This window comes from Cajanus cajan, chromosome 2, assembly GCF_000230855.2.
Source record: "Cajanus cajan strain Asha chromosome 2, NIPB_CcT2T_4, whole genome shotgun sequence".
Taxonomy (NCBI): domain Eukaryota; kingdom Viridiplantae; phylum Streptophyta; class Magnoliopsida; order Fabales; family Fabaceae; genus Cajanus; species Cajanus cajan.
This window is the reverse complement of record NC_138518.1, coordinates 18113771-18185859: the sequence shown is the minus strand read 5'-3', so window position 1 is coordinate 18185859 and position 72089 is coordinate 18113771. Positions and strand designations below refer to the sequence as shown.

General features: G+C 34.0%; 4 protein-coding genes, 2 long non-coding RNA genes and 1 pseudogene across 7 annotated transcripts; 1 reads left to right on the top strand and 6 right to left on the bottom strand.

Moving 5' to 3' along the window:
* Window positions 1-2109: 2109 nt before the first annotated feature.
* Window positions 2110-4023, bottom strand: LOC145954791 (uncharacterized). Its single transcript, XM_083069479.1, has one exon. The coding sequence runs from the start codon at window positions 4021-4023 to the stop codon at window positions 2110-2112; it is 1914 nt and encodes a 637-aa protein (XP_082925605.1).
* An 18748-nt stretch (window positions 4024-22771) lies between these two features.
* LOC145954790 (lysine histidine transporter 1 pseudogene) lies at window positions 22772-24487 on the bottom strand (annotated as a pseudogene). Its single transcript, XR_014431859.1, has 2 exons — window positions 23390-24487; window positions 22772-23074 (listed from the first exon to the last, which is right to left on the bottom strand). The product of XR_014431859.1 is annotated as a lysine histidine transporter 1 pseudogene (transcript).
* Window positions 24488-24966: 479 nt separating this feature from the next.
* On the top strand, window positions 24967-25713 carry LOC109810094 (TLC domain-containing protein At5g14285). The gene has a single exon (XM_020373480.2). It carries the CDS (start codon window positions 24967-24969, stop codon window positions 25711-25713), a length of 747 nt encoding a protein of 248 aa, XP_020229069.2.
* Window positions 25714-31729: 6016 nt separating this feature from the next.
* On the bottom strand, window positions 31730-39192 carry LOC109810063 (lysine histidine transporter 1). The gene is made up of 8 exons (XM_020373433.2): window positions 39023-39192; window positions 35423-35574; window positions 34255-34638; window positions 33301-33694; window positions 32654-32759; window positions 32435-32526; window positions 32269-32337; window positions 31730-32178 (listed from the first exon to the last, which is right to left on the bottom strand). The coding sequence occupies exons 1-8, from the start codon at window positions 39071-39073 to the stop codon at window positions 32080-32082; spliced, it is 1347 nt and encodes a 448-aa protein (XP_020229022.2). The 5' UTR covers window positions 39074-39192; the 3' UTR covers window positions 31730-32079.
* A 10368-nt stretch (window positions 39193-49560) lies between these two features.
* Window positions 49561-50229, bottom strand: LOC145955260 (uncharacterized). Its single transcript, XR_014431895.1, has 3 exons — window positions 50189-50229; window positions 50038-50107; window positions 49561-49923 (listed from the first exon to the last, which is right to left on the bottom strand). It is a non-coding gene; the product is annotated as an uncharacterized LOC145955260 (long non-coding RNA).
* A 4631-nt stretch (window positions 50230-54860) lies between these two features.
* On the bottom strand, window positions 54861-57333 carry LOC145954789 (uncharacterized). Its single transcript, XM_083069478.1, has 2 exons — window positions 55103-57333; window positions 54861-55029 (listed from the first exon to the last, which is right to left on the bottom strand). The coding sequence occupies exons 1-2, from the start codon at window positions 57331-57333 to the stop codon at window positions 54861-54863; spliced, it is 2400 nt and encodes a 799-aa protein (XP_082925604.1).
* A 2544-nt stretch (window positions 57334-59877) lies between these two features.
* On the bottom strand, window positions 59878-60371 carry LOC145955259 (uncharacterized). Its single transcript, XR_014431894.1, has 3 exons — window positions 60338-60371; window positions 60195-60254; window positions 59878-59968 (listed from the first exon to the last, which is right to left on the bottom strand). It is a non-coding gene; the product is annotated as an uncharacterized LOC145955259 (long non-coding RNA).
* Window positions 60372-72089: the final 11718 nt, after the last annotated feature.

Genomic DNA, 72089 nt, shown 5'->3' with positions numbered 1-72089 from the left:
TAGCAGCAGAATCCACCTTATCAACCTGGGCTTGGAATCGGATTTAGTAAGCAAATATTTGATAGCTGCATGGTCAATGAACACAGTAATTTTTGAACCAATCAAATAAGAACGAAATTTTTCAAGTGCATACACTATTGCAAGTAATTCTTTTTCTGTAGTTGCATAATTCATTTGAGCTTCATTTAAAACTTTACTCGCATAGTGTATGACATGAAAAATCTTGTTTTTCCTTTGTCCCAAAACAGCACCTACTGCATAGTCACTAGCATCACACATCAGTTCAAAATCAAAATTCCAATCAGGGCTAGTGATTATGGGTGCTGAACACAATTTTTGTTTCAAGAGTGAAAAAGCAGACAAGCAATTATCATCAAATTTAAACTTAACATCCTTCACCAGGAGATTGCTAAGCAGTTTAGCGATCTTTGAGAAATCTTGAATGAACCGCCTATAGAATCCAGCATGTCCAAGAAAGCTTCTAATCCCTTTCACATTTGCTGGTGGAGGAAGCTTAGAAATGACCTCCACTTTAGCTAGATCTACCTCAATACCTTTCCCAGAAATCTTGTGGCCAAGCACTATTCCTTCAGTCACCATAAAATGGCATTTTTCCCAGTTAAGAACCAGATTTGTTTCAATACACCGCCTCAGTACAATGTTGAGATTCTCTAAACATGTATCAAATGATGCTCCAAACACAGAAAAATCATCCATGAAAATCTCTATACACTTCTCAACAAGATCAGAAAAGATGGCCAACATGCACCTTTGAAATGTGGCTGGTGCATTACATAATCCAAATGGCATTTTCCTATATGCAAAAACACCAAAAGGACATGTAAATGCTGTCTTTTCTTGGTCCTTCGGGTCTACTTCTATCTGATTATAACCAGAATAACCATCCAAAAAGCAGTAGTATGCCTGACCCGCCAACCTTTCTAACATCTGGTCCATGAAGGGTAATGGGAAATGATCCTTCCTTGTGGCCTGATTCAGTTTCCGGTAATCAATACACATCCGCCAACCCGTGACTGTCCGTGTAGGAATCAATTCATTCTTATCATTCACCACGACCGTCATACCTCCCTTCTTAGGAACCACCTGAACAGGACTAACCCATGCACTATCGGAGATAGGGTAAATCATGCCAGCTTCAAGCAACTTAATCACCTCTTTTCTGACCACCTCCTTCATTGTTGGATTGAGGCGCCTTTGAGGTTGTGCGACAGGCCTATAATCCTGTTCCATCAGGATCCGGTGCATACAATATGAAGGGCTAATACCTTTGAGATCTGATAGAGTCCACCCAATAGCTCCTTCATTCGCCTTCAGAACCTCCACTAATTTCTTTTCCTCCTCCACAGATAAGGAACTGCTGATTATAACTGGTTTGCCACCATTTGCTTCAAGAAAGACATACTTGAGATGGCTTGGCAATTGCTTCAACTCTAATTTCTGAGGTTGAAACTTTTCCTCCTTGTTTAAATCTTGAACACTTGTTGAACTAGGAGAAATTTCCTTTGCTTTGTCCAGCTCTTCCAAACACTTCTGTATTTATTTTTCATCCTCCTCATTGATTTCACTGACTGCATTAACCAGTGCTTTCTCTAATGGTGTAGCTACTGAGAATGACTTTTGAGCTTCCATACACAGCTCATCAATCACATCCACTCTGAAGCAGCCTGACTTATCACTTGGATGTTTCATGGCTTCAAATACATTAAAATTCACTTCATCATCCTGAACTCTAACCTTGAGTTTGCCATCATCAACATCAATAATAACCTTGGCTGTCTTCATGAATGGTCGTCCCAAAATAAGAGGAACTTCAGAATCTTCCTCCATATCCATGACAACAAAATCAACTGGGAACCAAAACTTATCAACTTTCACCAAGAGGTCTTCAACAATACCATGAGGATACTTTATGGATCTATCAGCCAGCTGCAGGGTCATCCTGGTGGGTCTCACCTCTACTTGGCCTATCCTCTGTAACATAGACAAAGGCATCAGATTGATACTGGCTCCTAAGTCCAACAATGCCTTCCCCACAGAAACATTGCCAATAGTGACTGGCAAAGTAAAACTCCCTGGGTCTCTAGACTTTTATGGAAGTGACTTCTGAATTATAGCACTGCAACCTGCCTCTAGCTCCACTGTTCCATCTTCACTCAACTTCCTCTTTTTTGTCAGAAGCCCTTTCATAAACCTTGCATAAGATGGCATCTGTTCCAAGGCCTCTGCAAGAGGTATGTTGATCTGTAACCTCTTGATTATATCAAGGAACCTTGCAAATTGTCGTTCCTTGTCTTTCTTTGACGGAGCATGTGGGTAAGGTAAATTCTTCACAGGAGGAGGCCTAACAACTTCTTTCCCTTTCTTCTTACTCTCCTCCTTAACATCTCCATCTCTAATCTCATTTTTTTCACTCTCTGTTTTATTTTTTTCATTTTTTTCAGCCTCATTATTCAACTCCACCTCTTTCTCACTTTCTAACTCAACTCCACTCTTTTCTTCATCAACTCTACCGTCATTTTCTCTCAAATTGTCACCAATCCCCTTTCCTATCACAGTGCCTCTCCTAGTTGTAATTGATTGACAATGCTCCTTAGGATTAACCTGTGTATTAGCAGAAAAATTTTTGCTTTGTTGATCTGCCAGTTGCTTGGCTAACTGCCCTATTTGAACCTCCAGATTTCTGATCGAAGCTTCAGTATTCTTCTGGTTGGTTGTGGAAACCTGCATAAATTGTGTAAGAGCATCCTCCATTTTTGAAAACCTATCTGGCTGATAAGAAGACTGATTTTGATATGGCTTTTGTGGAGGCTGCCTTTGTGATGGCCCTGCTTCCTGTTTCCACCCAGAGTACTGATTTTGATTATTTCTCCAGCCTTGATTCTGATTATAATTGCCAGAGAAATTCCCTTGCCTTCCTGGATTGTTCATATAATTAACTTCCTCTGCCTGTTCTGATTCAGAGATAGAGCAATGTCCATTTGGATGATCACCTGCACAAAAATCACATCTCATTACCTGTTGAGAGCGTGAAGATGATCCTACTTGAAGTTTGGACATTTGTTTCATTATCTCTTCCATCTGCTGAGAAAGAAGCTTATTCTGAGCTAAAATTGCATTTTGAGTATCCAGTTCCAGAATTCCCCTTTTTGAAGGCTGGCTCCTGTCATGGTGAGCTTGGTAATCACTGGCTTCCAAAGCATCAATAATAGTGATTGCTTCCTCAGAATCCTTCATCATCATAGAACCACCTGCAGAAGCATCCAATAACATCTTTGTTTGAGGCCTTAACCCATTACAGAACATGTTGAGTTGTGCAACATCATCAAACCCATGATTTGGGCATTTCCTCAGCAAGGATTTATATCTCTCCCAAGCTTCACATAAAGGTTCATCAGCGCCTTGAGAGAATGTTGCAATTGCTGATTTGGCACTTATATATCTAGAAGGAGGAAAGAATCTAGCTAAGAACTTCCTTTCTACATCCTCCCATCTAGTTAAGCTCTGATTTGGATGGGCCTGCAGCCATGTCTTAGCTTTGCCTGTCAAAGAGAAGGGAAATAATCTCAAATAAACTGCTTCTTCATCTTCTCCAGGCACACCCATAGTGCCAATAAGCTCATAGAAAGTGGACAGATGTGTGTAGGGATCTTCATGGTCCATCCCTGCAAATTGATTGGCAGTAATGAGAGATAATAATGCTGGTTTCATCTCCACCCCCTTAGTTGGTCTGGCTATACTGGAGAAGTGCCTAGGACCCAATTGATGATTGTATTCTCCAAGGAGTCTCCTTGGCTGATGATGAGGTCTATCACCACCTGGTCCTTCTTCAGCCATTGATTCAGAAATAAAGTGTTGAGCTGAAACTGAAGTTGAAGTACCCTCCTGTTCCTGTCTCTCCTGTTCAAGCTTCCTTTGTTGCCTTCTTCTGCTATTATTTTTCCTAGCTATTTTCTCAATCTCTGGATCAAATAGCAATTGCTCAGCAGGAATTTTACCTCGCATACAAAGACTGACTTAAACAGAAAAGTTAGAACAACAGGTAAAGAATATATTTAACAAAATTAAAACTAAACAATATATACAATAAGCTCCAACTAGTAAAATAGAAATCACAACTATCTTGACACAAGTCCCCGACAACGGCACCAAGAAACTTGTTAGGATTTCAAATAGGCAAGCGCACCCAAGTCTCTGTAGTATGAATAAAAGGTTGTCGAACCTCAGGGACTTGTGAGATAACTTAGATTTCTATTATATTAATTGATGCTTATAAATTTAAAACTGGAATAGTTACACATATTCAAATTTGATAAAGATGATTTTCCAATTTCAAGAACCCACAGAGTAATTTGATTTAAAGAAAAACAGATATAAGAAACAGTCGGGATTTGATTTCATCAATCTCCCTCCTATGTATTCCTATTGATTCTTTCTAAAAATTCCATTACTCATTGTCATTAAGTTCACTAAATTCATTCAAACCCAATTCCTTGGCATAAGAAATTCTAAGATATTTAACTCAATGAATGATTCCTCACTTCATTCAGTTAAACATCCCGCATTAAGAATCAGAACTTGATACAACTATTAATTTCAAGACCATTCCTGGCTCTCAAAACTAATAGGTGATTCGTTCCAAGTCTGGATTCAGAAACGTTTTCCAACCAAATTTGAAACCCGAGATCAGAGATAAGTGATCAGATTATCAAAGCATTAAGAACAGGACAGAATCACTAACATAGAGTAATGGATGATATATATATATATGAATCAAAGAGAATACATAGGAGTTTGATGATTACATCTATCCCAACCCTAGAGATTAGCTCTCCATATTACAAGAAACCACCAAATTACAAGTTGAGAGATAGAAGAAGAAGATCCTTTGAAGATTCGCGTTCCCACGAGCTCCAGAGTACTCTGTTTTCTTTCTCCTCTCGTATATCCCCCCACTTCTCTCTCTTTCTTTCCTTATATATGAAAACAGAGTAAGCAAGAGAGAGATGAATCCGCTCAGCGCCTTGAAACGGCTGAGCGGATTGGGAGTTCTTCACCATGAAGAAACCTCAATGGCTGAGCCCCTTAGATCCGCTGAGCGCTTTAGAGGCAGAGAGCACCCCTTGTTCCTGGATGAAATCCGCTGAGCGGATGGGAATGGCTGAGCGGATTGGAGGCAGAGAGCATTCCTTCTCCTCCAGGGGCCAATCCGCTGGGCGCTTCAGAATGGCTGAGCGCCTTCAGTTTGGGAAGTTCTCTGACTTGAATCCGCTGAGCGCTTCAGAATGGCTGAGCCATTCTTCCCCAGGTTTCAAAACCTACAAAATAAGCACCAATTTGGATCAAAGGCTTCCTATTCTTTATACTAACATTAATCAAAAGCACCTCTTTGATTCTAAGCATATATAGATCAAAATAATATCAATATGTACACAAAATGTGCTAGATAAGTGTCTCAAGTGAGTATTAAATCAAACTAATTAGACACTTATCAATATTTTGGTGCACGGTGTGGGGTGGGAATTGGGTAGCTCTATGTTCATATATGATGTTATCTATCTCTCACCGTCCTGTTTTTATGTGGTTTTCTTTTAGGTGAAGATGAAGGCACTCATAGTGTTGAGTTCTAAAGGGAAAGGGTTCTGCTCTGATAGGATGTGACATTGGGGCATGAATTTAGGATGCTTTAGTTATGAGAAAAACATGGAGTCTTGATTGACATGCATCATATGCATAAATGTTTTTAAGGGTACGATATGGAATACACCGCCAGAGAAGGCCCCCTAGTGTAAAAGCTTTGGGGATCAATCCTTAGGGATAACTCGGTTTGGAAGTCCCAGTCTCGCCCATTGTGTGCATGGGATGTATCTTGCGCGGCTTAGCTATCCCGACGAGACTCTGGTAGTATATCCTTCTAGTGAGAGTGCCCAGAGGGTGTGACCCGGCATGTACTCCTAGACTACTCTTCGTGTATTGCTAGCGGCAATACGCCATGTGAGGTTTTACTGGCGCCACATGCATGATAATATGTAGTCCGTGTCCTTACATGTGCATTTTCAATGTTATATAATAAATTGATATTTTTATGTCTTGGATGAGTGAGATGAAATATTGTTATTAACATATCTATGATATATCTGTCTTGTTTGTGTTTGGCTATCCGGTGTGTATTTCTACACTGAGCCAGAGTGAGATGTTTCTCACTCCCTTTTCTTTTGTTGTTTTCCTTTGACTGTTGTACATGTGATTATCAGCATGAGGCTGGGAATGTAGGTGATGAAGCTTAGGCTTCAGAGTTTGGCTTTGCTCTGATAGGACATGTGACATCGGGGCGTAGATAGGATTAGTTTAAGATGTTCTTATTAAATTATTTTGGAAAATTCATTTTTATTTCTTTGTAATTTTATTGGCATGTTATTTGGATTAAGTTTATGAATGTGAACTTTTTACCCTTACGTGATTGGAAATTTGATTTTTATTGATGAAAAATTCTATTTTCTTTATAATTACTGTATATGTATGTTGGGGTAGAGGGTGTCACATTTAGTGGTATCAGAGCAGGTCGATCCAATCGACCGTGTGTGTTATGTGCTTATCACGACTTTGTTGTGTACTATGATGATGTTTTTCTTTGATGATGATGATATTCTTCTTGTGTTGATATTGTTGAGTTTGATATTGTTATTTTGTAATTAGAGGAATGATAGTCATGATAGTGTTAGCTAATACCATTATGACTGCTCTTCTTCATTCTTATGATTGCTTATTTGTTTGATACTTCTTGCTTACGAAAGAAGTAGTGGTTGAGTGATATCGCTTGTGTTGCAAGCATATGTGCGAGTAGTGGTAGACGAGATATTGTGCTAATATTGTAGGAACTATTGAGGCCTTAGATTTGGGTAAGACGTTGATTTTTTTTTTTAGTGTATTAAGAGTTTACGATTTGTGGAATTTTTAAAAGCTATAGTTGTAGCGATTGAATCCAAGGATGATGTATGTTGAGAATTGGAGTTTTGATATTCTTAAGGAGAGATTGAAGTGTTGATGATTTCTAGAGTTTGATGGTTGCACGTTGACCTTTTATGGTTTAGGTAGCATGTGAATTTTATTTTCTAAGCCTTTTGTACTGAATATGTGAGTTTTTTGGTTTAGATTTGTAGTGGGAAACTTTGATATGATGTTGAGGTGTGAGTTTGGAAGGGTTGAGGTATTTTTGTGGCCTTAGATATATTGATACACTAATGTTGGTTGGTGTAGAGGATATTTTCGCTGCAGTTTTGTTGTGCCAGTATGAGTACCTTATTGACAGATTTAGATTATATGGTCTTCACAAAAGTTGTAGCCTTGGACGTTATCTTTCCAATGGAACTTGAATCAGGTAAAACGGAGGTCTAGAACTCCAGTTATAGCTACTTTGGTGATCAAAGGTCTAGCTGCAAGTGCTGAATATATCTGCTGCGGTTTTTGAAATTTTTAGCTAAGAAGATGATCTTTTTAGAATCTTATGTCTTCGTAGAAGTTGTAGCTTATTATCTTAGCTTTCTTTTGAGATAAGTTTGAGATCATTTGGATGAGTATAAATCTCTAGGTATCATTTTCTTAGATAGTTGTTGAAAGGAGAAGTAAGTTGTAATAATGTTTTCGGGTTAGTAGGCAATGCAAGGATAAGAATTGATTTTGTTAAGATGTTTTGGGGTGTTTTCATGTGGATTGAGAGGTTGTTTAAGGTTGTATGATGCTATGTAGTAAAGGTTGTTCATGTACATGCTTATGGATGGTATATATGAAGGTTTAATTTAGGTATTCTAATTTGTTTTAATATGCATGTATGTTGATATGTGGATAGATGACCTTAGGGATCAATTGGTGAATGTCGTGTGGTTAGTGAGATTGATATTAGGGTGTGATATGATCATATTGTAGTTGAGGGTGGAGATATATCCAAGACGGTTGTATGTTAAGTTATCTAAGTATTACTATTTTATTTTATCTTATTTTATTTTATTATTTTTTTTATTGTATGAGATAACTTTTTTAGTTCCCGTAAATTCCAGTTGAGGTAAACATGGATTTGTCTCAGGTAGAAGTTGTGTTTAAGTGGGGACATATCTAAACCAGTTAGTGAGGATAAAAGTTTTATGAGGTTAGCTTATTATTATTGGAGATTTATTGAAGAAATTTCTAAGATAGCATTTCCCTTAACTACATTCACTAGGAGGAGTATTGTCTTTATGTGGGATAGCAAGTATGAGAGTAGTTCCAACTCTTAAGGCAAGATTGACTAGTGTTAATATTATTAGATTTTAGTAAGTCTTTTGTGGTATATAGTAGTACTTATAAGATGAATTTGGATGCATTGTTGATGCAAGAAGGAAAGGTAGTAGCTTATATTTCTAGGCAATTGAAAATTCATGAGAGGAACTACCTTATCTATGAGTTAGTGGTTATGATATTACATTAAGATTTGGAGACACTACCTATATGATTCTAAGCTTGAGGTATTTAGCAATTGTTAGAGTCTTAAATATCTTTTGACCAAAGGAGATAGTTGGAATTTCTTAAGGACTATGATTTTAATCTCAATTTTTATCTAGGTAAAGATAATGTGGTGACAGATGCCTTGAGTAGGATGATCTTTCATCTATCGTTTTGATGATTTAAAGGTTAAATTTGATTGAAGAGTTTAGAGATTTAAGCTTGATTTGTGAGCTTATCCTTAGAAGCATTGAATTGAGTATGTCGAAGGTGACTAGTGAATTAATGGATGAGATTAGAGGAGGCTAAGAGTTAGATTCTTTCTTAGTAAACCAAGTGGAGAGGATTGGTAAAGGTATAGATAGCCCTTTTCGAGTAGAAGTTGATGGTGTTTTGTGGTTTCAGGATAGAATCTATGTGCCTAATAATCCAAAATTAAGGAAGATGATCTTAGAAGAAGGCAATAAGAGTACTCTTAGTATTCACTTAGGAGCTATTAGATGGATTAGGACCTTAGGAGGATGTATGAGAGTGGCTTAGCGGAAGCGTGGTGGTCTAAGGTGAAGAGAGGAGTAGAGGAAGTTGTGGACTTCTGTGTAGTATTCCAAACCCTAAACCCTAAACCCTAAACATTACAAAGTCTTAGGCAGGAGACATATCCATTTTTATTTTCTTCAAGTAATTTCGGGGACGAAATTTTTAAAAGGAGGGGAGAATTGTAACACCCCGAATTTTTCTACTAATACTACGAATAATTATTATTTATTTTTGTATTTATGAAGATTATTTCCTTATAATTATTTTGATTAATTAAATGGGTTTGATTGAATTTTTAAAGGTTTTTAATGATAATCATTTATGAAAATTATTTTTTATAATATTATTAATTATGATATTTTGTTATAATTATTATTTGAAGAAAATCATATTTTAAATTATATTGATGTTTTATTTTAATTTGATATATATATATATATATGTTATTTATTTATTTATTTATTAGCAATTCTGGATTTTCATAGAACCGGAACGGGCCGTTCCAATTTGGGAACGGGCCGTTCCAACTTGATCAAGTATGGGTAAAATTTCAACCTAGAACGGGCCGTTCCACTTTGGGAACGGGCCGTTCCAGATGTGGTTTTAAAGAACATGGTATTGCCTCAGAACGGGTCGTTCCACTTTGGAACGGGCCGTTCTGAAAACTCTAGAACGGCCTGTTCTGGTTTTGGAACGGGCGGTTCTGGGAGAGGCTTTTGTACATATTCCATGTGCCCAGAACGGGCCGTTTCGGATTCGGAATGGGCCGTTCTGGCCGCGGCCTGATGCCTATAAGTTGAGCGTTTTGCACCCTCTAAAACTCATTTTTCATTTTCTAATCTTTTTCCTCCTTTCTCTCTGAAGACGAAGGGGAACCTAGAGGGGGGCGACCAACAAGATTCGGCTCCTACTTATCGAGGTAAGGGGGGAGTGAGAAATCTTGCTCTAGGTGTGGGAATATATGTTGGGTAGTGGGATTGGCCCCCAATCCTGTGTTTGCTATAGTTTTTTGTATGCTCATGTATGAGGGGTTTCTCCCCAATTCTATCTGTTTTGATTATTATTTTTCTTATATACAATTAATTGTATGCTTTAGAGTGCTATGTGGGTTCCTATGGGAAACCCTATGAGAAATAGGCATATTTATAATATTTTCTGTTTTACCTTCTGATTGCTCTATTATATTCCTTGTTGAATGTAATGTGTAAATATGTGATCAATTTTGAGAATAAATATGTTTTGATATGATTTAGAGTGCTCTATGGGTTCATATGGGAAACCCTATGAGAAATAGGCAAAATATGAATATCTTCTGTTTTGATTTCTGATTGCTCTATTGTGTTCCTTGTTAAATGTAATGTGTAAGTATGTGATTAATTTTGAGAATAAATATGTTTTGATATGATTTAGAGTGCTCTATGGGTTCCTGTGGGAAACCCTATGAGAAATAGGTAAAATATGAATATTTTCTGTTTTGATTTTTGATTGTTCTGTTACATTCCTTGTTTGATGAGATGTAAAAATATGTATTTAATTTTATAAATAAACGAGTTTTAATATAAATTAAAGTGCTCTGTAGAGGCTTTGTGAATATGATGAGAAAATGTGATATGATGATGTAATGTGAAATGTGATTGAGACATGAGATATGAAACGTGATAATGAAATATGATGAAGAAATGTGATGATGTGATATGACCATAGGAAATGATAATGTGATATGAGAATGCATAGAGACTTGATTGACATGCATCATTTGCATAAGTGTTTTAAGGGTACGATATGGAATACACCGCCAGAAAAGGCTCCCTAGTGTAAAAGCTTTGGGGATCAGTCCTTGGGGATAGCTCGGTTTGGAAGTCCCAGTCTCGCCCATTGTGTGCATGGGATGTATCTTGCGCGGCTTAGCTATCCCGACGAGACTCTGGTAGTATATCCTTCTAGTGAGAGTGCGTAGAGGGTGTGACCCGGCATGTACTCCTAGACTACTCTTCGTGTATTTATAGCGGCAATACGCCATGTGATGTTTTACTGGCGCCACATGCATGATAATATGTAGTCCGTGTCCATACATGTGCATTTTCAATGATATATAATAAATTGATATTTTTATGTCTTGGATGAGTGAGATGAAATATTTTTATTAACATATCTATGCTATATCTGTCTTGTTTGTGTTTAGCTATCCGGTGTGTATTTCTACACTGTGAGCTAGAGTGAGATGTTTCTCACTCCATTGTCTTTTGTTGTTTTCCTTTGACTGTTGTACAGGTGATTATCAGCATGAGGCTGGGAATGTAGGTGATGAAGCTTAGGCTTCAGAGTTTGGCTTTGCTCTGATAGGATATGTGACATCGGGGCGTAGATAAGATTAGTTTAAGATGTTCTTATTAAATTATTTTGAAAAATTCATTTTTATTTCTTTGTAATTTTATTGGCATGTTATTTGGATTAAGTTTATGAATGTGAACTCTTTACCCTTACGTGGTTGGAAATTTGATTTTTATTGATGAAAAATTCTATTTTTTTTATAATTACTGTATATGTATGTTGGGGTAGAGGGTGTCACACCACGTTTCTTTTCTCATTTTTTTATTTGTTTGAATTTCTATCAGTAATGGCATCGTCAAGTTGCATTACCAATTTAAGATTTCAAAATCTATCAAATGATACTCAACAACAAGAAGGTGCTTTTATTAGTTTGTTATTTTCTAATATCTTCGTTTTTCTTCTATGTAAATTCTTAATTATTATTCTTATCTTTATTCTTTTCAAAAATGCAAAAGGATTTATTCATACAAAAAGAAATGAAAGAGGGAAAACAAGTGGTTTAAGTATTGCCAAGAAAAGAAGAAAAAGTGCAACAGGGAAATTGTTTGTAACCATTCCGGAAGATAAGATGGTAGCTGTTGGACTGGGAGCTACAGATTTTATCACAAATATCTGTTATTGTTCAAAAACATGCCCCTTACAATATAGAGAAGTGGAAATTTATTCCTGATGTTGCAAAAGAAAGAATAATTACAAAAGTTTTGGTAAATTCTATTTTTGTAGAATTTTTAATTTTCTTTTTTCATGTTAATAATACACTTTTACATTTAAGTTTGGATTTGATTATTATGTGTAGGATACTTTTAACATAGATGGTGCAGATATAGAGCATTATAGGGCTATTATTCTTGACACAACTAGAAGACTGTATCGAAGCCATATGTAACAGCCCAATTTTCATAGAATGTACGAGGACCCAGAAGCTCAATAAGGGTAATTTAGTAATTCGCAAGGGTGTTTTAGTAGCCCAGAACAGGTCGTTCCCAAATCGGAACGGGCCGTTCCAAATGACTAAAACGAGAGTGATTTTGTATCCCAGAACGGGTCGTTCCCAAACTGGAACGGGCCGTTCCAAAATACAAAAATCAGCTACAAATTTTAGATGGGAACGGGGCGTTCCCAAATTGAGAACGGGGCGTTCCCAAATTGAGAACGGGCCGTTCCAAAGTTGAGAACGGACCGTTCCAAAATATGACCGTTGTGAGTATAAAATGCACCCTAGAACGGGCCGTTCTGGTTTGAGAACGAGTCGTTCTGGATGTGGTTTTTAGTCGTGAGTTAAGGGTCCAGAACTGGCCGTTTCGGATTTGGAACGGGCTGTTCCGGCGAAGCCTGATGCCTATAAATAGAGCGCTCTGCCACTCCCAAAAAGCACACCTCTCATTTTCTGATTTCTTTTCTTCTGCTCGCTCTTCTTTCCCTCTACTTTCTGCTTCAGACCGAGGGGAACCTAGCGAGGGAGACCAACCAGATCTTGTGTAGGTTCAGCTTCTACATATCAAGGTACGGGGGAAAAGGGAATTATTTATATGTAGAGTTACATGAAGGAATTGGGTAGAGGAAGAACCCTTAAGATTATGAGTAATTTTATAATTATTTCTGTTTGAAGAATTATTGATTTTATGTGATTCTGTATGAATTTAGGATTAGAAATATATATTTAATTTGTAAGAATGATGATTTGAGAGGGAGAACGAAACTGTAGAAAAGTGCCTGTGAGCTAGGTTTTGGAAAAATTGGGAGTTTTACTGTTTGTGTTAAAATTATATTAAATTGATAATTTCATTGATTATTATATTAATTTATGAATGTTATTATTGTATTGATTGATAAGAATTGATGATCTAGATGTGAATTGCTTGAGGGGTGTGTAAACCCTTATTTTGTTGGATTTATCTGTTGTGTATGTGATATGGAATTGTGTATGTGATATGGAATTGAGCTATAAGATGAGATGTGATGAATGTGAATATGAATATGATTGTGGTTCCTCACACTAATGACTAGGGATGGCACGACCCCTGGGTAAGTGATGCTACAGGGAGGGCGTGACCCTAGCATGGTGTGAGATGAGTAAGGCAATTAACACGTATCACTTATGTCAAATATGGCAGCCCTGGCATAGGGTTAATTGCAAGAGATTGTGTGGATTGTGATGTGATTGTGGTTCCTCACATCAATGACTAGGGATGGCACGACCCCTGGGTAAGTGATGCTACAGGGAGGGCGTGACCCTGGCATGGTGTGAGATGAGTAAGGCAATTAACACGTATCACTTATGTCAAATATGGCAGCCCTGACATAGGGTTAATTGCAAGAGATTGTGTGGATTGTGATGTGATTGTGGTTCCTCACATCAATGACTAGGGATGGCACGGCCCCTGGGTAAGTGATGCTACAGGGAAGGCGTGACCCTGGCATGGTGTGGGATGAGTGAGGCAATTAACTCGTATCACTTATGTCAGTTGTGGTGTGGCCTTGGCATAGTGTTAATTGTAAGATTTGTGTGAATTGTGATGAATTGATGTAATTGTGAATTGAAATGTGAAGACGATGAATGATTGATAAATTATGATATATATATATATATATATATATATATATATAGATGTTTGTAAATATTTCATTATGTAATGAGTTATGAAGAGATTTTGTTGTGGTGTGTTTGTATGTGCTTTATATATAGATGTTTTCTTTTCTCACCGTATAACTTGTGGATGTTTTAGGTGAGGAAAATCCGGCTATGAGTGACATCTAGAATGTCAACCATTGAGTTGTGGGTGTGCTCTGATAGTGTGACATTGGGGCAGAGAATTTTAGGCTAAATTTGTATATGTATTTAGAGTTATACCTTCTCTTTTGAAAGCAATTTGTAAACTCTCAAGTTTTACTTTCTAAATTTCATTTTTAACTATTTTGGTTATTTTTGAAGGTTTTATGTGAACTCTTTTACCAACGTTGAATATTTTATTCTTTAGTTTATTTACAAGAATTATTTATATATGTGTTGGGGGTAGTAAGGGTGTCACACCATAGATGTATACTTCATCAATATTTCAAACAATATGAAACTATTGAGTTGGCTTTAGAGCATAAACCTCAAGATCTAAGTAGCGAAGATTGAGAATACTTAGTGGATTATTTTTCAAGTTCTAAGTTCAAGGTATCTTACATATTTTAAATATAGTTAAATTAAATGATTATTGATTATGATTGTCAAATTTATAACTATTTTTTATTTGTATCATTTTCTGGAAATGAGCATGAGAAATAAGTCAAATAAATCCAAACAAGTAATCAATCATAGATCTGGAAGAAAATCATTTCAAGCTGTTAGCTTTGAAAAGGTAACTTTTTTGTTTATTAATTAAAAATTGTTCATTACATAGCTTAATTTGTTATAAAGATTTATGACTATTCTAATATCTTCTCAAAGAGACCCTGAAACACAAGAAGAACCCAATTTTCAAGATTTGTGAAAAATAACTCATACAAATAACAATGGAGAATGGGTAGATGAAGCATCAAAGGAACTTCATGTATGATTTATTAATTTTATTTATACTTAATTAATTAATTTATTTTTATCATTCTTAATTATAAACCATATTTGAGATTTGACTTTTTTTTAATAGATGAGGGTTCAAGAGGTTGCTTTAGAAAAGTTAGAAGGAATGAATGAAGAGACTGATAAAGATCAAGTTGTCAATGCAGCTTTTCAATCAGTTGTAGGAGAAAGATCAGGTTATTGTCGTTGTCTTGGAGCTGGCATTCAACCATTAAAGGGAAAGTCGATTACAGGTTTACGTGAACAATTAACAAATGCGTGAAAAGCGTCAAAGTATTGAGATGAAACTAAAAGAGGCTGAGATCCAACTTCAAGAAGAGCGTAATAGGAGGGAGGAAATGGCAACACGCTTTGAAGATACTCAAAGACAAATCGAAGAAAGTCAAAGAACACTCGAAGAAAGAATGGAAAAGCAGTTCAACGACAGGATTGCAAATATGTTTTTTAGAATGTGCACTTTTTCTGTAAGTATGAATAATAATTAAAGCCTATAAAATTATTTTTTTCTAAAAGTTTATTTACTGTTCAAATTATTAATTATTAATTATTAATTTATAAGCCTTTCAAACATTTATATAGGCTAGGCAATCTTCCATTAGAATCAACAATATGTCCAAATCGAATGATAAAGTTGAAGCAGCAGAAGGTTCTTTAATTTAATATGCTTATTGATAAAAATGTTTCAATTTTGCATTAGTTTTTATTTATCATTTATTATGAAATTGTGTTTTTAGCTTTATTTAGAGCTTAAATATTTTTATTGTTGGCCTACGTACAATTGAAATATTATTTGTTATACATTTAAAGATAATATAAATTAGCATATACTAATGTTAATAACTTTCAGACAAGCATTCTCTCAATAATTTAATCTTTGAAAATTTGTATATACATTTTTATGTTTTACTTAATTATAACTGTGAGACATTATTCTATTTGCAGGGATGATAATTGAAGCTTTTATGTTTTAAGTAATCGCAAGTGATGTTACTTGTATTAGGTACGTATGTATATCTAATACATTATATTAGGATAGGAATTTAGTCTTCATATTATCAATTAACTAAAATGTTTGTGAATAATAGTTAATTAATAGCTTTATCTATATGTATATCATGTCTTTGGGATGGTCATACAAGGATTTGATTTTGATTTTATTAGTTAGTAATGTCGTATTTTATAAATGTCTCATGCCTCGATGAATTTATGTTTGACATGAAATTACAAGAAAGGGTGTGAGGATTTAAGTAGAAGAATAATATATTAATGTTAAACTCAATTACCTGTTCAGGGACATGTTAATTAGATAAAACATTTTGAATATCTAAAAATAGTCTTGGAGGATAATGTTTGATGGGATGATCATAGTGACGAAAATATGATACAATTTTGTTCAATGAATGAAAACCACAACTTAATATGCCATATGGATGTGTTTGGCGTGAGAATATGGTTGGTGTTACTTGATGAGTTTTGGATATTTGCATAAATGTTTTTGTCATGACTATAATATAGTAGAATCACGTAAATTATGATGATACTTCTATGCTTTTCAATTTTTTTTTTGATTATTTGCTTAAGAAAAATATGTTAAATTAAAATTATATTTGTGTTCAAATTGCAGGTGAATAGGTGGTGATTCAACTATTACAAGGGGAGTAGTGCAAAAAGAAGAATCCATTGATGTAGAAAATAGTATTATTGATTATATGTTAACTAGTTTCTTTTAGTTGAAACTTAAAGTTTAACGTTAAATTATGTAATGAATGATTTATTCACATTTATAATATGTTGTGTATATATTTTGTTGATACATTATGTGATGGAAGCACTTGGAGAAGATGAATGTTCTTCCAAGCTTTCCATGCAAGGACCGAAATACTCTTGAGATTTCCTTTGAATAGAAGCTTGAATCTCCTTGAAGCAATCTTCAATGGAGGAGAAGCATTGAGGAAGTTTGGTTACTCCTAACTTGTTGTAGAAGCTTGAGGAACCAAGGCAAAGTTTAAAGAAACTTTGATACAAACCTTAGAGAGAGAGTTCTCTACGGTTTTTAAGACTCTTGAGTGAGAGAGAAATCTGATTTCTATTTCTCAAAATGTTCAAAAGTGAATACAAGTGAAGAGATTACAAATATATAGGGAGAGGTAGCTTGTAATGTAAGCTAACCTTAACCATGGTTCACTAGGAACCATGGTAAGGTGTAGCTAACCATCCATGGTTTCTAAAACTTGTAGGAGAAGCTAACCTTGACCATGGTTCACTTAAGAACCATGGTAAGGTCAACCTAACCTACCAAGGTTTAGAAACTTGGAAGGCAAGCTTCAAAGCTTGAAGGAGAAGCTAGCAATTTTCGGCCAAGAACAAAGGTGGAGGCTAGGCGGCCAAAGCTCCAAAATGCTCCTTGATTTATTTCAAAAATATTTGATTTGGTTTAGTTAGGTTCATCATGATGATGAGACCTAGCTAAATCAAATCTATGAAAAATTAAGAGCAAAATGAGTCTAATATGCAAAATTTTGCCTAGGCCGAGTTCTAGCCCAATTACTAGTCACACCCTCAAGTATTGCTAAATGCCATCCCTTTTTCCCTACTGAAAAAATATAAAATGAATGTATCAACAAAGGAGGTTAAATGAAGTTAAACTCTCCAAGTAACCCACCCTAAAAACAATATACAATCACTAATAAAAGCAAGTAAAGTTCCTCACAAATACAAAGGCAAAAATAAGCCTATACAAAGAAACTACTATATGTACAAACATATACAAAGGTTTTTAAGATCATCCCATTCCTCTTGGTTCTTTTAAGATATCACCTCTCGAATTCCTTGACCTTGGACATAATCTATCATTATGTGTGTATATATATATATATATATATATATATATATAGACACACTCTTTAATATTATTTAAATTTGATCTAATTTTAAATTGTTGTAATAATTAAATTGGGTCTATCAATATTAATTTTTTAAAATAACGTATAATTGTTACTAAAGTATAATTTAATATATATATATATATATATATAATTTTATAATGGTGCACGTTGTTAAGAAATGGTAATTTATGGTCACGACTTCTGTTATTAAGAAAAAATTTAGTCGATATTATTAAGGGAAAAAAACACTTTATTGTAACAATTTTAATTGTTAACAAAAGATACTTTAGTATAACAAATTTAGTTGTTATGAAAATATATTCAATTGTAGCGATATTAATTTTTAAAAAAAGTTATATTATCCTAACAATTTTTATTGATGAGAAATGTTATTTTTTGTAGCGATAAAAGTCGTTAGAATATGTAAAATATGGCAACGACTATATAGGTTAGTACAAATTACTAATGACAACAACAATTGTGCCAAATTATAATGATAATTGTTGTTGCTAATGTATAAATAGTGACAACAACATCAAATATCATTGCAAAACTTTTCGCAACAGTAGTTCTTGCAGCAACATGCAACGATAATTTTTTCACTGGGACAATATTTTTTTACCAACGACAATTAACATTTGTCAACAATAAATGTCGTTGGGAATGACCTTCCTTCTTGTAGTTACTTCCAAAGTCACCAGGTGGTCATCAAAACTGACTACCCGATTAAGCAAATATTAAGAAAGCTAGAACTCGTTGGGCGCATGATAGCATGGTCAGTGGAGTTATCTGAGTTCGGCATCTAATATGAAAGCCGAGGCCCCTTGAAAGCTCAATGCCTAGCAGACTTTGTGGCCGAACTCACCCCAACCTCGGCAGAAGAAAAACAGGTATGGACTCTACATGTCGATGGATCTTCCAACTCTAAAGGTGGTGGTGCAAGTATTATCTTGGAAGGACCAAACAAAGTCACAATAGAGCAATCTCTCAAGTTTGGCTTCAGAGTCACCAATAATCAAGCAGAGTACGAAGCGTTACTAGCAGGTCTGAGGTTGGCTCGTGACCTCGGAGCACAAAGGGTGAGTTGTAACAACGACTCAAAGCTCATGGTGGAGCAACTTAGTGGGGCATACCAGACCAAGGACACCCTATTATAGAGGTACTTTCATGCAACATCCCAACGAATCTCATCCTTTGATGAATTCACCATACACCATGTGCCCCGAGAGCAAAATGTCATAGCCGATCTTTTGTCCAAGCTCGCCAGTACGAAACGCCCCGGGCAACATCGGACCATCATCCAGGAAACTCTGAATTCACCCAATCTAGACGACAAAGTCGTCAACGCCAATGACAGTGAAGACCAAGGATGGATGACAGATATATGGAGCTACTTAAAGGAGGGAACTCTACTCGAGGACAAAGATGAAGCTCGGAAGATGAGGGTAAGGTCATCCAAGTTCGTCATCATTGGAGATGAGCTGTTCAAGCGCGACATCTCCACCCCCTGTTGAAATGCCTAGCAAAATCCCAAGCCGCCTACGTCATCGAGGAGATCCACCGAGGAATATGTGGTATGCATTCCGGAGCACGCTCGATGGCGACCAGGGTGCTCCAGGCTGGGTACTACTAGCCCACACTGAAGTCGGATTGCCAAGATTATGTACAAAGGTGCAAGGAATGTCAGCAGTTCTGCAACACACATCGGCAACCACCTGAAGTCCTCCACAAAATGATGTCACCAAGGCCCTTTGCCCAGTGGGGAATGAACATCCTTGGACCATTTCCCCCCGCGAAAGGTCAACTCAAATTCCTCCTGGTGGCAATGGACTACTTCACCAAGTGGATTGAGGCATGCCCACTCGCGAAGATCACCGCCGAAAATGTGCAAAAGTTCACCTGGAAGAGCATTATTTGCAGGTTTGGCATCCCACATTCCCTCGTCACCGATAACGGCAGGCAATTCATTGCGCAAAGCTTCGAGAACTTCCACCAAGAACTCAGAATCAAGCACCTTCCAACCTCGGTGGAACACCCCCAAACCAATGGCCAAGCCAAAGCCGCGAACAAAGTAATAGTCTGAGAACTCAAGAAGTGACTAGGGAGCGTTAAAGGACAATGGGTCGACGAGCTCCCCAGCATTCTCTGGGCGTACCATTGTACCCCTCAATCAACAACGCAGCAAACGCCTTACAGGCTGACCAACTATGCCGATGCCATGATCCCAGTCGAGGTCGGCGAGACGTCTCATCGACGTCATACCTTCGACAGTGAACAAAACGCTCAAGAAATGGCAGTCAACCTCGACCTAATTGACGAGCTCAAAGAGGAGGCTCGGATTCATGAAGAAGCTTGCAAACTTCGAGCCTCCAGAAGATACAACACACGAGTCTGACCTCGCTCTTTTTGGGCGGGCGACCTGGTATGGCGACTACAAGGTGAAGCGCGAAGAGACCCATCAGAAGGGAAACTCGCACCTAATTGGGACGGCCCTTTTCGAGTTATAAAAGACCTAGAGAACAGAGCATATCGACTAGAAGAGCTCAGCGGTAAAACCATCCTGCAAACTTGGAATGCCACGCATCTCAAGTTTTACTTCAACTAAAATGTACAAATGGGTTGCACACTCTTTTCCTCACTCAGTCTTTTGTCCCGAAAAATAGAATAACGTGTTTTGGCTGATAAGGTTTTTAACGAGGCGTTCCCACAGCATCAATGAAAATGACTCATTTTACTTATATTCCTCTAGTTTCATTTTATCTTGATTTATATGAACCCCAGGGTCGAATACGAACCTTATCACGAATTATATCAATTAAGCCAAGGTCGAATTCGAACCTTGGCACGAACCATATTACGCCAAGGTCGAATTCAAACCTTGGCACGAATCATGCTAAGCCAAGGTCGAATTCGAACCTTGGCACGAATCATATTAAGCCAAGGTCGAATTCGAACCTTGGCACGAATCATATTAAGCCAAGGTCGAATCCGAACCTTGACACGAGTTATATCACTTAAGCCAAGGTCGAATTCGAACCTTGGCACAACTCATCTTAAAATAAGGTCGCATGTCAGGAACCTTGCGCGTATTATATTAAGGGTCGAGTTCGAACCTCAAAAAGGAGAAAAGGTCAAGTTTGAACCTTCACAGGCCAAGATTAAGCCTCAAAATGAAAATTACAAGTCAAGTTCTAAACCTCAAAGGCCAAACGTGAGCCTTAAATCGCAACATAGAGGTCAGGTAAGAACCATGACCAAAAAAGCTACCCCTAGTCGAATTCATTCGAGCGCAAGATCAAAAGCAAAGTAAAAACTCAAACAACAATGAGAAAAGCAATTATATACATAGCATGTTCATCAACAAAAAATACGAGTTCAGAAAGCAAACAAAATAAACTAAAGTTATGATAGATAGCTTAAACGGCAGTATTCTCGCTCGAGCTATTAGAAAGGTCGTCCTCGTTCACCAGCTACCCACCTCGCACCTCCTTCTCTACGTGCATAGCAGAGAGGTCGACCCCTGGCACAAACAACCTAGCCTGAAGAGCTGCCTTGGCGAACCCTCTCTTGTGCTCCACCAAGACAGCCCGCTCAGTCTCAACGAGCTTCTTCTCTAAGCCTGCCTTCGCCGCGGCCATCGCATCAAGGTTAGCCCTCAAGGCACTGACCTCCTCCTCCTCTTTGCCGACCAGAAGCACCTCGTCACAGAGATGCCTCTTGGCTGTTTCCCCAGCTTAGCCCTCAACGCCTTGGCCTCCTCATTCAGAGAGCGCGCCCGACCTCGAGCAGATTTGGCGACCTTCTACAGCTCACCAACTTGGCCAGCATAAACCTAATTGGCCCTCAGAGCAATCTCCAAAGACTTCTGAGTCCTTGAAAGATCCCTCCTCGAAGCTTGAAGCTTAGCCTCAGCCTTCTTCGCAGCCTCCAGCACGGCCCTCAAGGCCTAGTTTTCCTCCTCCAAAGGCTGAACTCGGCTCCGAGCACTCTCAAGCTCTCCTTGCAGCTTTGGCCACTTGTGCCTCTAGTGGTCCATGATGGCGATAGACCTCTGCAAAGTCTAGGCCCTCCACTGGACCAACCTTCTCGATCATCGCCTTGTCAGCCGCAAGGACTGAATCCCCCTTGTAGAAGGCCTCGGCAGTCACCTTGGAACTCCACATCGAGTCTACGTCCGGTGACACGCTCAAGTGATCCAACCTCGCCAGGGGGCAATTAACGTCAAAGCGCTAAATAATGCACTTCCCCCTTGGAACACCTGGAGGAGGATGAGCCGGCACAGCGGCCAGAGGAGTTAGCGTCGGCGCTCCAGAGCTCGGCCCCTTCCCACGTGTCTCGGTGGAAGTGGGTGTATGACCCGCCTGCGCAGCGGCAAGGGAACTCGGTGTTGGCACCTCAGCTTTGCGCGAGCCTCGGTGAAAGTTAGCATAGGCCCGCCTACACAAAACACAGAAAATTTTCTAAGTTACAATACAGGAAAATCATGCAATGTAGAGGAAAAATCATAAGGGAAAGACACAAACCTGTGTCTCATGAGCGACCTCTTCCACGACCACTCTAGACGACCCCTCAGGCGGAGGACTCTCGGTGAGATTGACCAGGTTGGCATCAACGGCCTTTGAGGTCACCTTTTCAGCATCGTTAGGGGCCGAGGTCTCCCCGACCCTCTTCTCTCCCCTCTTTCTTTTTTTGGCGAGTCTCTAGGGGAGCGACCTCCTCCTCGCCAGGCTCAGGAACCTTAAGCTCCTCCGTATTGTAACGAGCTTTCAACTCGCGCTATTTGCTTTTCCCCATTATACCTGCAAACACGAAGGGCCTAACACATAAGAAGGCGAATAGAAACAGAGAATCTAATAACTAAGGATGACGAGGTACTCACTCTCCAAACCCCTCTCCTTATTCGCCAAGTTAGCAAGCGACCGGACGAGCTTGCAATCCAAGGGACGAAGAAGTGCGACTAGGTCGGCAATGGCAGTAGTATCTGAATCTGACAGCTGAAGGCTGCTCGACCCATTAAACTTGATCGGATTCTACTGCTAGAAGAGGGGGAACCTCGGCAACCCACCGAAGTGGAAGACTTCATCGACCAGTGGGTCGGTCTCAACAGGCCAAACTCAAAAGAACTCTTTTTTAAAGCTCTTGTATGACTGGGAATAAAACTGGAATAAACCCCCAGCCTTACTCCCATTCTACCTGGTTCAAAATTCAATTTCTTCACCATCACAGTTTCAATCATGTCAAACACTGGCATTGCATAAATCTGCACCAAATAGTCACATAAAGCAGCAGTTTAGACACTTATAGTTACTTTAATATAATGATTAGAAAAGGATAATAAATTTTGTATAGTTCAAGAATACCATGTGTACAGGATTGGTCCAAGAATAAAGCTACTAAAACTTAAACTTTAAGTCTACAAATACAAAAACATTTGTTATTAGTTTTTATAAAGTAAAAAATTACATATATATGTTCACAAAAAGGTTTCAAATTTAAAAAAAAAATAAAAAATAAAAAATAAAAAAAAAATAACTTAACATATACCTTTTTCATTTTAAAAAAAAATCCCAATTACATGATAGCTTCCAATTACATGAACAACAACAAACAAGTTAGCCATTGCAATCAGCCATGCTGGCTTCTCTAGAGAGATGAGGATGTCAGAGTCAACCTCATTGCCAAACATCCAGTAACCAATGAGAGCAACAGGGAAGTAGCATATAGCCACAACTATGTAGGCAACAACCACTCCTCTCCACATAGGAACCTTGGAGGGCTTCTCTGGTGTGGAAGGGATTGTTGCTTGGATTTCCAGCACCACATTGTGCCCAGCATAGGCAAAGGCCACAGTGCCAAGGGCATTGAAGAAGTTAAACACTGTTCCTGAACTGCTCTTAGCTTTGTAACCATATTGTACATCATCTTGAACACCCTTGTCTAGAGAAGCTGCCCAAGCAATTGTAGAGTAACAGGAAAAAGGCAACATTGAAGACTATATTAACATGATAATTTCTGTATCAGTGAATCATTCACATTCAACAAGCAGAAGTAAAGCTTATTGATAGTTATTGCAGATAATACATACAATTTCTTTGGATAAATTTTTCTAAAAGTACATAATGTTCCCCGAGTGACCATGTACACAATGTTCACCCCAACTTCAACCACAAGCTGTTGAGGCACCATAATGTAAAGACCTAGCTTTTCACCAAAGGCATACTGACCCAGTTCATGGTATCTATCAAACCTTTTCCCTGGAACCATTTCATGCATCTCAATCATTTCTCATAGAGTGTACAAGGTGATGATCCATGAGAGGATCAATATAGTTACACCAGGACCCCTGTAGAAGTGGACATTGGGATTCTTCAATCATCAAATACTTAAACAAATGTTGTTTCCATTTACTAGCTAATAGGAGCTTTGCTACTAAATAAAAACTTGGTTTAATCAATTTTTTATCTCTATAATATTATAAACTTTACTTTTAGTTAAAAATGTTCAATTTAGTCTTTATGCATGTCATATTTGTTCTCTTTTAATCTTTGTCTTCTATTGTATAGGGTATAAAATTTATGAAACTATAAAAAGAAGGTACACTAAAATAAATTATTTTTAATTATTAAAACTAAAAACTAAAGTTCATGCAACTATATCAGATAAAAGGGTAACTAAAGCTAAAAATTTCTACTAAAATCGGTAAACATAACTGATTTTGGTCTTATTCGTTAATAAATATGTGCCACTTGTTGAAATATAGTTATTTAATACATGCGGATTGCTGAAAAGAAAAAAATTGATTCGAATGAAAGAAACCATAAATGAATAGAAGCAAAAGAAGGAACATTGAATTTCATGGTTCTTAATTACCGACTTAAATGTTCCGAACTACAAGAGGTTAAGAGCATAGCATTCGGCTTGGTTTAAAAAGAAATTGGTTCAGGTTCAGCAACAAAGTTGCCATCGTATCATAAACTAGAATTGCACATAACAAACAAGGTACAAGTTAGGACAAAGTATCATAGTAGGTAACATTGATGATCACGAGAACAATCGTTATAATCCACTAAAACCAGAGCATAAACTAGCATAAAAAATCATTGGACCCACAAAACCATTGATCTCTCTCCCAAATCCCAAAACCAAAGAAAAATGGAAACTCAAGCGTTCGAATTTCCAATGTTATTCCTCTTAATTCACTTCTCCATTTACCTCGTCGGCTACTTCATCGTCTTCCGCAAATGGAGCCCCGAGACCCGACCCGAAGCCTCCAGCTGCTTCATGTCCCTCTTCCACGGCACTCCCGCGGCGGTCGTCGCCACCGCCGCCATCCTCTCCGCCCGCAGCAGCAACCTCGCCGCCGCCAACACCAGATTCCAGAACCTCGTACTCGACTACAGCACCGCGTACTTTGTCGCGGACCTCGTCCACCTCGCCGTCTTCTTCGGCGGCGCCGATGACGCAATGTTCCTCACGCACCACCTCGCCACGCTCTTCGTGCTCGTCACGTGCCGCGACGTGGCCGCACGTGGCGCCGTGGCGGTGCTTGCCCTCCTGGCCCTCGGGGAGGCCACGAGCGCGTTCCAGGACGCGTGGATGCTGGCACGTGCGAGGCGGAGCGAGGCGCCGCGAGCGGCGAGGGTGTGTGACGCCCTTACGGTGCCGTTTTGCTGCTTGTATTCGGTGATTCGAGGCGTGTTTGGGCCCTGTGTTGTTTTCAGAATGGTGGTCGTTTATTCGCGGGGAGGTGGTGAGGGCGTCATTGCCACGTGGGTTTGGGTTTCTTGGGTCGTTGTGGTGTCCTTCGCCATCGTTGGGAGCCTTGTGTGGGTTTCGTTTCTTTGCGTTGAGGTGTATAGAGAAAGGACGAAGAAATTTGAGGAGAAAATTCAAAGTTAATCATACTTAATAATTAATTTTTTGTTTAATTCTTTTTAGTTGATCTTTATGGATTCGTTTCTGTAAATTTTCTCTTTTTATTTTTTAAAAAATTAAATTTTAATAAAATGAACAATTTTCTATCTCTTATAATGTGTTCATATATTTAATTAGTTTGGGTTAATGTTTAACTAATAAAAGTTTTTTAACTTGTTTCAAAAAATGTATTAATCATACTTTGTCCACAATTTGGGAGAAAAAAAATCATTTTTCTTAAGAATATCAATTTGAAATTAGTTTGTTTTTGAAACCGGTTCTAAACTAGTTATGAACTTGCTTGTAAAATTAGTTTGGTTCTGAATTAATTTATTAATGTGGTTTAAATAATTTATAAATCAGTTTAATTTGATAAAATAGTATGGTGCAATTCTTGGTGTGATTTTTTTTATAAAAAAAATCTAAATATGCACACCTCTACCAATGGTAGTAGTAATAGAGAGAATGTCAATCATTACTTCAACACCCAAGACCTTGCCATTGATGCAAGTCTTGTGAATAGTTGGGTTTCTCCGGTACACTTATATCATCTTTGGATATATCACCTAGCCTAGTTGATAATAACCCAAAATGCCATAGTTTTTTTAGGTTCAATTTTGCTTGATCCTTACACCAATGTTGTCCAAGTATTCTATGTCGAATTTGTACACAACGTATATTGGTAGTGGTTTCATCCACGATAGTGACAAAATGTTGTTGCTTTGACAATTCAAACTTAGTTGGAGATACAAATGATGAAAGCTTCGTGTTTAGGGTTATGGTTCTTTGAAGATGATGTAGAAAAGAGAGTTTGTAGGCATTGTCAATTTAAGGTGAGAGAGGAATGTGTTGAGTGTTTGTGAGGTTAACACTACATTTGGTTGAGAGGAGAGAAATAGATGAGATATAGGATGGAGAGAAAGAGAAGAAAGAGAAATAAGTAAATAGAAATAGGCTGAAAATGAATTTGTTTGATTTGAGAGAAATAAATAAGAAAAATAGAAGAAAAATAATATTATAAAATTATTTGATTTAAATGGATGGAAAAGAAAGAAATTATAATTTTACCCTTTCAAGTTAAGTACGTTCAATTTTTTTATTCAATTAAATTCATTTTTCATTCAAATAAATTAAACTTATTTATTTAATGTTATTCGAATACAATCAAATAAATACATCATTGGAATGTTGTTTATTCAAATAAACAACATAATTATTCGAATAAAACAACTTCTGGGTGTTATTATTTGGTTGTATTCAAATAAAATAACTTTCAATGAAATACAAAATTCACCTATTCAAATACAACTTTGAAATGCATGTATACACATTCGAGTAAAACACCCAAAATCATATTTGTACAAAAGCAACTTCATTCGAATAAAATACACAAACAAATACAAGCCCATTTGAATAAAACACAAACAAGTGGAAGCCAATTCGAATAAAGGTAAATAACTAGGATACTCATTCGAATAAAAAAAAACCATATTTGAATACAATACTCGTAGTGGCCCATGCTATTTCAATACACATGACCAAACAACTCTACCTTTTTTTCATATTCAAATGAGAGAAGTTTTGATGGGGATAAAATTTTAAGAAAAAAGTTTACCTCTCTCTTCATTATTTCCACTCAATTTTGAGAAAAAATTTATAAACATGGATCTCAGATCTATAAATTTTTCATATGACACAAATCCTATTAACCAAAAGAGTAAAAAAAATTTAATTGTGTTATTTCCTCTCTCTAGTTGGTATTTCGTTGCTACCAAACACAATGTAAGTGTTTTGAGTGTATGGTCTTTTGTGTTTTGGGATTAGATCCTTCAAGAATTTTATCTATCTTAGCTCTCAAGCATCCCATGTTGTGGAGAGAGAAGAGCTAACACACAATAAATGTGCCATGGTAGTCATGTTAAGGTGGTTACTAGTTCTTTTTGTAGGTATTGTTTGATGTGATTTAACAAAGAGAATACAAACATTTATTTCAAATCATAATTAGTTAATGCACAAGTAATCACGTTACTTATAAGCTATATTCATATTACACACACATATAAACATGTTAATTCAAAATGCTTGAACTATGTGTTTAAAAAAATTTTACTTAAAACTTTTTAAATACAAGTTAACAAATGATTTAGCTTAAAAGAAATCTAGATAGATCCTTCAATAAATGAATAAAGAATAAAATAAACGTAGAAAATTTTTTATACTTGCTCACTTTTAATCCCATACATCCAATTCTTTGTCACTAAAGGATGTTCACTACTCAACTTGAGAGTACAAACCAAGTTGTTAAATCAAAGGACAATCTAGGACCTTTCAAAAGTTATATTTTAATGTTAACAAATGTGAAAGTTTTTCCAAAGGCATAAAAAGATCCAATGCAAAATGATAGTATATATCATAGGCAAAGATGATATTGAAATTGGAAAATGCATGATAGTTCTTTAGACTGAACACTTCATTTATCTAAAATGAATGTTTTAAATATCACATTTAATATGATTGATGTTGCTATCATCTACTTTCATGTTATTCCTTAATTAATAGATCAAAGAAATAAAATCTTTTTCGATACTCGCAATGCATAAAGTCAACATTTGGTGAAAAGCTTCTTTAATTATGTCAATGAATGTGAAGTCAACTATAAGTCAGTCTTAACAGATACTCATAACAATTACTTTTCTTTGTAACATAAAGGTAATAAGTAACCTCCTTAATTATATAAGAAGTCACCATTTGGTGAAATACATTTAATATAACTAAGGAAACCTAACTCTTAAAGGAGGCAAGACGAAATAAGACGAAACAAGTCTATAAGTATAACTCAAGGATTTGCAATGGTCATCTTTGAAACTCACTTACACAAAGAATCTTCAATATCTCAAAATGAAGTGTGAGACAACTTACAAACATATTCTTCACTCACTCTCTGTACTTAATAGTTTATCATATTTTGTTTATAAGACGAATTCTTTGCTAATTTAGTCAGCTTAAACTTTGTGTTTTAGCTTGAAACTTGAAAAAACTTTGTTATTTAAAGAATACTTGCATTGAAACCTAAAGAGACCTTATTGTTCAAAAAAGAGACAACTTACAAACATACTCTTCATTCATTTTTTGTACTTAATAGTTTATCGTGCCTTGTTTGTAAGACGAATTCTTTGTTAATTCACTCGACTTAAACTGTGTGTTTTACCTTGAAATCTAAAAAGACTTTCTTTTTAAAAGAATACTTGCTATTGAAGCTTGGAGAGACTTCATTGTTCAAAATATACTTAGGTAGTTTGCTTGATAAGGCAAGTTAAAGAATACTTAGGTTGAACCATAAGTAACTTATGAAATAATACTTATATCTTTGTGAAAGATAGTGAACTTGATCAAAAAACTAGAAGCAGTCTTGATTATTGAGATAAATCAGTATAAAAATGTCTTATGTTCTTTGTTTTACTCTATCTGCACTCATTTGCTCTCGTGTAATTACTTCAATATTTCAAAAAAGTATTGAGTTTTTGATAGATATTATTTCACCCCCTTTTAGTGTCTTTCTATTCTACACACAAGTATTCTCTGCCTCTTTAGGCTTTAAATCTTCCATATTCATCATGAGTTGAACTTCACCAAGTATTCTTTCTCGTTAACTCTCTTCAAATTCTTACAACACAAAGGTTGAAAGATTACAAGTGTTTAACTTGTGACAATAAAGATATGAAAGTCACAAACACTTTGATCACTCATAATTTAGTTAAAAACTAAGTTATATAGTTAACTCACTAGGATTTTCCATTAAGATTATTCACTCAAAAGTTTTGACTAGTCTCTTGATAGTTTTCACGAAAGGACTTGAGCAAAATTTGCTTTAAATCTTCAACCAAGATCAACATCTTCAACGTTGTAAGGGACCTTTTATATATAGTCTTGAGAAGATTAACGTTTGTGACAAATCAAGGGGGACAAAATTATTTTCTATTCAAAATTAAATAAAAATTAAATAAGGATTATCATAGCAAGGATTATCATGCACCTCTTGAGTAAGGTACAACAAGTCTTTGTCATTTTGTTCCAATAAGAGAAACAAAATTTCTATAGTTGACACAACAGGTGGAAGAATGCACAATTTTCCCTTTTGAATAAACACTCACAAAGATGCATCATGTAGATTTGTCATCCACGTGTATGCATCAAAGTTTGAACTTGCTTTTATACAAAAGAACAAAATAATAAACACATTTTTTAATGGAAGCTTTTGTTGAGTTAGTTACGTAATGAATTTGATATAATGACAACTCACTTATCTATAATTGGTATAAGTTATCTGATAAACCATTTAAATATATGTGCACGCAAAATAAATATTTTGAAACAGAATATAACATGGTTAAACATGATGTTTTTCATTTTTAAGTCTAATTTTTAAATCTCACATCTTATAATTAATTGTAGTTTTAAATTTGTGTCATGATTCGTTATTCAACACAAATATAAAATTTAGAATTAATTATATTTTTTTTTGAAAAAAATTATAATGTTAATTTTAGTTTATCATCCAAATTAACTCTTATTATCTATCAGCAAAATCATGTTAGTTTTTTTTTTAATAAAAAAATTATCATTAAAATGCTTTAAGACGATGTACTAAAATTCTTAATTACATGCTTGATGTGCAAAAAAAAGGATGAAAAAGTCGAAGACGCTTTTCTACTTTAGATACATAGAGAATGAGAGTTAGATATATAATTTTGAGAATGCTTGTAATATTTTTTTAACATATTTCCTCTAATATATTTTTTATTAATTAAAAATTATTAAAGAGTTAAATATGATTTAGTTCTTATAAGAGTTTTGGTTTTGATTTTTATATAAAAAAGAAGTATTTCTTTTATCTCTCCAAAATTTAGAATAATTATTTTTTATACTTATAAAATGAGTAAATTTTAATTTTAATCTCTGTATATTTTTTTTTAACTTTCATCCTTTAAAATCTAAAGTGTCTATTTTTTATTCTTAACATAGGTTTACAAAAATAACATTAGGATCTAAATATTTTTTAAAAGTGAAACATTTTGATATAGTATTACACACAATTGTAAAAGTTATATGAGATTGTCATTTAATTTTTTATAAACACATAAAGTAATTAATAAATATCACATAGTAGAAAGGGCAAAATATAGTAATATGAAATTATAGAAGAACAGAAAACAACCGGAAAAAAAAAAAAAACTTATGAGAAAGAAAATTAAAACTTATTTCTTCAGTAGAAACATATTTAAGTTATTATAACATTACCAATAAGAACCATTAAATAAGAAATATGATTTGCATTTTTTTTAAACTTTTAATAGATTAAATAAGAAATATGACTCACATTTATTAAAAAAATGGGTTCCTCTATACTTTTTAGTTTTTACTGGCTCGCGTTTTCTTTAATATCTCTTCCTATTTCACACCAAGCAAAGAATAAGGCCCAAATACCAAGTATATTGAATTGAACTAGAACAAGGTTGGATCTCTATTCAACACAGAACAAGTTGGGCCAAAATTCGAGCAACGGCCATGCTGTAGTCAAGTTTCATATTTTAAAACTTATGTAAAATTTCTTATATGATTGGTATTGTTGTTTAATAAGATTAAAATTTTATTTAGATAATATAAATTTACATTTAATATAAATCTAATTAATATAAATTTAGACATATCATGGAAGAAAAATTCTAATTGTGATTGAAGAACAATACCGATTATATTTAAGAGTGTGTACTTAAATTTTTCCTTTTAATTTTTTAGAATTTCTGACCAAAAGGTCTTCTCACCCAAATTCATCTCGCGTCTCCTAGATGGTTAGGGTGAACAAGCAGTTTAATTAGGGTCTCTTATTTGAAACTCGCCTTCACCGCCACTATATAAGGGTGTATTTGGTAGAGTGAAGGAAATTTATCAAAAGTATAATATTAATCAAAATAGTTTATAATCAAAAGTTCTCATAAAAAAGTTTTTAAAAGGGAAAAAATATGTTTGTTTCCCCAAATTTAATCAAAGCCAAACATGCTATTTGTTCTTTACAAAATAGGTGCCATTACAAGAATAAGTAAGAGCAAAGAGAAAATTTAAATGATACATTCCTATAATGAAAATTACAAAGTAAAAAGCATCTAGAAATTTCTCATTCAGTTGATTCCGTGGTAATAATTTCGTCTTCCATCAACAAGTATAATGGGCATACTATACGAGCAATCTTTTGCAATCACACACAGGTCAATATAGTTAACTTCATCTCAACCAACTTCACTTCTCTAATTTGTATGCTACACCTTTCAATGATGAGTCAAGAGTGGAAAGAGTCTAAGAGTAAAATTTATAGGTCTTAGCTTTAATTATGATTGTCCTCAATCCTCCGATGGGTGATAAAATCATTAAACATAGGCCAAGCACAATGCAGATCTGTAATAAATGTAGCATGATTAATATTGGGCTTAATAAGAAAATTTTTCCAAAGAGAAATATTGAAACAAGAGTTAAATTCAAAGATACCCAGTTAATGATCCAAGACAAGCTGAATCTCCTTGGTTTGTGGATTGCAAGCCACATGATACATGGGAGCTAAAAATATAAATAATAAAATAAACAGTTAGGCACAATTATGATAATCCTAAGAAAACTTGATGAACTAAATACATAATAATTAGTCATGGCTTACAAAGTATGTTGTTGGAGCAAAAGCAAAGCCTCCAAAAAATCCTAGGAGACCATCGAAAAATGGGAAGGTAATAGCAATGAACATTGTGAATGCTGAAAAGTTTGAAATAAGAGGTTACATCAATGCACATATCCGAAGGAATTAAACTCATTGGAAGTGATACAATAACATGTCAAAAACATTTACATTACTTGATTCGGATCAGAAAGAGATACTTACCCACATATACATTACGTACAACAAAACGAAGCATTCTGCTTGGTTCAAAATTCAATTTCTTCACCATCACAGTTTCAATCATGTCAAACACTGGCATTGCATAAATCTGCACCAAATAGTCACAAAAAGCAGCAGTTTAGATACCTATAGTTACTTTAATATAATGATTAGAAAAGGAGAATAGTTTTTGTATAGTTCAAGAATACAATGTGCACAGGATTGGTCCAAGAATAAAACTACTAAAACTTAAACTTTAAGTCTACCAATACAAAAACATTTGTTATTAGCTTTTATAAAGTAAAAATTACATATGTTGACAAAAAGGTTTCATATATTAAAAAAACTTAACATATACCTTTCTCATTTTAAAAAAAAAAATCTCAAAATTTACTTCAAATCTCACTTATAGTTAGATCGACCCTTCATGTCTCTATGATCTTAACTGATCTCCATACAACATGTTATTGAATTTTATTTAACTTAATCTTATAAACTGAAAAACTTAGTGGTGTGTCATATGGTGATGGACTGGATCATAGACACGTGGTGGTTTCAGATCATACAATAATTTCTCCAAAGAAAAACGAAGTGTGAGATTAAGTTAAAGCTTTCAACAAGTAAAGAATCAGAGAGAAATTGAATTTGACCTGATAGCTTCCAATTACATGAACTACAACAAACAAGTTAGCCATTGCAATCAGCCATGCTGGCTTCTCTAGAGAGATGAGGATGTCAGAGTCAACCTCATTGCCAAACATCCAGTAACCAATGAGAGCAACAGGGAAGTAGCATATAGCCACAACTATGTAGGCAACAACCACTCCTCTCCACATAGGAACCTTGGAGGGCTTCTCTGGTGTGGAAGGGATTGTTGCTTGGATTTCCAGCACCACATTGTGCCCAGCATAGGCAAAAGCCACAGTGCCAAGGGCATTGAAGAAGTTAAATATTGTTCCTGAAGTGCTCTTAGCTTTGTAACCATATTGTACATTATCTTGAACACCCTTGTCTAGAGAAGCTCCCCAAGCAATTGTAGAGTAACTGTAGGAAAAAGGAAACATTGAAGACTATATTAACATGATAATTTCTGTATCACTGTATCATTCACATTCACATTCAACAAGCAGAAGTAAAGCTTATTGATAGTTATTGCAGATAATATATACAATTTCTTTGTATAAATTTTTCTAAAAGTACATAAAAAAAAAGTTTAAAAAAATTGAAATAAGTTTTTCATTGGCTAAATTTATCCAAAAAATCTCTTAATGAAGTGTCTTTAACAATCTCTAATACATTTTTTTTAAACTTTTTAAATTTTTGTTTAAAATTTATAGAAACTAAAAAATCATGAGTCAAACTCATTAAATAAAAAATGAGATCTATAAAATTTGATGATTTTCAATAAATTTTGTTTAATGATAAAGAATGTATTGCTAGTTTGATAGCCTTGTTACTCATTCTTTAAAATTTTGCAGAACTAACAAAATGATGAGTCTCAAATTCTCAATAAGTCATCCTCATAATTTCATGAGTTTCAATAAATTTGTGTCTAATAATGAAAGAGTATGTTATAAAGAATTTGTTGAAAAAGGGGCTTGTACCTTAAGGACATGATTGCTGCAGCCAAGGAAACACCAGTAATGGAGTTGAAGTCAGGGAGATGGGACAGTACAAAGTGAACCGATGCAAAGATCATAATGAAAAACGTTAATTTGATGTTTTTGCAGCTTGAACACACTGTATTATGGAACTTCTGCAATGATGTTCCCCCAGTGACCATGTACACAATGTTCACCCCAATTTCAACCACGAGTTGTTGAGGCACCACAATGTAAAGACCTAGCTTTTCACCAAAGGCATACTGACCCAATTCATGGTATCTATCAAACCTTTTCCCTGGAACCATTTCATGCATCTCAACCATTTGCCATAGAGTGTACAAGGTGATGATCCATGAGAGGATCAGTATAGTTACACCAGGACCCCTGTAGAAGAGGACATTGGGATTCTTAAATCATCAAATACATAACAAATATTACTTCCATTTACTAGCTTAGAGGAGCTTTGCTACTAAATAAAGACTTGGTTTAATCAATTTTTTTTATCTTTATAATATTATAAACTTTACTTTTAGTTAAAAATGTTCAATTTAGTCTTTATGCATGTCATATTTGTTCTTTTTTAATCTTTGTCTTCTATTTGTATAGGGTATAAAATTTATGAAACTATAAAAAGAAGGTACACTAAAATAAATTATTTTTAATTATAAAAACTAAAAAATAAAGTTCATGTAACTATATCAGATAAAAGAGTAACTAAAGCTAAAAATTTCTACTAAAATTGGTAAACATAACTGATTTTGGTCTTAGTCTTTAATATCATAACAAATTACACTCACTCCATGCAATTTATTTAAATTGCACACAATACCCCGCCTCTTTAATCCATGTAGCTTATTTAAATTGCACACAATACCCAGCCTCTTTAATCCTTATGGCAATTCTCCTAAATTATGTGAAAGACATTAAGCTCTTACCCCTCTCTTTCCTAAGAAACACATTACACCTAGTTTCTTATATAGTGCACTATGCTAGTATAATCTCCTTATATTATTATTTGAAAACAAAAGATATTTTAGAATTTAGAATGCAGTATGCAATATTTTTCTTGCTTACAACACAATGGCATTAAAGTATGTTTAAAAATAACATTATTTTATCTTATAGGAAATAAGTTGAAGCTTCAATGCATTTTGGATTTGAAATATACCATCCAAGCTCTGACATGGCATAGGGAAGACCAAGAACACCAGCTCCAACCATGGCAGTAACATTGTGGAAAGCTGAGTACCACCATTTTCCATTCCTTTTAGACGTAATTGGAAGCCACTCTTCAATTTTCCTATCCCTCTCTGATTTTTCCTATTTTATCAACAAACAACAAATTAAATGAGCCTCAACTTCAAGCTACATAATGGCATAAAATCACTTAATAACAAGGGTCTATATGCTAAAAAGGAAATACAAGAAAGTGTGTAACCAATTCACAATAGAAAATCTTATGAGGCGCTACTATGAGATGGTTTAATCAAACATAACACATTACAATGTTTGGTTACCTTATAAATGCATTCTTCTAAGGAATGATTTTACACAATTCTTCTAAGGAATGTTTGGTTAAGACTTCCTCATTTTACCATTAGAGGCTCTTCCAATGATGAATTAATTTGTGTTCTTTCATTGTGGTACGAAAAGAAAAAAGAAGAGTTTTTTTTTTTTTTTTTTTGTGTGTGTGTGTTCCATTGGGTGGATACCTTTTTGGAATATGACTATATAGAATTTTTTTGTGTTCTATCATTATTGTACACTAAAGGAAAAAAAAAAGAGATTTTTTTTCCCAACTATTCCAAACACTAAAAATTATCGTTTGGATTGTCATGTAGCCGTTTATGCATAATAATTAACAAAATGGATATTTCTTTCTATTTTATTTGGTTTTTATTTTTTTAAAAATGAAATTAAATATTCTATTTTTAATTTTATATTCAAACCTTTTTTATTTATAAATTAATTAAATATTGATCAAAATCAATATATATATTATGTTCTGTGTTTAAACAAATTTATCCCTATATTACAAATTAGAATGCATAAATTGAAAAGTGGCTGCTTTCTCATTAATTTAGACATTTTCAATATTCTCTTTTTCTTCTTCTTTGAAAGTGTATTTCATACACTATCACTTAAGTAATAAAAAAAAAAAATTGCTTTCAATCACCTTAAACTATCCTCCTTTTTATTTATCTCTTTAAACTGAAATTCATTATTTTTTTAAATATTAATAATTAAAAATAGTCTTATATCTTAGTTTTAATTATTTATTTAAATTTTAAAAATAATTTATATATTATAAAATTTATTTATTTTAAACTTAAATTTTATAATTTATATATTAAAATATCTACAAATTATAAAATTGGATTATATAAAGATAAATATTTATCCCGTGTAATACAGCAACTTAAATACTAATCTATCAATAATCGGTGGTCAAAGGCTAATCACAGCATCGTGTCCAGTAAAAGTAATTATTTCTAATTTGAAAGCCCGACAATTATGACTTTTGAATTTTGGGTCTTAAACACACGTATGACTTTGACTTATCTAAGGAAATTCTCAACATTTTTTGGCCACCGCATCAACACACAAGAAATATGATTTTTCTTGTGATAATAAAATTCAAATCTGTCATGAACAAGGCTCAAATTTGCATACCAATACCCATTCTCTCGTGGGAAGAAATTTTTTCATTTAATTTCAATAGTATTAACATGAATTTAATTTTAAATCAATAGCATTCAGGCAAGTGCAGTCACATATTTTCAATGAATGGCAACCATTGTTAATTTGATATAGCTTCATTTTGAATCATATATTAAGAAAATGTTCCTTTGAAAGTTATTAGCATACACTACATTTTATTTTAGGAAATATGACATAGTTTGATTTGAGAGGATTAATATTTATCACTTCTGATGGTGTTAAAAAAAAAAATTATCACTTCTGATATGAATAAGGTAATAGGCACCCAAATGTTGAAGAATCTTATACGTGGGAACTTGGGGTCCATTTGGTTAGGTTAATCCGTTAGTGGGTTCCATATAAACTAACCCACAAGATATATTTATGTGAAATTAATACTTCGTAGTTCATATGTGTTCTCATCTAAGAGTACAAAATAAGAAAAGTTATAAGCAAATGCTTCTGCGCATTTAATCTGTTATCAAGAAATAATTTGATAAACGATCTTAGTTTATTGAATATATGCATAATTAAAAATTAAGAAAATAATAATTTATGAGTATCATCTAAGTTTGTTTAAATTTATATAATTATAGTTTTCGACAAATACATAGATAATTAATCATATTATGGAACAATAATTAGTCAATATGTGATATTTAAATATATTATTATTTTAGAGAGAGGGCAAAAATTCAGATCGAAAGTCAAGTCCTTGGGCTAACTTAGAGAAAGAGAGAACCATCTAAGAGTAATTAAGTCCTAGAAAAACAATAGGATGACAATACAAATCCATCTGTGTTTAAATTTGTATATGTTGAATTCATATATAAATATAATAATATGGTACTACAATTACATCTGGGTACGTAGCAATTTCATGAATTGATGCTGCATCTGGGTACTATTATTATATTTATATATGTTGAATTCATATATTATATTTATATATATAATAATATGGTACTAATTCCTGTAAACTTTTGAATGATCTGTAGTAGATGATGTTATTACGTCTTTCTTTCTGACACTGACACCTGTTAGCCAATTATTATATTTTTTTATGATGACCTATTAGCCAATATTAATCTATCTATTATCACAACATCATCCTTCAAGCATAGTTAGCAAAATATGAAGAAATTAAATACCCAATTTTGATAAGCAAGGCTTCGACCAGTAACCACAGTGTGCACATAAAATTAAACCAAAAGACCATAAACACCTAGATTAACTGCTAAATAATTTTTTTAACTTTAAATTCTAAATGTAATCTCAAAGGAGGGTTTTGATGCTTTTCTTTTTCTTATAATATAGTTTTGATGTTGTTAATAATCATATCCAATTCTAAAAATTCAAATAAAGGGGGTCAATAAATAATAAAAAAAAGTCAAAATTACGGACCATTTCGTGACGAAACAAATTAAAATTTTTAGGCAATTTAGGACCACCAAATATTTATAGTTCCATTAAATTACATTTAGTTTAGAAATTATGTGATATAGGATCACATATGAATATTTTGGTATAAGTATCCTTTTAGCTTTTATCATTTTTTTAAACTTTATCTTTTAGTTTTTATAATTAAAAATATTTTATTTTAGTTCATATATATATATATATATATATATATATATATATATATATATATATATTTTTTTTTTTTTTTTTCTGTCTTAATAGTTTCACAAGTTTTAAGACATAGTAAAACGTTTAACCATAGAAATTAAAATTTATGAATGTGTTGAAGTTAAAAGAGTAATTAAACTTGTTTTCCCCCGTCACGTGCAAACTAAGAAAATGGTTTCGACTTTTCGTGAAGCCTCTAAACAAGTGTGGCCATGCATTTCTCAGCCATTAAGAGGTAAATGAACAAAGAAAGAACAACCAAGTAAAAGGCAAAAGTACGATGAAAATCGGAAAAACACACGATGAAAGGAATGAAACAACATAATATATGCTGAAGAACAATGAAATAATTGTAATTGATATGTTTCATTTAGCAAGTATAATAAAAAGTAATTGACTTTCATAAATGATAGATTGATGATTTGAGAGGGAAACTCACAGTTTTGTTGTGATGACTACCATTTGTTGATTCAGTTTCCAAACTTGCCATAGGTGCAGAATTAGATAGCCAGAAGTTTTTGCAGAAATGGAGATCAGCAAAGCAAACGGTGTTCTATAGTTAGTTTGTAATAAGAGAAAAAGGTGGCTCTCAGCTTTGAAAAACTTGACTGTGTGAGATATTTATAGACAGAGAAAGCAACAAAACAGAAACAAAATAAAATTGATAGATAACTATACTACTATATAAAATATTCGCAATAAATTCAGCAACCCTAATATCACACTTTCTAATGTTTTCTTTTTAACCCTTTTTTGTTTTTATAGGATGAAATTATAATGTCAAATACTAAACATAATATAAACAATAGTAGTTTGTTCAAACAGAAATTAATTGGATCTCTTTGTAAATAAAAAAAAAATGTAACAAAACTTGAGTCTCATTAAAAATAATTAATTAGGATTTAATATAAATTAATTAATGAAAAAATTAGTAGATATATGTTGTATTGTGTCAATAACATAGTTAAAATAATTTAAAGATAATAGAAATTAGGTTAAAAAAAATGTCACAAATTGTTCTCAATAGAAGAGAGCGTGTGAAAAAATAAATTATTAGAGAATATTATTAATATTTTTCAAACAAATTTTACCACTTGGTGTAAAAATAATAGAAGAAAACATGTAAAATATATAGGAGGAGAGCTATATGATAAAGAAAAGTACTGATATATGAATACTCATTTGTATACATAATTGATATGATTTATTTTATTTTTATTTTTTTTCTTATTACATTAATATATATATATATATATATATGTATGTATATATTACTTATTACTTTTATATATCTCTTATATATTGCACTTATCATTTTTGTTTCCTTTATTTTTTTTTTTCTTGATCTCCTTATATAGACATGCATTAGAAAGTTCAACAAATATTTTCATAGAGAGAACTTGAGAGACAAATATATTAGTAGAAAATATCTAGAAAAAAATATATATATCGTGTCATTCTTCCTTTATTTAAGAGTTGGACAGTTGGTGGTATCTGTGGCCACGTATATTCCACGAATCGATCATACCTATTATGGGTTTAATTAATTTTGATTCCTCATACTATATATATGTGTTTATTTTGAAAATTCAGCTCTTATACGAAAATTTTGTTAATGAGTTCCTATTCCTGCAGTCACGTGTTAAAACAATATTGCACGTTATTCTTTACACGTAGTAATAAGACTGAATTGAAAATAATATCACATATATAGAAAGAATAATTTTCTAAAGTTTTATAAGTAATAAAAGAAAGTAAACGTTATGACGTTATGCATAATTTTATATATAAAACATTTGTTTAATATATTCATGATCATAATGTCTCTGAATCTGGCATAACTGTCGATTAAACTCATTGCTTTCGTAGTAGCAAAAACTAAATGTTATAGTTTATTTTAAATATATATCATGATTAATATGATACTTTTTTTTTTTTAACGTAAGATACTTACTAAATTTATGTATAGAAATTTGAAGATTGATTTAATTTTATAGTTTATTGTTTCTTATATATGGCATGATATTTTAATTTGACCTTCTAACTTTATTTATTTTATTACATATCTTCTAACAATATTTAAATAGTCTCTTTTAATTAACACTTAAATTCTACTTAAATCAAATATGATACTTTTAATATATAATTTTATATATTTTCATATTACGTTTATTTTATAATTTACGATTAAAAGATTGAGTATAATTCATACGATATTTGTTGAAACATTTTCTTTAAAAAACCACCTTCACGCGTAGAGAATGGAATATGAAAGTCAGAGAGAGGTAGAGTTCTTAGACGTGACGTACATGACATCGTATAATATATAGTGTTTACATTGGAAAAATTGGAATATATATTGAAATTTAAAAGGAGAAACGTTGACTTTCAAGTCTGAGTTGCGATAGCTGTTTTCTTGGTAATGACCGAAACTTCGCGGAATACGTCACATTTTTTGTTGCCAAATGCCTACAGAATTACATGTATGTTTGATTTTTTTTTTTTTAAAAAAAACAATTTCATACTGCTCAGAAATTATTTTTTTCACTCAAAATTTAAAAATGGTTTTCCAAAAAATTTTATTTAAAAATAAAAAAAAACATAAATACAACTTGTTTTCTGTCATTTTATTTGTTTTTCTATTTTTATCTTATTCCACTTCTTCCATACTCGATGATGGTTTTAAGTACAAATTGGTGAGACGATGGTCAAAAACTTCATTATTGGAGAAATGCCAAAAAAAAATTATTATTTAGTTTATATAATATAAAAAAATTTGTATAAATCAAATACTAGAAAAGTAAAATAATTATGAATAATTAATCAATAATCAAAATTTTCAACAATTAAGAAAAATATACCAATAATTTTATAAGATTAAATATAAAAAAAACATTGGATGTAAATAGGGAGGAAATAATAGACCTACCCTGCGAGTTGGCTTGTTGGCCGTCAAAAATTGGCAGGTCAGGTTGGACATTGTGGCCCACAAGCTTGTCAAGCCAAATGGTGGATCAGGATGGATTGCCTTGCTGTCTCGCCTAATTTTTTATATTATTTTATTTTTAATGTTAAATTTAAATAAGATACATGAGATTTATTATGTGAGTAATTTATAATTTTTTCTGCAACAAATATGTTATATATTTGATTTATTTTATTATATGTAATTTGAGATTTTTGCGCAACAAATTTGTTAGAAGAGTTATTATTATTATTATAACTGGATGTATATTTGTTGTGTAGTAAATCAAATCATATTTGTTATAAAATTTTATTATTTAGGTACACTAATTTATGTGAGTACTTAAGATATTAAAAAAGAAACATGTTAGAAGAGGTATCTAAAATAAATATGCAAACTTTGTTTTCCTTTTTATTTATATATTTTTTAGTGAGCCCATGCACCCTAAGGCGAAGCAGGCCAAAACGTCCACCTCATTTTCACTTGGTGGGCAGGCCCAACCTAACCTGTTTTTGGTGGGCCAATGGTAGTGACCTTAGTTAAAAGAAGTGTAACGGACGTGCCTATTTATTTCAAAATGTTACTGTGACACCCTTACTACCCCAACACATATATAATATAATTTAATTAAGAAAAATGAACTTTCAAAGGGTTCGTAAAAGGGTTCACATAAAACTTCAAAAATGTTCTTTCTTCAATATAAGAAAATGACTGAAAAATAAAACTTGAAAGGTAAAATTTAAGAGTTTACAATTTTAAAATCATTTATTACAATACCAAATCCATATAAATATTCTATCCTAAAAATCCTCTGCCCCGATGTCACACTATCAGAGCATTCCCATAATTTAACTATTGGCATTCTAGATGCCACTCGTAGCCGGATCTTCTTCACCTAAAATATCCACAGTTTATACGGTGAGAAAAGAAAATATCTATATGCAAAGTACATACAAACACATCACAATATAATCTCATCATAATTCATTATTTAATAAAATATATATATATATCAATCATTCATCATCCTCACATCTCAATTCACATTTAACATATCTCATTTCACATACATATCTCAATCCATCATAATCCACACCAATTATACAATTTACAACATCATTTCCATATCCATAATTCATGTCAATCTTACAATTAACAATATCATTTCCACATCCATAATTCACGCCAATCTTACAATTAACACTATGCCAAGACCTCGCCACATCTGACACAAGTGATACAGGTTAATTGCCTCCCACACCAAACCAGGGTCACGCCCTCCCTGTAGCATCACTTACCCAGGGGTCATGCCATCCCTAGTCATTAAGGAGTACGCTCGTCCCTGAAGCATCACCTACTCAGGGTTCGTATCATCCCTGATCATCCGGGAGTACACTCGTCCCTGAAACATCAACTACCAAGGTTTGTATCATCCTTGATCCTTTAGTGTGAGGAACCACAATCAAATTACAATCCATACAGTCTCTTGCAATTAACCCTATGCCAGGGCTGCCATAATCGATATAAGTGGTGTGTGTTAACTGTCTTACTCATCCCACACCATGCTAGGGTCACGCCTTCCCTGTAGCACCACTTACCTAGGGGTCGTGCCATCCCTAGTCACTGATGTGAGGCACCACAATCACAATCATAATCACATCCATACAACATCTCATCTCATAATTCAAATTCACATCACGTACACAATTCCACCTCACATACACAACAGATAAGCCCAACAAAATAAGGGTTTACACACCCCTCAAGTAATTCACATCAAGATCATTCATTCTTATCAATCAATACAATAATATTCATAAATTAATATTATAAACAATGGAATTATCAATTTCATATAACTTTAACATAAACAATAAAACCCCCAATTCTTTCAAAACCTAACTCACAGGCACTTTTCTACAGTTTCGTTCTCCCTCTCAGATCATCATTCTTACAAATTAAATATATATTTCTAATCCTCAACACATATAGAATCTAATGGTATCATTAATTCCTCAAACAGAAATATTTCAATTTTTCCAAAACCTAGCCTACAGACACTTTTCTATAATTTCGTTCTCTCTCCCAGAGCATCACTTTTACAAATAAATCATATATTCATAATCCTAAATTCATACAGAATCAAATAAGACCAATAATTCTCCAAACAGAAATAATTATAAAATTGCTCATAATCCTAAAGGATTCTTCCTCTATCCAATTCTCTCATGTAACTCTACATATAAATAATTCCCTTTTTCCCCCGTACCTGGATAAACAGTCGTTGAAACTACAACAGGGATCTCTTGGTCTCCTCCTCTAAGTGCCCCATGGTCTTCAGAGAGAAGAAGAGGGGAAGAAGAAAGAACAGAAGAGAATAGGAAGAGAGAATGAGAGATGTGAGAAAATGAGAGGTAAGACCTCCTATTTATAGGAATCTACCTCAACTAATCCGGAACAACCCGTTCCAAAAGTGGAACGGCCGTTCTGGACCCTCCAGAACCAAGCAAAAATCTCAACTGGAACGGCCCGTTCCAAAACCCAGCAGAATGGCCCGTTCTACTTTCAGAACGGCCCATTCTCCAAACCAGAACGGCCCGTTCTCCAACCGAAACGGCCCGTTCTCAACTACGTTTTTTAGGCAAATTCTTTATTCCGGAACGGCCCGTTTCACTTTCGAAACGGCCCGTTCCAGGCAACGAATTGGGCCCATGGCCCCGCGAAAATTTGGGCTGTTACAATGCTCCCCTCCTTTAAGAAATTTCGTCCCTGAAATTTTTGCAATGGTAGAATCCTCACTTCTTACTTTCTAATTCTTGTGTAACCTCACTACCTTATTGATGTACAACTCTATCAATTTCACCAAAGGATATCTAAGGGTAAAACAAGTAAACTTGGTGAGCCTATCCACTAAAACAAAAATAGAATTGATCTCTTAAGCGTCTCAGACAAACCTACAATTAAAGTCTATCCACTCACCATTACAGTTCCAAAATGGGACGTCTAAGTGCTACGAAAATTCCTAAAGACTTCTTGCATACTAAACACGAGCATACAATTTCTCTACTCCTCTCTTCACTTTAGGCCACCATGCTTCCGCTACACCACTCTGATACATCCCCTAAAGTCCCAATACATCTCAGTAGCTCCTAAATGAATGTCCTTCCTCTAAAATCATCTTTCTTAATTGAAGGTTACTAAGCACTCAAATTTGTTCTTGTACCTCGAGACAACATCGATTCTACTCAGAAAAGTTATCTATACTCCTACCAATCTTTTTCCACTTGGTTCTTTAAGAAAGGCTCTAACTCCTAGGCTTCTCTAATCTCATTCATTAATTCACTAGTCGCTTTCAACATAATCAATTCAATGCTCCTAAGGATAATCTCACACACAAAGCACAAGTCTCTAAATTCTTCAATCAAATCTAACCCTTAAATCATCATAAATGATATACCAGAGGTCATCATAATCAAGGCATCTGCCACAATATTGATTTTACTTCTATGATCGTCTTTAAAGATTAATCACCTAAGCGTAAGTTCACTAGGTATACATATCAGATCTCTAATTTCACCACTCCATCTACACCCAAGTCAAACTCTTATCCATCACCTTATCCTATAGCCTTATATCTTGTCACCAAAATTATGCTTCTCCAATTTCTTTCAATAATCCATTCGTCACTCAAGTCATACTTAGTCTCACACTACTAAGGGTAACCTTATAAGCCAAACTTAAATCTCTAATTTGAGCCAAAAGGATTCATCTCTCTAATCCTAAGGAAAGATAAATATAAAGGTTTCCTACACAAAACATCGGTCACCACAATGACTTTACTCAAATAACAACTAAGTTTGAAATATTAGTCCTCCAGAAAGTTAAACTATCTCTTTTGTCTAATAATTAACTCCTTCAGTCAACCAATAATTAAGGCTCTAATTATCAATAAATACCTCAAGCTTAGAATCATATAGGCAGTATCTCTAAATATTACAACTGCTAACTTAAAAAATCATAGGTAAGGTAATTCCTCTAATGAGTTTTCAATTGCCTAGAATCACAAGCTACTACCTTTCCTTCTTGCATCAACATTCCACCCAAACCTATCTTAGAAACATCACCCTATACCACAAAAGGTTTACTAAGATCAGCCAGTGCTAACACTAGTGCACTAGTCGATCTTTCCTTAAGAATTTGGGAACTATTCTCACACTTACTATCTCACACAAAAACAACACTCTTCTTAGTTAATCTGCTCAAAGGTAATGTTATCTTAGGAAGTTACTCAATAAATATCCAACAACAATGAGCTAATCCAAGAAAATTCCTAACCTCACTAACTGATTTAGGTATCTTCCACTTAAGCACAACTTCTACTTTAAATAGATTAATATTATACCTTCGCTAGAAATTACAAGACCTGAAAATTCACTTCATGCAATCAAAAATCATACTTAGATAACTTAGCCTAAATTTGTCTTGTATACATCTTCATCCTCATCTCCAATATGATCATATACACCCTAAGGTCAATCTTACTAAACACATAAACACTCGCTAATTAATCCATAAGGTCATCTATCCTCATATTAACATACATACATATCAAATCATATTAGAATAGCTACTTTAAACTTTCATATATATCATCCTTAAGCATGTACGAATCAATCATCGTTTACTCCATATAGCATGTACATGAACCAACTTTACCACATAGCATCATACAGCCTTAAACGATCTCTCAATCCACATGGCAACACCTCAGAATATCATATACAAATCAGTTTTCATCCTTGCATTGCCTAACAACTCAAAACATCATGACACATTACATATTCCATCAACAACTGGCAACGAAAAATGACACCTAAAGAGTTATACTCCTCCACGTGATCTCAAACCTATCTCAATAGAAAGCTAAGAGAATAAGCTATAACTCTTATGAAGACATGAGATTCTATAAAAAAAATCGTCTTCTTAGCTAAAAGTTCAAAAATCCAACAAATATATTCAACGCTTACAATTAGACTTCTAACCATCAAAGCAACTATAACTGGAGTTCTAGATCTCCGTTTTATCTAATTCTAGTACCATTAGAAAGATAACGTCCAAGGCTACAACTTTCCTGAAGACTACAAAAATCTAATTCTGTCAATGCAGTACTCAAACTGGCACAACAAAACTACAGCAAAAAAACTTCCTCTACACCAAACTACAATAGTGTATCAACATTTAAGGCCACAAAATACCTCAATCCTTTCAAACTCACTCCTTTACCTCAAACTCATCCAAGCTTCTCACTACAATCCTAAACCAAAACAAATGACATACTTCACACAAAAGACTTAGAGTTGAAATAAAATCCTTATGCAACCTAACCCCTAACAAGGTTAATATGCAAGCATCAAAACTTAAGGAAATAACCAACACTCTGACCTTTCATCAAGAACACTCAAAGCTCTAATGCTCAACACATAACCTCTTTGATTCAATCACTAGAACTATAGCTTTCAAAAACTCTACCAATCGTAAACTCTTAATACACTCGACAAATCAATGTCTCACCCACATTCAAAGTCCTAATAGTTCTAGTTGGTTAGCAAGATTTCGTCCACTACTACTGGCACATATGCTTGCAATACGAGCGATACCACTCAACCACTACTTCTTACGTAAGTAAGAAGTATCAAAACAAATAAGCAATCATGAATAGCATCAACTAAGCTATATCATGTCTTTCAGCCAAATTCTGAGAAAACAATACACAAGTAAGCACAACACTAACAACACAAGGGAAACATCATCATTATCCTCATCATAATGCAAAACATTGTTAGAGTACACACAATTAAATAACAACAAACAAAATCAATCATCATACTAGCATATCAATAAATTCCACAATCAATTCATTTTATCATTCATCTACTAAACAAGCATAGTAGACTCACAACTCACGGTCGATTGGATCGACCTGCTCTGATACCACTAAATGTGACACCCTTACTACCCCAACACATATATAATATAACTTAATTAAGAAGAATGAACTTTCAAAGGGTTTGTAAAAGGGTTCACATAAAACTTCAAAACTGTTCTTTCTTCAACATAAGAAAATGACTGAAAAATAAAACTTGAAAGGTAAAATTTAAGAGTTTACAATTTTAAAATCATTTATTACAATACCAAATCCATATAAATATTCTGTCCTAAAAATCCTCTGCCCCGATGTCACACTATCAGAGCATTCCCATAATTTAACTGTTGGCATTCTAGATGCCACTCGTAGCCGGATCTTCATCACCTAAAATATCCACAGTTTATACGGTGAGAAAAAAAAATCTATATGCAAAGTACATACAAACACATCACAATATAATCTCATCATAATTCATTATTTAATAATATGTATATATATATATATATATATATATATATATATATATATATATATATATATATATATATCAATCATTCATCCTCACATCTCAATTCACATTTAACATATCTCATTTCACATACATATCTCAATCCATCATAATCCACACCAATTATACAATTTACAACATCATTTCCATATCCATAATTCATGTCAATTTTACAATTAACAATATCATTTCCACATCCATAATTCACGCCAATCTTACAATTAACACTATGTCAAGACCTCGCCACATCTGACACAAGTGATACAGGTTAATTGCCTCCCACACCAAACCAGGGTCACGCCCTCCCTGTAACATCACTTACCCAGGGGCCGTGCCATCCCTAGTCATTAAGGAGTACGCTCGTCCCTGAAGCATCACCTACTCAGGGTTCGTATCATCCCTGATCATCCGGGAGTACGTTCGTCCCTGAAACATCAACTACCAGGGTTCGTATCATCCTAGATCCTTTAGTGTGAAGAACCACAATCAAATTACAATCCATACAGTCTCTTGCAATTAACCCTATGCCAGGGCTGCCATAATCGATATAAGTGGTGTGTGTTAACTGTCATACTCATCCCACACCATGCTAGGGTCACACCCTCCCTGTAGCACCACTTACCCAGGGGCCGTGCCATCCCTAGTCACTGATGTGAGGTACCACAATCACAATCATAATCACATCCATACAACATCTCATCTCATAATTCAAATTCACATCACGTACACAATTCCACCTCACATACACAACAGATAAGCCCAACAAAATAAGGGTTTACACACCCCTCAAGTAATTCACATCAAGATCATTCATTCTTATCAATCAATACAATAATAACATTCATAAATTAATATTATAAACAATGGAATTATCAATTTCATGTAACTTTAACATAAACAATAAAACCCCCAATTCTTTCAAAACCTAACTCACAGGCACTTTTCTACAGTTTCGTTCTCCTTCTCAGATCATCATTCTTACAAATTAAATATATATTTCTAATCCTCAACACATACAGAATCTAATGGTATCATTAATTCCTCAAACAGAAATATTTCAATTTTTCCAAAACCTAGCCTACAAACACTTTTCTATAATTTCGTTCTCTCTCCCAGAGCATCACTTTTACAAATAAATCATATATTCATAATCCTAAATTCATACAGAATCAAATAACACTACACCAAAGTTGAGTTTTTGTGGCAATTAATTTATCTTTTAGGGGCCATATAAATGGTCATTATTATTTTTACCAGCAATTATATAATGGCTGGTGTATTCAAAGTCGCTAATTCTATTACCGGCAATTATATTAAATGCTGGTAAAAATTCACTTAATTGTTGGGAAAACTTAAATTTTTTAGTGACAATTCTAGTGGCTATTTTAAAGGCCATAAAAATTATTTTATAAAAGTGTTTCCTTCCCACTCCTTTAGCGGCTTTTATTTATTGCCAATGAAACCTTAAATCATTTTCTTTTCTAGATTGGCATGCAGGAGGCAGTTGACAAAGTGAGCCATATCAGATTCACATACATGTACTTCACAATTATATTCAATCATAGGAAAGACAATATATAGCTGATGGTAAACTTCAAGTTGTGACATTATCTGTATTACAGCTATCGATCATTCATTCAAAACCAATCAGCTGATATAACCAAAATACTATTATTCACCATAAGTACAGCAGTATAGCAAGGGACTGAAAAAAATAAAAAAGGAGGAAAAGAAAAACACAAATGCATTTTCCAACTTCTACAATATTTAAGAGCCTCATCATTATAAGAAAGGTTTATCCAATGAAGTAATCCTCCAACATTTGCCTATCAAACAAAGTCTTTGCCGCTAGTTTTCTAGCATCTTCATCATTATTTTTCCTAAGAAGCTTTAGCAAGGAAGTGATGTCACCATCTTTAGTCATACTCTTTTGATTTGTCTCTGCTTATTAAAAAAGACAGAACTCATTATTAAATATAACAATAATCATGTATACATTTATCAACTTTTCATTTACAAAAACAACTTAGGATATTGTCTTTTAATGAGTAATACCTATTGGCTGAATTCCATCATCAACACAATCTATATTTTTCTTCTCTTCACAGGTTCTAGGGTCCACATTCTTAAAAATTTACACAAACATATAGTGTTAATAACATAACCTTAAATATAAAATTTTCAAAGGAGAATAAAGTGAAAGAACCTTGAAAAGCTTTCCAAATCTTGCACACTTTGGAATGGTTGAAACATCCTCTCATATGCATCTATAGTTGATGGAGAGCCACTTGAAGGAGTACCCAAATCAATTATCTTTTTAACAGGGGCATTTTTTTCAAAAGCTTCATCTAAATGGTTCTACATTCATATTAAACTTAATCAGGAGTTGCCTTAAACTTCAACCATATGAAAAATGTTGTAATTGAGTAAACTATAGAAACAACACTACACCTAATGTGGAATTCTAGTTAAAAAGACATAATTGCTAACATAATTTACAACAAAATCAAGTTTATATTTACAGCAAAATTAAGCTCAAGAATCATGATAGCAATGAGGTGCAACTCATTTAGAGACATAATTTAAAAATATGAATCTGCAAACAACACTACCACTAAAGGTTTAGAAATATACAAAAATCTACGCATGAAGCAAAAGATAATGAATCTGCTAATGTTGAATTTACTGCTATTAATGTTTATAAACCAAATGAATCTAGTCATGATAACAAAGACGTGTATCCTTCTCCAACTTGAATAATTATTTTTAATTCTTAAACATGCACATAAAGAAGCAGTAAATTGCACTTTATATTTGTGGAGACAACAATTCGAAAATTCATTGTATAAAATACATTACTTTGATAATTTTATTAAATATACTAAACTTAAGTATACGTTTATCTGCAACAAAAATTGCAGTTCTCCTGCATTATATTGATCAAGAATTCACAACCGAACACAGTGAAACACAACGCAGATCATCTGGTGTAAATTTATTAAGGTTATTTTAACCAGACTAGTGTTACGAGTTTGAGTCTAAACATGGAATTACGTTAAATACTAATATTCTTTGAAGTCATATATAATTTTCTTGTTTATAATAGTTTTACCTTATTTAATCAAAGATTGTTTTGTATATATATAGGATAGAAATAGTCAATAAGAAAAATAATCACAGATCCCACCTCCCCCTGTTCGAAAGGTATATTCCAGGCTTTACGTTCAACCCCCCTCACCTGTTTGTGTCCTTTTGTTAAAATTATTTTCAAAGTGAATGATTGATGGCAACACAAGGATGACAGAAATTTATTTCAAAGCAAAAGATACAGGTTCCAAAGTTTTAAACATAAGGAAATGGAGCATACCTCACGCTTGATTGAACCACTTGCCTCAAACATATTACTATAAGGAGTTGCAATTTTTTCAACTTTATATTCCTGCTCATAACCATTATTAATACCTAGGACCTGATAAAAAACCTAAGGTATTAGAAAATAAATTTAAATCTTAGAACCAAAATAAAATAAATAACACATTTACATTTATAATATTACCTGTTCGAATGAACTCCCAAAGTTTAGAGCCAAAGGTAACTCTATGGGAAAATGTTTATAAAACACTTGGGTCATGGAAGATAATTGCGATGCTAACTTATCTTGAATGTGTTTCATCAAATGCATCTCTTCATCTTGTTTTTCCTTTGACTTCTTTAACTCTCTCACCTCTTGCTCTAACTTTTGTATTATCCCATTAAATGTATTACTACCAAGAATATTTCCAATGGAAGATTTACTGCCCCATAGCTGAGAAGGTGTTGGACCAAGTCCTAAGCAACGAACATAGCCACTCCTTTCTTCTCCCATCACTTGGGAATATACATCCCCTTTCCAAGCAACATTGCCAATAGGTTGTGTATTAGATGTTTCACCACTGTTCAACTTTTCTTGCATCATATCCTAAGTGAAACAAATTATAGCAACTCAAAATTGATACAAAAAATTTAGTGGTGTTATAACTATGTAAATTATTTAAAAAATCTTACCACTATTTTTGCAGAATCCTCATCCAATGCTCTTCCATCTTTACGTTTCTTATGAGTTAATATAAAAACTTCTGCCCTTGTAGGCTCTATCCCATCCTTGGCCTAATGAAGTTAACTTAATGTCAAATAAATTCTTATAATTATGTTTCACAATTAATTCAAAAATACCTTTTCAAACATTAAAGTTCCAATGCTTTTAGATCCTCCTGTGTGAGACATCTTTTGCTTTGTCCTATTGCATCTATTTGCTTGACTACGTATCTGTCAATTAAGAATAATAGTCTCTTAGAATTTATAACAATAAACATGGGATAAATTTGACATAAATATATTATAACTAGATTTTTCAAGTTATTACCTTTCCTTTATCAGAAAACCAATAAGAGACAAGACCAATCCATTGGTCACTTGGTATCCGATTTGGTCTATTTTTCATCAAAGCATCCTTGGTCTTGTACTTTGTCGTATATGTACATCTTAATTCACATTTGTAGTCTTTCCATTTCTTCCCGATTGATTTTTTTACAAATTCTTCACCATATGCAGGAATTGAGAACTTCCTCTACATAGAAAAGCAAGCAATTACAAAGTTATACAATACAAGTAAAAAATAATAAAATAAAATTAACACTACTAAGAATTAAAATCTCATACCCTCACAAGCTCCACCAATTTATTTTTTTGTTCTCCATCAAAACTTCTCCAATCATTTATGTTTAAGGGGGTTAATTTTGGGTTTCTAGCTAAAATGCCCAAAAAGCTAGAAAGCTTCCGACCCTCCTTTCCTATTGCTTGGTTGCGACTATTGAATTGCACATTAATTGTCCTTCCTGGAGACATATTCCATATATCTTTTAGTAATGTAGGTCCACGAACCTTCCTTGCCTCAACTGAACCCAAAATAAAAGTATTTTAAATGTTATGATTCAAATCTCAAATAATAAAAAAATGACTAATATAATATTGAATTATTTATTATAAAAATATTACCTGATGCAGGATTTTGCTCAGGATCAATGTTACCTAAATAATTTTTGGTATTCATCAATTCTTCTATTAAAGACTCCACTTCATCATGATGTTTGTCAATAACTTTGAGGCTATTTTTTCTAGGCATGATGATATAAAATGTATTCCCTGTAAAGAAAAAATGCACCTAAAAAGATAATATTCATTATTTTAGTAAAAATAAAATTGATATTCACCAAATTGTTTACCTGATATATGTGAGTGACAAGGTTACAATGAAAATCTGTCCAACACACTTTATTATCTCTATAAATCTAAAAAAAAAAAAGATTTACTAACTCTCAATAATGGACCTGTTTCAAACACAAAAAATGGTAAATTATTAGTTCTAACTAATGACATTACAAGAGAAAGTTTGATAATAACTATTAATAAGAAACTACTAATATATCACATATCATCTTATTTTTATTAAAGTAATATGATATTTTTGAATGCTAAATTTAAGTATGAAGAAGCTAACCTTATTGACAAAAAGACTCTATTTCTCACTACTTCCAAACAAGCCAAGTTATAGCAATCAAATTTATTTCCCAAGTCTATGTAATCTGAAAAGAAATAATATAATTAGTTGTAGAATGGGTAAAATAAAAAATAAAAGAAAATATTAATAGTAGCATGGGTATATAAAGACATAAATCTAACAAACATTACCTATCTTATTCATTATCACTTCCTCCTTTATTTTTAGCTTCAGCCTCATTTCAAGAAAGCTTAGCCTCTAGGTTTATCAAGTATTATTCCATCAACACCACTTCTTACCCAATCATTCTTATCATGTTCTATGCCACAAATATTTTGCAATAAAGTCAAGTCATTTACATCATTATTCATTGATAACTCAAACTTTGTACTCTTTTTTTTTCCCATGTCAAAAATATCTCTAGGTTTTATTTGCCTAGGAATAAACCATTCATGATCATGAGGATCTTGCACAAATATCACTTGTTCAACTTGTCCTACAAATACAAAAGGCTCATGACTTTCTTGATCACTAGAGTGTATTAGGTGTGAGAAGTTCACAAGTGTGAAACCCAAGGCATCTTTCTTAACTCCTTTACCTAGGGTTACATCAACCCAATCACATTTAAATAAAACAACCTTAAATTCTTCATAGTAATTCAACTCCACAATATCATTCAATCTGCCATAATAACAAATGTTTGTTGACTTGGGAGCATTGTCACTTGTACTTGCGTAACTCTTTGTCTTTGATACAACCATAACACCACTATTTTGTGTCGTCATGTACTCTTCATACTGTTTTGTTCGGAATTGATACCCATTATTTACATCAAAGGCATTGAATCTTCTTGCAATGTGACTTGGACCTTGTGCAAGAGCTTTTAGATCATTTTGGACTTCCTTTAACTCCATAACCTAACCAATGAGTCATATATGTTACTAGTTTTATTCCTCTAATTAATTCATATGAACTAATATAAAATTTATACTACTACTTACATGCTCCTTGAACCAATCATGAAATGAATCAAAATGTATACGATCAACTTGGTGTTGTGTAAGGCGACGTTTGCGATTTGATCTTCTAATCTCATTTATGTGTTCACTAAACAACTAACTTATGTCAATGTTGATATAAAACAAACACACACACACACATATGTATAGTGAAAAAGATAATTACATAGCACTTACCTTTTCAAATTTTCAACTATATTGGATTCGCAATTGAAGAGTACGTATCGATGTGCTTGCAACCATGTTTTATCATCCATTGAAAATACTTCTATTTTACCATATGGTTGCCCAATGATAGGGAAAAGATATCCTTCTTTGTTTGTCTAAGGCTTGACCTCATATTCACTTTTTCTTGACCAATAATATCTTGAATATCCACCCTCCATATAATGAGAGCAAAATGTCAAACACTCATTTGCAAGATAAGCTTCTGCAATTGAACCTTCTGGGCATGCACGATTGCGAACGTATGATTTCAAAGTACATAAGTACCTATTGAAGAAATAATTTTAGTACTCAACTTTTTATGAAAAACAATATTCAATTTAGATGTAATTCTCCATACCTTTCAATTGGATACATCCATCTATAATGTACCGGCCCTGCAATTTTAGCCTCATTTGCTAAATGAACAATCAAATGAAACATAATTGTGAAAAAAGATGGAAGGAAGAGTTTCTCCATATTACACAAAGTTAGTGCAATTTTTTCTTCAAGTAAGTTTAACTCTTCTATTTTAAGTACTTTACTGCAAAGCACTCGAAAAAATGTGCATAGTTCAATCAAAACAGAACTCACTCTTTGATCTATTGTTCCTCGCAAACATAGAGGAAGGAGTTCTTGCATCATTACATGACAATCATGAGTTTTAAACCCTGATATTTTTCTCTTACGAATGCAGCGTGAGATATTAGATGCATAGCCATGTGGAAACTTAACATTCTCAAGTACTTCATAAAATAATTTTTTTTCCTCGCGTGACATTGTGAAATAAGTAGGAGGTAGGTATGTCCTCCCATTAGTTTGTTGTTGAGGCCATAAGCTTGGTCTTATGTTCATCTCTTTCAAATCCAACCGAGCTTCCAAGTTATCTTTCGATTTTTTATCAAGACCCAACAATGTATATATCACATTATCACACACATTTTTTTCTATGTGCATCACATCAAGGTTATGACGCACCAAATTATTCTTCCAATAAGGCAAAGTAAAGAAAATACTTCTCTTCTTCCATGTGTTTTTTGTCACCCCAGATACCTTTTTACTCAGCCTACCAAAAGTGAAATTTATGTCACTTACTTGATTTAATACCATAGATCCAGTTGTTGGACAAGGTGCAAGTCGAAATTCAGTAGTGCCATCAAATGATTTTGTATCATTTCGATACTTATGTCCTAACCTCAAGAAACGCCGATGACCCATATAACAATACTTTTTACCATTTTTGAGCCATCTAAATTGAGTATGAATGTTGCAATAAGGACATCCAAATTCACCTTTAGTACACCATCCAGATAAATTTCCATATGCTGGGAAATCACTTATAGTCCACATGATAGCTGCTCGCATTTGAAATGTTTCTTTAGCAAAGGCATCATACGTTTCCACCCCTACATCCCATAATTCCTTTAACTCTTCTATTAAAGGTTCCAACAAAATATCAATATTATTTCCCGGTTCTTTTGGTCCAGGAATGAGTAAGGATAGAATGAAAAATTCTTGTTTCATGCACAACCATGGTGGAAGATTATATGGCATTAGAATCACTGGCCATGTACTATGATCATTTCTTTTTTTACCAAAAGGATTAAACCCATCACTAGTTAATCCTAAGCGAATATTACGGGGATCCTTGGCAAAATCAAGATGATTATTGTCAAAACTTTTCCATGCTTCAGAGTCTGCTGGATGTCGTAAAACCCCATCTTTATTACGCTCTTCATCATGCCATCTCATCAATTTTGAAGTTTCTGAAGACATAAACAATCTTTGCAACCTTGATTTTAAAGGGAAATACCTTAAGACCTTCGCAGGAATTTTCTTTTCTTTGTTTTTCCAACGAGAAGTCTTACAAATTGAACATTCATTAACATTCTTATCAGCCAACTCACTCCTAAAAAGCATGCAATCATTGGGACAAACATGAATCTTTTCATACTTTAAGCCTAATCCTCCAACTATCTTTTTAGTCTCATAATAAGAGTTAGGTAATTTTTCTCCCTCAGGTAATGCATCCTTTAATAGTCCAAGCAAAGCATTAAAAGACTCATTTGTCCATTTAAACATCAACTTTATATGGTATAGATGTGGTAGAAAAGAAAGCTTGTTGAATTTCTTGCATCCAGGATATAATTCTTCATCAACATCCTTCATTAGCTGGTCAAACTTATCCACAACTACATTGTTTTCTCCCAAATTTGACTCAGTATCATCCATTTCACTATTATTAGTGAATTCAGTAAAACCTCCAAAAACATCATTTATCATTCTTACCATGTCATCCCCCTTTAAAGTTTCCACCTTATTACTACTTTCTTTACTACAATTTGGCACATTTATCAGCTCCCCATGACAAAACCAATTTTTATATGATGGCATAATACCATTAACCACAAGATGATCATAAGCTATGTCACGATTTACCGAATAATGTAGTACACATTCTTTACAAGGACATTGAATTGCTTCTCCATCTTCTTGAGAAAAGGCATAGTCTAAAAATTTCTCTACTCCATCTAAATATTCTTTACTAACTCTATTAGATTCCATCCATCTTTTGCTACTCGGATTGTCCATGACTATTTAAGAATGAACCCAAAATTCTTTGTAATAGCCGATAAAATAAAATCTTCATGTCATATTATAAATATATTCTTGAGAAATATATTAATATCTCTAGCTGCCAACCAACCTAATTAACCATTAACACATAATGAAGAATGTGTAATAAAAGTATTAACAAAGAACGCTTAATTAAAACTAAGAACTGTATCAGTAATCATTTTAGAGATTACTGAATTTTCACTCACCAATACTGAATTTTGATGCCTCAGCACTGGTTTTTGACAACAAGTGCTAAAAATGTATTTAAATTTGTGTACATTCAAGAAAAAAAAATAAACATGGTTTGTGGCACTCGAACTGAATTCCTAAGGCAGTGGATTTATTTTTTATGATAAAAAATAATTAGACATCGATCAGATATAATTATTTTTTCTTTAGAAGGAATGTTAAGCATTGATTACGAAGATTCCTTAAAATGGTTTGAATCAATTCTTACTTGCTATTTCTACCTCTGGGTTTTTATCTTTTGATGTCACCTTGTTTGTTTTAAGAACCTATTCTCTCCAAGACCAACTTTTTGGATATCTTTTTTGCTAAAAAATAACAAAGATTCAATTATATTTTTCCTCTTCCCCTGATCTCACCCCAACAACAAATCAATTGATTCCAAAAGAGTGAGAAAAATGTTCATACCACAAAATTCAACTTTCATCCCAGCATCTCCACTTTCCTAGCAGCTTTGACTCTGAGGCACACCAAAAGCAAATCCAAAGATGAAGAACCCCTCAATTGATGCAGCTTCAAGTAAACGCTCTGTGCAAAAAAAAATTTAATTTTGAACAGTTGAAGCAATAATCAATAGAATAGAGTGGGTAATGGATTGGATTCAAGCAGTGGGTTTCATATCATTTCAAATCTTATCATATAAACAATATTAAATGTCTCAATTTAATCGAGATCAGGCTACAGAAGAAAGAAGAGCCAAGCCATGGTCATCATATTAATAAATATATCATAACGTATCCACATCATAATAATATTAACTGTTTTATGTCTGAACAAATTATGTACATGCAGATTTAGGTTCTTGATTTGAACATTATTTAATTTCAGAGTGCTTAATGTATTGTATTGTCAACCAGTGTTGGACATCATTGTTGCCATATCCTGCATGGATTAGCTTGTTGTTAACATGCGTTAAAGACTTGTATCATGTATCCTAACTGTTGCATTAGTTTTACAGTAGGAATAGTATATCTTTTAGGATTTAGGAGAATGGGAAGGGAAAATCAGTTAGTGGCACTACGGCAGTTAGAGGGGATGACTTTGATAAATAAGGGGAAAGGAGGGAGAAGCCATTCAAAGAAATAGATAGTTTGTAAGAGAAGGGAAACCCTTGGAGGAGGTTTCTTTCTCCTATTCTCAGTTGATCACTAGAATCGTTCTTTGTTTTTATCAAATTTCTATTTCTCTTTTAAGGTTCTTATGAATATAATAACTAATAAGTGATTTATCATTACAATTGAATTTTAACAATTCTTTTTTCAACTTTCTTTCAAACTTAATCATTTGACTATTGAGACTGATTGTAGGTCAATTATAACTCTGGAAAGCTTCAAAATGAGAAAATTTTAATTATTAATAATTTTTGTCTACTGGAATGCCTATAAAACCAATATATGCATAATGATATTGGTGATATAGACATATTAAAAAAAATTATACAAATAATCAACACCAGCTGATCGGTTTGTATTGGGTTAGTTTGTTAATTTAGGACGAGTTAGGTTTTGAACATCCCTACTACCATCTTCCTTGAAAAGAGATTTCAGGGTAGCTGATATTTGAAGTTTTGAGTGCTCAAGTCAAGTGTTTACCATTTGTTTCTGCTCAGTCAGCTTTCTATTCATCTTACTTCATATATTTTGTAAACTAGAGGTCTTGAAATTTTTGTCCGTATAGGTATGAATTATTAAGATTATGTTTTGGTCATTGCAGGTTCTAAATTGCCACGAGTCTGCCATCTACATCCTAGCACCATTGAGATATGCCACCGTCTATGGATGTTCAGATGCAACTATAATTCTTGGAGCAGTTGGCATGGTAATAACTAGTAGTTTCTGGCCTGTTTTCAAAAGGAACATAATAATTCTATGCATGTAGTAGGAACAACCGTGGAATGTGTTTTTCTACCTGAACATGGGATTGGGAAACAATGGTATCTTGTCACTTAAAATTGTATGGTGACTTTGGTGACTCTATAGATGATACCTTTATTTAATTCCTTTGTCTCTGTATATTAAGACTTAATCAAGAACGTGTAAAAGAATCAACGCATGATGACATGTCAAACCAATAATATTTGTATACATAGGGATGAATTTAATAAATTTTATACTTAGAATTCGAATCAGCAGGAACAAACAAATGAGCAAGTATGGTGTGAAGTAATCTGTAAAAGATGAATGGGTAGGTTAAGAGGTACTAAGGCTACAAGGAAAAGGTATTAAATGTTGAGTAAGGCAATGGCATGGAAAGTGAGTTAGCCTCTAATCTCTATTCTTTGGCCGCCACTGCTACGTAGTGCGATTACTATCCGTACGTCACTCCTCCTAATTTATTCTCTACAGAATTTATCCCCTGGAAGCTGGAAATGCAGAGCCAAACCAACAATGAACAAAGGTAGAAAGAAAAATGAAGGTTTCCAATTTCGTGATATCTAATATGTCGGGAAAATAAAAATATTGAAGAATTAGAATTAGAAAAATTAGAAAAATCAGTACCATAGCTACTTCGAAGTGAATGATCTAGCATAACTAGAAATAAAGTGAATGATCTAACCAAAACTAGGAATAGATTATAGAAACCCTAACCTGAAAGCAGCGAACATTAAATCTTCAAAATGCATGCATTCGGAAGCAGATCAAATGGAGCTATTAATATGAGAAAAGTTGATGACAAGATAAATTGAAATTCATCCATCAATTTGATAAAAGAAGTTAAGACTGTCATTTACCTTTGGCTGTGGCAAGAAGAGAAGTTACGGATGCAGAACCATGAGAAGAGTGAGAATATGAAACAAGACCTTTTAAAATGAAAAGTACAAAAGGTTAAAATTTAAGTAAATAAATAGATTAATTTTTAAAAAAATATAAAAATAAAGTCATAAATTATTACCGGCAAATATCAAATTGCCTTTACTTGACGTTTTACCAGCCTTTATTTATTAGCCATAATTACTTCTAATTTATTAATAAAATACCGGCAATTAATTTATTGCCATCTATTAATTGTCGATAAAAATTAGTTTTGTAGTAGTGTAAGACCAATAATTCTCCAAACAGAAATAATTATAAAATTTCTCATAATCCTAAAAGATTCTTCCTCTATCCAATTCCCTCATGTAACTCTACATATAAATAATTCCTTTTTTCCCCCGTACCTGGATAAACAGCCGTTGAAACTACAACAGGGATCTCTTGGTCTCCTCCTCTAAGTGCCCCATGGTCTTCAGAGAGAAGAAGAGGGGAAGAAGAAAGAACAGAACAGAATAGGAAGAGAGAATGAGAGATGTGAGAAAATGAGAGGTAAGGCCTCCTATTTATAGGAATCTACCTCAGCTAATCTGGAACGGCCCGTTCCAAAAGTGGAACGGCCCGTTCCAAAAGTGGAACGGCCGTTCTGGACCCTCCAAAACCAAGCAAAAATCTCAACTGGAACGGCTCGTTCCAAAACCGGAACGGCCCGTTCCAAAACCCAGCAGAACGGCCCGTTCTACTTTCAGAACGGCCCGTTCTCCAAACCAGAACGGCCCGTTCTCCAACCGGAACGGCCCGTTCTCAACTACATTTTTTAGGCAAATTCTTTATTGCGGAACGACCCGTTTCACTTTCGAAACGGCCTGTTCCAGGCAACGAATTGGGCCCACGGCCCCGCGAAAATTTGGGCTGTTATAGTTACTTTGGGGAGACAAAGGGTTATACCTTGTGGACCAATAGATCTTAACAATCTAACATTTGTGTGGAGGTGAGTTGAGTATGGTTCCTTAATTTATATGTTACAAATAGGAGGTAAACTTATCTCCTATTCATCACCAATATTCGACCTTTGCTTTGAACAATCATGACTCATTTTGACTAAGTGTTTCAATAGGTATGATCTTCTAGAATTTGGAAGCTGCCAAGGAAGGTTTTCTGATGGAAGAGTTCAAGTTTGTCATTCCACTAAAGGGTCTAGTGAGTTATCTTCGTAGACCAAGACAAATTTTAAGTCACTTTCATTAAGTTCTAATGAATTTGGTTCAACGTCGAACATTTCATCGGCTACCAATAACATTGCTTCAACTTGCATCAAACTAATTCATGTAGGCGAACGTGAGGGGAATGTTTTGGTTGAGTCTTTAGTTAGTTTCTCAAACAATCATCCTCAAACAATTTCTCGAACCACTGTTAGCCAAAAGTATCCTTTGATAATTATTAGGCATGGCAACAGGGCGGGGCGGGGGCGGGTTTTACGTTCCCCGCCCCCGCCCCAGCCCCACAAATTTAAACTGCCCCCGCTCTCGCCCCCGATACCCGCTGGGGGTAAAATCTAGGTCCCCATCCCCGCCCCTGGCGGGGTTCGGGTTTCCCCGCCCCCACTCCTATTTTTTTTCTTCTTTTTTTCTTTTAAATAAATATGAACAATTTTAAGAAAATAAAAGAAAATTAAAATAATATAAATTTTTACATATAAATATTTCTAATTTTGGTTTATATATATATAAAAATAATTTTAATTATATTATTAAGCGGGGCGGGGGCGGGTATGGGGGCGGGGGCGGGGTGGGTATTAACATCTCGTCCCTGACCCCGCCCCCGATTTTATCAATCGGGGAAAACCCAAACCCGAACCCGATAAACACGAGTTTTCCCCATCCAAATCAGGGCAGGTTCGGGCGAGTACCCATGAGGGCGGGTTAGATTGCCATGCCTAATAATTATCCTGGGCTATGAATGTATGCACAAGGAAGTTGATAGTGTCTATTCTTGTTACAATGATAAGGCTTCGTTAGAGCGTCTTGTGACGAGTGAGAAGTTTATAAAATTCAGGGTCGATGAAGATCCATTTTCGATTATTCTCCAACCTTATTGAAATGATGGTAGTCTAAACCCAAATTTTGTTTTTCTAGGCAAGGGTAATTGTAAGTATGAGTTATTTTATGTATATGATTATCTATTTTGTGAGTTGGGGTTGGCCTTATCGATAGATGATTTTTTCATGAGTCTGCTTCATTACTTAATGTGGCGTTGACACAGTTGCATCCAAACAACTGGGCCATGATGCAAGCTTTCCATAATCTTTGTCTGTCTTTGAACATAAGACCAATTGGCCCATTATTCCTTTATTATTACTACTCACGACATCCCAACAAAGTGAAGTGGGTCACACTTTCCTAAAAGACTGAGCAGTGCCTGCTAGAGCCATACTCATCGTCATATAAGAACTTTAATATTGGTTCTTTCAAAAGTGATGATTCGTTTAAGCACGAGGAACAAATATATTTTTTATATGAATGGTAACCCTTTGTTTTCATTTTATTGGACTTGTATTTCTTGGCGATACGATGAGTATCCAGCCTCCTACCTTTTGATTGAGGAAAATATAGACTTGTCAAATTCTCCTTTAATTAAAAAAGACTTAGTCAGTAAGGTGTTCTTCCATTTATTATGTTGAGTATATGCATTAGCATTGATTTTGACTTTATTTTGTATGGAAAAAATCATGGTTATTAGTAGTTATGACGAGTTATATATCCATAATCTGATTGGCAACCATGTGCAAAAATCAACTGAAGGGGGGTTACAAAACCAAAGGGCTTCGAACCAAATGTCGAGACCATCTCTAATCGATAAGGAACCACCTTTAACTGATAAAAGGAATAAAGAGAAATGGGCTAAGCCTCAAAAGATTCTCGTTGACACACAATAAAAAGAAGTCGAAAAAGATAGTTATCAAGGATGTTGTTCAAAAAATGAAGCAGCAAGCACTACTAACCTTTGTCATTCCATCATCATTAATGAGGTGTAGCTTCTTAGCCTCAAATTTGAGTGCACAATATTTTCTAAGTCAAGACTTGACTTTGCTCAAGGGTAGGATTTTCTGGGCCGATCGAACCCAACACACAAGTGGAACTACTACTACGAGTTGTAAGCTCAGTCACTTGCCTTAGCTTAAAGCATAATGATGAAGTCAAACATTGAGACTGAGGAGCTTAAGAAGAAACTGAATAATTCTAAGAAAACCCTAGAGGAGACATTGATGGCCATGTCAACATTGTCTAGGAAGTATGAGGTTGAGTTGAATTGGCTTTGTCATCTAAATGATGACTCAACCATAAAAATCCAAAAGTTGGAGGAAGCAATTCAAAAGGATGTTGATGAATTGGCTCAACTCAACCAAGAATTGGATGTCAAGAGGATGACATATGAAACCTACCCAGATAAGGCTAAAAAGAGAGTGTTGTCCCAACATGAAGTAGGTTTTTGACAGGTCATGAAATAAATTCAATACTTCGACCGATTTTCTAGAGGTTTCCAATTTGATGTGACAAAAGATTTTTATCATGGGCCATTCATGAACCTTACCAAGATTCCCCAAGGTGAGAAACTAGATGCCTAAGTTTCTTTTTGGCATTATGAGTCATGACTAGAAGGTGATGAGGAAATCATGTATGAGAAGGAAAATAACAGAAATTATCTAAGACTTTGGTACCAAAATCTTTTTGGGTCCTTTTTCGTTAGTACCCCTAACCGTAGACTTTCTTTTCTACTTCTTTTTAACATTACATATGCTAGAGTGATGATTATTTTTTACTACAGATGTTGCAAAAAATAGTCTTAGGTTTAGAAAAAAAAGGTTTCTAACTCCTCTTTCTCAAATTCAAAGACACTTTTGTCAGATGGTAACCTTCTATGCTTTATCAACATATTCATCTTAAAATCCATCTACAAACTTAGCAAGATCCTTCCTAAGTTGTTGGTTTTCAAATTGCAATGATGTGACCTTAGGTTGTTCATTTCTTGTGTTTTTGCATTTGAGAGTTTGGATTTCTCTAGCAATATCTAACAAATAATTCTTGAGTTTTTCATTTTCTATCAATAAATTCTTGTGTTTTTCTTTAAACTTTTTATGCTCAAGAGTAATCATGTGATAATTTTCTAGAAGAGTTTCATGAGACATCTCTTCCTCATTAGAACTTTTAGAGAAACTAGAACAAGAGTTAAAATCATATTTTACCTCTATCCTTGTTTCATTTATTTTTGTTATGAGACATATGCTAGCCATTTCATTGTTTGGAATGTTGCTGCTATTTAGATCCTCCCATGTGGCCATTAAACTTTTCTTGGACTTCTTGCTAGTCCATCATTTTCTGAGTGTAGGACATTCAATTTTCATGTGTTCAAGTTTCTTATACTCATAGCAAATGACCTCCTTGTTTTCTTCTTGGACAACTTTCTTGAACTTATCTTTCTTTTAATTGAAGCTTCTTAGTCTTTCTTTCTTTTACAACATGTTCTTGAATTTTTTAGACATGAGAGATATCAAATTATCCATTAATTCCTTAAAACTTTCTTTAGAGTTGTTATGCTTAGAATCCACCTCTAGTGCTTTTCCTTTATCTTTATTTTTACTGGTTGGTAATGCCTTTTGGGCTTACTAATGCACCTAGCACATTTATGAGGCTAATGAATCATGCCCTTAGGGATTGCATTGGTAGGTTTGTAGTTGTTTATTTTGATGATATTTTAATCTATAGCCAAAGTCTCCGTGATCATGTGGATCACCTAAGACAAGTCCTACTTGTTCTTAGAGACAACCACTTGTTTGCCAATGTAGACAAGTGCACTTTTTGTGTGGATAATGTTATTTTTCTAGGGTTTGTGGTAAGCAAAAAGGGGGTTCATGTGGACCCCGAGAAAATCAAAGCCATCCAAGAATGGCCTATTCCTACTAATGTTAGTGAAGTTAGGAGCTTCCATGGTTTGGCAAGCTTTTATAGAAGATTTGTTCCTAACTTCTTTACATTAGCTTCACCTCTCAATGAGTTGGTGAAGAAGGATGTGGTCTTTTTGTGGCAAGAAAAACATAATTTAGTTTCAAGAGCTTAAGCAAAAACTCACTCAAGCACCTGTTCTAGCTCTCCCTGATTTTAGCAAAACCTTTGAGCTATAATGTGATGCTTTAGGTCTTGGCATAGGAGCTGTGTTGTTACAAGGTGGCCACCCCATAGCCTATTTCAGTGAAAAACTTCATGGGGCTACCTTGAACTACCCTACCTATGACAAGGAGTTGTATGCTTTAGTTCGTGCCCTTCAAACTTGGGAGCATTATCTTGTGACCAAGGAATTTGTTATTCATAGTGATTATGAGTCACTTAAATATTTGAAGGGTCAACATAAGTTAAATAAAAGGCATGCAAAATGGGTTGAGTACCTTGAACAATTTCCTTATGTCATCAAATATAAGAAAGGCTCTACAAATGTAGTAGCTGATGCTTTGTCAAGAAGACATGTTTTGTTGAACATCCTAGGTTCTCAAATACTAGGGTTTGATGACATCAAGGATTTGTATGAGAAAGACCTTGATTTTGCTAACTTTTATTCTTTATGTATTCAAAAACCTTATCAAGGGTACTATACTTCTGAGGGGTATCTTTTTAAAGAAAATAAACTTTGTGTACCCCAAGGATCTATTAGGAAACTCTTGGTAAAGGAGAGCCGTGAGGGTGGGCTCATGGGGCATTTTGGAATTGAGAAAACTCTTTCACTTTTGAGAGAGAAATTCTTTTGGCCTCATATGAAGAGAGATGTTCAAAGATTTTGTAGTAGTTGCATAGCTTGTTTACAAGCTAAGTCTACCACAAAACCTCATGGACTATACACCCCCTTGCCTATATCCAATGCTCCTTGGGTAGACATTTCCATGGATTTCATCCTTGGTTTGCCTAGGACCCAAAGAGGAAAGGATTCCATCTTTGTGGTTGTGGACCGTTTTAGTAAAATGGCACACTTTATTCCATGCCACAAAGTGGATGATGCAAGTATTATTGCTAAGTTATTCTTTCAGGAAATTGTTAGACTCCATGGGTTACCCAAAACTATAGTCTCCGATAGAGATGTTAAGTTTCTTAGCCATTTTTGGAAAACTCTTTGGGCAAGGCTAAGAACTCAACTTCTATTTTTTACCACATGTCATCCCCAAACTGATGGGCAAACTGAGGTAGTAAATAGGTCTCTAGGGACTATGTTGAGGGCAATCCTCAAAGGCAATAAAAAGTCATGGGATGACTATCTCCCACATGTGGAGTTTGCTTATAATAGAGTGGTCCACAAAACCACTTACATGTCTCCTTTTGAGATAGTTTATGGATTCAATCCTCTCACTCCTTTGGATTTATTGCCCCTTCCAGATGTTGCTTCCTTTATTCATAAAGAGGGTACATCTAAGGCTGAATTTGTTAAAAAATTGCATGAGAGGGTTAGAAGTCATATTCAGTCCTAAACTGAAAAATATCAAAAATATAATAATAAGGGTAGAAAGGAAGTTATCTTCAAGGAAGGTGACTAGGTTTGGCTGCACCTTAGGAAGGATAGGTTTCCTTCCAAAAGAAAGTCCAAACTTAGTCCTAGAGGAGATGGACCCTTTCAAGTCCTTAAGAGAATAAATAATAATGCCTATGTCCTAGATCTCCCTTCTGAATATGGTGTTAGTCCTAGTTTTAATGTTTCTGATTTGTCTGTCTTTACAGGAATGGCTACCCAAGAGGAGGATGCTTTGGATTTGAGGACAAATCCTCTTCAAGAGGGAGGGGATGATGGAGGAGGCCCATGGGCCAAGGGCCCAACTACTAGGGCTATGGCAAGAAGGATACAAGAGGAGTGGGCCCAAGCTCAAGGAAAGCCCATCACATTGTTTAGTTGGGCTTTGTCTCAAGCCCAAGTAGATTAGGAGTAGTGTAGGGCTGGGCCTTAGAGCCTTGTATTTCTTTTAGGCCTTGTATTTCCGGCCATTTAGATTAGGATTTCATTTGATGGTCATTTGAATTTAGGGTTATTTAGGTTGCATGTGTATTTGCATTAGAATGTAATGAGTTTACATTTGGTATGCATTTCGACCATCTGCAACACATGCACATGGTCTGACCGAAATGCAACTCAAATGGAAGCTTAATTACATTCCAAATGAAGTGCACATGGTGTGATCCAGGTTTAGGCTCCAAAATTTGAATTTTTAATTCAAATTTTGGGCGCCTAAGGTTAAGTAAACTATACCATGGTTTCACTTAACCTTAGGCTAACCCATGGTTCACTTAACCTAATTTTTCCCTATATATTCTACATGGCCGAGACTTGTAGCCACTTTTGGATTAATACATGAGATTTCTTCTTATTGAACTCTCCCTCTCCGAAAGTCACTCTAACCTAGACTCTACCCTTCTTGAGCTCCTCTCTTTGTAGAGCTAGGTTAACTTCTTCTTTTCCGGACTTAGCTTGAGAAAGCATTGGTCACATTGGTGCTACTTGGAGCTTTCTTCCTTGACAACCTTCCAAGGAATCCGAGAATCATTGAAGTGTTCTTGAGGATTCACAAGTGGAACCTCATCATTTCCTCCAATGGAGAAGCAAGCTTCCTAGACCACCACCAAAAACCTTCAATATTGGCTTCCTTTGAGCTTGGCCTTCCACACCTTAAATAAGCACTCAACACACCTTAATTTGCTGGAATATTAATGCTAAAACTAAAAAGGAACAATTAGGAGAAGCTACACCAAGTGGTGGAAGTAGATGAGACAAGACTAGAAAGAATTCCAATCAAAGACAAGCAAAAATTAAGGCACCAAAGAAAGGCTAGCACACAAAGGAAAAACTATGAATGGCACTAGAGTAGATTACAAAATAAAATCTAAGATTACAAAATAAAATAAGACTCAAAAATAGGTAATATGTGGCTGGATAGAAAAATTAAGGCAATGAACACACAAATCCGATAATCAAAATGTTACTAGTTTTCACTCCTTTTTGGCTTTTTCTTTGTTCTTTCTTTTGTTTTTCTTTTGATATTTTCTTTCTAATCTTTTTCTTGTAATTTCAGGATTCTAATGCCTTTTTAATGCAAGTATAAGTCTCGGATTTAAGATGTAAAAATTGCTGCCAAAAATTTCACAAAACAAGAGGTATACAAATAAGATTATTTTTCTAGTGCTCACACTTTTGTACAAATTTATATCAAATTTTCAAGCATTATTTCCTTTTGTTTTTCTCATGTATTAAGCACAATTATACCTCTGTTTTGTCTCTATTTTGATGACTTAAAAAGTAATACAAGTTTCAGCCACCACACAAAAATCCAAGGAAACCTAATAGGAAGAGTATTTAACAATTTTCTTGATAAACTTTTTAATGAGACATAAAGGAAACCTAACTCTAGGAAATTTGCTAGAACTAATAGCAAATTAAGAACTCAAACATGTAAAGAAAAAGCACATATAGGTAGGTTCATATTTATAAAGCAAAAAACCGTACCAAAATAATGTCACAAGATCAACACAAAAATAAGGTTCAACAAGCTAGTCTAGGATTCAATGACATTCAAAGGACTACACATGACTCTAGACAAAACATATGATTCAAAAACAAAAACATACACTAAGCATTCTCAATGTCCGATCATGGACTCATGTTATAGGAATAGAGAGACTCAAGAAAAAATAAAAGCACAAGCATAAGAACACCTAGGCTCACAAAACAAATTGATTTGAGGAATTTAGGAACAAGCAAGCAAATGAATCAATTAACAATATGAGACATAAGGATCCATCAAGATATGTAGAAAATCTAGATCCATACAGCGAACACAAGAAATGACATAAAATGAGTAAGAAACAACACGAATTCGAGAAAAAAAGTTAGGAATACATAAGCTCAAGAGCACCAAGGCTTTAGATACCAAATATGATGGAAGAAGTTGAAGAAGATTAATGTTCTTCAAGATTCCTCCATCCAATGACCTTTGCTCGTTGAGGTTGAACTCTTAGAAGTGGCGGAAGCACCTTGGAGAAGTCTCCAATGGTGGAGAAGCATCCAAAGGAGGTTCGGTTACTCCTTGAACAAGTGTAGAAGCTTGAGGAACCAAGCACCAAAGGTTGAAACCTTTGAGAGAAGCCTAAGGAGAATTGTTCTCCATGGATTCTTGACCTTTGAGAAGTGAGAATTCTAAGTGAATTTTCATATTTCATTCATCAAAAGTGAGGGAAAAGGTTAAAGTTACAAATATATAAAAGGAGGTAGCTTAGGGAGCAAGCTAACCTTAACCATGGTTCAAGTGAACCATGGTTTGGTTAGCTTGACCGTCCAAGCTAGTTAGGAGGCTTATGGAGCAAGCTTTTCACTTAGCTTGCTTGGGAAGCAAGCTAAGGAGAAGCTTGGAGCACAAGCTTCCCAAGCTTGAAGGAGGAAAAGCAAACTCGACCAAAGAAGACTAAGGTAGGCTAGGCAGATTTGGCTCACTTTGGCTCCTTGATTTAATTTTAAAAATGTTTGATTTGGTCTAGTTAGGTCCATCCAAAAAGGATGAAACCTAGCTAGATCAAATCTATGAAAAATTAGGAGAAAAATAAGTCTAATATGTAAAATTTTACCTAGGCCCAATTCTGGCCCAATTGCTAGTCACACCCTCAAGCATTACTAAATGCCACCCCACTTCTACTACTAAAAAAAATAGAAAATGAGTGTATCAACAAATGAGGTTAAATGGAGTCAAAGTCTCCAAGTAACCCACCCTAAAATCAATATACAATGACTAATAAAATGAAATAAAGTAACTCACAAATCAAAGGCAAAAATAAGCCTATACAAGAGAACTATGTACAAATTATACACAAGTAGAACTAGGCCTTCTCTTCATGATAGAGTAGTCCAAGTGAAGAGTACCTTGGGCTTAGAAAGCCCACTGGTCTTCAAGATGTCCAACCCTTCTTGTATGCTCCTGGCCATAGCTCTAGTAATTGGGCCCTTGGCCCATGGTCCACCAGAACTTGAGAATAAGAAATCAATCTATTAGAAATTTAATATCTCATTGTATTATTTATGTTGATTTTATTAGGTCTTAAAATAATATTGCAAATCTACTCACAAAAGAGTTGATGCATCAATAAGTACTTGAATCATTGTGAGGAATGTGATTAAATCCCATCAACGAGTTGCAACAATGGGCACCTGTCTCCAAATAAATGGTGATCTCATGAATGGACTTTAATTAATGAGCAATAATGAAATTATTGGTACACCATTATAATTTGCAAAATTATTTCATGTCCCATTTCTATGGCGATGTGTACTCTAAATTAAATTGTAATAGTAATAAGGTTTAGGTATTCAAATATTCATATTTTTTTGTGTTAAAATTAAAAATACCTCTTAATGGACCTAATGACAATTATTATAAGGGTAAGTGTCACAAATCACCCTTGGAAGGGTTCAACTAGTAAGTGTGGCGGTGGGTCCACCGTTGTGATATATATGGATAAATCTCTAAGTGATATTCACGATACAAGATACATACGTAAGGTCATACATGCTCCACTAATTAGAACTTAAATAAACACCGTTATTATACATGTTATGTTCTAAAAAGAGATATGGCTCAATACAATTATGTCTTCATATTCTTTTAGGTGAAAGTTCATATACATTAAGTAAAAAGCTTATATATGAAAGATTCTTTATACTAAAAATATAATATATCATACGTCATTAAAAGTGTAACTTTTTTATTTTTATTTTATATTTTAATATTCTATCATTTTATTTATTTAAATTTTAAATTAGTAGGAGAATCTTGGAAATTGATGTTATAATTTAAAATTTTAAATTATATATCTATTTAGTTTTTAATTAATATTTTGTTTCACCCTTTTGCTAGGTTTAGGTCAATTACTTTTCTAGTATCCAAGACCAAGTCTTGACTTTAGTTTTTATTTAATTAATTTTTTCTTATCTATTTTACTTATTATTTTAAGTTGATTTTCGTACGTTATATTTTTTCGTTGCTGCACATTGCCTTTCTTGAGCAGTGCAGTTGTGGTTCGGTTGTCGCACGTTAGCGCAAGTCTTGCTACACAATGCACATTTGGTTTCTTTACGGTTTTTTTATTTTTTATTTATACATCACAAAAAGTGAAAATTATCTCTCATTTAAAAATTTTCTAATATTATTAAATATTTTAGAGTAGTATGTTTTTGGTTCAAACGTCTTTTTTTTTAAGGGAATAAGTTCAAACGTCTTTTATTATACACAATGTTGACATATACTGAGAGAATATAAAATTCAAACTATTAGTGCAATGATACTTATCATATGAGAGTATAAAACTCAAATTATTAGTGTATTGATACGTTTTTTCCCTTTACATAAAATAATATTTTGCTCTTTATATTTAATGGTTGTTATTGATTGTTGTATTTGTTTTTAATTTTAAGTCATTGTATTGCTTATATTAACTTTTTTGGTAAATATAATTTTTATTTATTTGTTCTTTTAATTTTCCAACATATCGAATACATTCATCATTTCCAAAATGTTTTGGCAGTTAGGTTTTATTTTCAAATAACCTATTTATGTGCAGTTTAAAATAAAGCCGTCAACGAAAAGTTTGACAATTTAGTCAACATCCCTTTTTTCTGTCTTTCTTTCTTTTGAAAATTATGCTTATATGCCATAGCTTTTGC

What these genes read in the sequence shown, in the direction of transcription:
- LOC145954791 (XM_083069479.1), bottom strand. Translation starts at nt 4,023, where the DNA reads ATGCGAGGTAAAATTCCTGCTGAGCAATTGCTATTTGATCCAGAGATT.
- LOC145954789 (XM_083069478.1), bottom strand. Translation starts at nt 57,333, where the DNA reads ATGGACAATCCGAGTAGCAAAAGATGGATGGAATCTAATAGAGTTAGT. An exon ending in TGGATGTATCCAATTGAAAG is followed by an intron (nt 55,030 to 55,102) that starts GTATGGAGAATT and finishes TTTCTTCAATAG; the next exon opens with GTACTTATGTACTTTGAAAT.
- LOC109810094 (XM_020373480.2), top strand. Translation starts at nt 24,967, where the DNA reads ATGGAAACTCAAGCGTTCGAATTTCCAATGTTATTCCTCTTAATTCAC.
- LOC109810063 (XM_020373433.2), bottom strand. Translation starts at nt 39,073, where the DNA reads ATGGCAAGTTTGGAAACTGAATCAACAAATGGTAGTCATCACAACAAA. An exon ending in TTGCTCCAACAACATACTTT is followed by an intron (nt 32,338 to 32,434) that starts GTAAGCCATGAC and finishes TTATATTTTTAG; the next exon opens with CTCCCATGTATCATGTGGCT. An exon ending in TGTCTTGGATCATTAACTGG is followed by an intron (nt 32,179 to 32,268) that starts GTATCTTTGAAT and finishes CATTTATTACAG; the next exon opens with ATCTGCATTGTGCTTGGCCT.